Source organism: Meleagris gallopavo, chromosome 1, assembly GCF_905368555.1.
Source record: "Meleagris gallopavo chromosome 1, MGAL_WU_HG_1.1, whole genome shotgun sequence".
Lineage (NCBI taxonomy): Eukaryota > Metazoa > Chordata > Aves > Galliformes > Phasianidae > Meleagris > Meleagris gallopavo.
In genome coordinates this window covers 133,871,584-133,943,672 of record NC_139404.1, presented here as the reverse complement: position 1 = coordinate 133,943,672, position 72,089 = coordinate 133,871,584, and the positions used below count along the sequence as shown (strand labels likewise).

Sequence of the window (72,089 nt, the reverse complement as noted above, 5' to 3'; positions counted from 1 at the left end):
CCATTGAAGCTGAGGGAATTATCTTGTCTCCTACCCTAATGTCTGGCTGCCAAATCAGTGGGGTGGAGGTTAAGATCAATTTTGCCATGGCTCGTTTACTCCGGCTGTGCTGTTTTATTCCATTTAGTCCTAAGTAGGATGAAGGAACACAAGCTGCAGACAACCTGCTCTGTACTAGAATACAGCCCTTCAGCCCTCTAAGAGCTGGAGGTACAAGTAGCAGAGCCACAGATCATGAAATCTGGCCAAACAATTGCTTCTGGGTTGCTGGCTAGACTTCTGTACATGAAATTGGCTCCTCAAGTGTCTTTGATAGCTCACACCTCCTGCATATAATTGGAATGGTCATAAATGAAATTGGAAAAGTAAGAGCGTAGGTTTAAAAAAAAACCCAAAGCTTATTAATGTGCAGCATTGCTAGAAATCCAAGCAGGCATAAAAAAAAAAATCAGCTGGTGGATCAGAGACAACAGCATTACTATTAGAAGTATTTTTGGTCTCTTCTTGTTTTTTCTTCTTGAAATACATGTGTATGCAAACAATGATATTGACATGCTCACTTAGTGTTGATTGCCCTCTCCCCTGCATTGTTTTTTTGTTTCTTTGTTTGGAATGATCTGACTTGTTTCTCTTCTTAAGCATAGCCTAATTAGAAATTATATCATGCAAATTATGGCAAGATTGTGAAAAGCATAGCATGTTTTAGTTCTCTGCATGTAACTTTACTGTAATTACAAAATATAGCCTAACCACCTATTCAGGTGTCAGCATTTCGTAGCATGAAGATGGGAACCAGATAGAAAGGTTGTTGTCAAATATATTGCCAAATGTCCTGTGCAATCACAATTCTTTCATTCCTTCCCTTGGCCTATAGGCAATGCACGACTGGTGCTATGCACTGTAGGCCCAACACCATCCCCTGTTTTCTGCAGAAGACAGTTTTCTCTTTCCCAGCTTCAGTTATTAGGAGAAAAGATTCCTTCCCCATGTCTCAGTTTAACAGTTACCCAGGTTTCCTGTACTGTCCCACACATCTCATGGAGCATCTGACTCACAGAATGCTTGGGTTGCTGAGAAGAAATTCAAAAAGAAAAGAGAAAAAACAGCTCATGTCACTTGGAGGAAGTTCTCTTCAGGTCTTTGAAAAATGTTCGGCAGGATGCTCACAAAATAAGCCTTGAAACACATCACATATGTGGAGGTAACCTGACTTGCAAGGAGAACAAGGACACTCAGAACTTCTCAGATTAAAGCATAGAATCAAAGGATATTTTAAGCTGGAAGGAACCCACAAAGATCATTGAGTCCAACTCCTAAAACAGTGGTTGTCACAGCTTTTGATGAGTTGCTTAACAGGGAGATGTCCCAGCATATTTTCAGCTTTATTTGTCTGAAGGTTTATATTTCCTAGAAAACAATAAGTAAAATAAAATATTTCTGCCTGATATGTTTTCTTCCACAAGAAGAACCAAAATGGTAACACTGTGCATTTACAATGTGTAATACAATGTGTTATACAATGAGACCTGACACCAGGCTGTGGTTTAGCAGATATTATATTTCTGTGTAGGAGTAGATTTTTCAGATCAAACATTATCCACTCACATAGATCCTGCTGAAGCATGCGAGGTTGCTGAAAGCCATGTCTGTGGTTAAAGACTGAACAGAACAGCAATCTGTAAAACTTTCCTTGTTTGAAGTTTGCATGACTACAGGAATGACTAGAAAACAAAATGTCACTCTGGGTAAATATAATCTCTGTCTTGCTCAGCCTTACTTTGGTGAGTCCTACAGTCCTACTCTGTGTGGCAGTGATCATGACATGAGATTTGTTGGATATTAAGTCTGAAGAGAAACAGAGCCATGTGATTCCTCTGCCATCCACATTGTCTGCCCCCAGGCAGGTATTCAGGTTTTTTAAGTGATGAGCTCGTTAAGATTTCTGCTTCTTAAAAGCCCTTCAGGGAGACATTTGTCTATTTGCCATTCTGTATTTAAAGTCTGCAACTGCAGAAACTGTTACAATGTCCTCATTCAGCTACCAGTGTAGTATCAACAGCTTGGATTTATATACGACACACACACCATCCTATGGATGGTTAACAATGAATCAGCTTTAGCAATCAAACAGAAATAATTATGAGGAATCTTTTAAGAGCAGAAACACTTTTGATTGCATGAAGGTTTATCTGCTTTGACAATATTACTCTTTCAGTTGTGGTTTTGTGAAGTTTGCTTGCAAGCCAGAGGCATGCTGAGTCCAGTGTTTGCATGAGCAGATCATCCAAGCATAGTGGTTGTAAAGGGAAGAGACTTAGAAGAATGAGCCCATGAGAATAAAGCAAATAACATCAGAAACCAGCGAGGAGAATAAAGTATAAAATAAACCAGCCTGCAATAAAGTATTCAGCAAGAAATTATTTTTAGGAGAAAACTAAAATAGCTTTTGGCTGCAATAGAAGTTCTGGACACAGTTCTGCAATCACTTCAAACTAGCGCGCAGGACATGCAAATGCCAAGTGTATCTTTCTCTCTGTATTTCATTTTGATATCCAAACTGCCTGATTAGCACAGTATTCCATCCCAGATGATGCTTTCAGCTGAAGAATACTAATTTTTGTAAGAAACATAGACAGAAATCTAGTTTAAACAAACAGACAAAAATACCCACAAAAAAACTCTACCAAACCAAAACAAACTCCACAACCTCTTTATGCAAAGAGGATTCAATTTTCCTTTTATTATAATGTAGTATGTGTCCAGGACTTTCTATGTTATCTGAAAGCTCTTTGTGAACTAGTAAGCTGTACTGTGTACAGCATCACACTGTACCCTTAGAACAGGACAGCTGCTTAAAGTGACTAATAAATCCAGTCTCATAAAGTGCCAGAAGAGGCAAATACAGGGTCCGGCGATAAAGAAGGTTGTGAGAGTACAAGTTTCCTCTTAATGTGAGTGAAGAACTCAACTGGCCTTAAAATGGCTGTATGTATTGCTTGCCTTTGCTGTGTTGAAAGGACTGGCCTGTAGGAAGGTAACTCTCATGACATCCACTGATAAGGAAATGTAGCCTGCAGGAGCCTGTCAGTGCAGAAAAGAAAGGCCTGGCGTGTGTACCACAAATAATAAATTTTTATGCAACATGGTGACACACATCTTGGAACTGAGGGCCCGATACAAAGCATTCTGAATATTTGCAGTTCACGTTTGCAGTTTGTGCTTCAGAGGATTTCCTTCATTCTGATTTCTAACTACATACTTTTTCCTCTGCCTGTGGTAAGATGATTGGAATCATTCCTTCCTATTTTGCTTAAATAGCAGGCCTTTTGAAGCAAGACTTTACTGTTCATTTGCTCTCTAATTTTATTGACACTTTCAGAATTTTGGGTTTGGATATGCGATCAGTGTGAGCTAAACTGCAGAGTATGGAACATAGGAAAGACCTGATAAAAATAAACTGATTTATTTATTTTATATACTGATACCTGAGCATTGTATGAGCAACTCTCAGGGTCTTCCTGATGCTTTAAATAAATCAGAGATTAAATATTACCCTATTTCATCTAACAGTCCATTTCTGATGCCTGCAGAGGTTGCCATAGCTTTGGATATCTTTGATTAGCTAGCCTGGAAAACAAAACAAAAAAAACCACAACAAATGACCAGATGTATTAAATGATTTTTCTTTTGACAACGTAATAAAAAGGATTTGAAAATACGCTTGAATGTTCAGGTTGGGAAAAGCTCATGAGGCTGTTGCAAATGTGTTTTACTCCATCTTGACTTAGTTCTACTTTGTTACGTGAATGTGGTATGAACATATGCGTCTTGCCATCTATATAAATACTGACAACAGAGTGCTTTTAGAACACAGGCCTGTAAGGGAACAGATTACAATGATACTGGTGTCACACCAGGACTTTGTGCTGAAAGCTTCCAGGCCTCTTAGTCCACTCAAGACAGTGCAGAGTAGTACCTTACCTACCTTTACTCAGTGCCTTACTCAAGCAGATATTCCAATCTTCATTAAACATAAGATGATTTAAGTGTTTTAATTTCTTTCTGATTTATTTCAAATACCACTGATTTGCTCAGGATTATTTTCAAATTGTCTTGCAAAAACAAGCTTAACTTAAACCTGCCTGAGATATTAGATTCAGACAGAGCTGGTTAATGTCAGAGTGGTCAGGTAAAAGCCTGGCTAAAATTAAAACAGCATACCCCCAAATCCTTCATGAGCTGCTGGTGGCAGCAGTGTAATAATGCCAGTTCTGTCAAGGCATAGTAGGAAGAAAATAATATGCATCAACTTTTGTTTATTTGAAGTGAGACCTTCAGCAGTTGAGGTTTCTGATTTCCACTTGCACTGACCTTGCATTTGAGATTTTGAATGCAGCAAACTCAGAATTGAAGGTTTGAAGGTTTGAATTTTGAATTGAAGGTTTTCCCTCTTGATTTTACTTTGATGTCCATACACAATGATTGACTTGCAAAGTAGTTCTTTTTTAGATGGGTCTTTAAAATGGAAAAAGAAAAACCATGGAGTTTTTGCTCTAAGAAAAATATCTTCATATTATCCATACCATTTTGGAAGAAGATATTCCAACTGTGAAACAAAATCATAGAATCATAGAGTCATAGAATGTCTTGGATTGGAAGGGACCTCAAGGATCATCAAGTTCTAACCCCTTGTCTAACCCAGGCAGGATTACCAGCTGCTAGATCAAGTATTAGATTAGATTGCCCAGGACCCCATCCAACCTGGCCTTAAACACTTCCAGGGATGCGGCATTCACAGCCTCTCTGGGCAAACTGTTCCAGCACCTTAACACTTTCTCAGTGAAAAACTTCTCCCAACATCCAATCTAAATCTCCCTTCCTTTAGTTTAAAACAATTCATCACTATCTACCCACGTAAAAAATTCATTTCCCTCCTGTTTATAAACTCCCTTTAAATATTGGAAGGCCACAATGAGGTTTTCCTGCAGCCTTCTCTTTTCAATGCTGAACAAACTCAGTTCCTTCAGCCTATCTTCACAGAGGTGCTCCAGCCCTTGGATCACTTCATGGCCCTCCTCTGGATCCCCTCCAAAAGCTCCACATCTTTCCTGTGTTGGGAGTCCCAGACTTGGTCGCAGTAATTGTATGTGTATTTATCTACAGTTTATTTACTCTGGAATTCCTGATAGTTATTTTGAATATGCCTTTGGAATTTCACTTATGGATATTGATACTTAGATAATTTAAAAAATCTACACGCATATGGCACTGAGGTATGGATTGAGAAGACTATGAATGAAATATTTTTGTTCTGTTATTATGCCAATATATTTCAAAGATAACACATTTCAGCTCCTTCTAAAGAGACTTAAAATGTTCTAATTGAGTTATTGCTCTGTATATGCAGTTATATGTACTTACAAGCTTATACAATTAAGTATACAATTAATTAACCACTTTTTCTGCATGGCTATTAGAACTGCTTCAGTGTTTTTGATATTACTTTGCCAGTCATCTGCAAAACTCGGGTCAAGGTTTACAAAAAGAACATTCGTTTTAGCCAGTTAGGTAGTTAATCTGGGAATCATGTGAAAAATGCTTCTGTACTTAGCTACTTTTTTTTTGTAAAAATATTTGGTCCAGAGCAGAGGACAAGTGTATATGAAAGTCTTGGCTTAAAGAGCTTACAATTTAAAGCCCTTCAGAAAATTACTTACATGAATATGAAAAATCCAATTAAAATTACAGTTATGCACTGTAAAATCCAAGGAATTAATGTTTTCTAGCACAGGATTAGTATTAATATATGATACATGAAGCATATGTTTGACAAATTGTTGAAGAGATGTTGTTACTTGGGGATTCTTTAGTAATTGGCTTCAAAAAGACGTTACAGTATTTGTAAGAGAGAACAGTTCTGAATGTGCCAGCAATGGAACTCAAGTAGCTATGAGATTAGGTGTACATAGTAAACCCTGAGATTTAGATAACAAAAACACAAATAAATTATACAAGCAATAACCCAGCTCTTAAAAACATCCTGGAGAAATGATCAACTGCAAAGTTCATTACTGGATAATCCTACAGAATTCACATTTAATTAGAGAGAAGAACATTTCCAGCACAGACACGTAGCACTGAATGTATGAGATTCTAAGATGTTTGTGGCTTCCCTGTCATAGACAGGAATTTCGGAAAAGGGAAGGCAGCTTATGTGAAATGAGATAGGGTGTTAAGCAAAGTATTATATCAAATTAGCAATTATTATTTTAGTGCCAAATACAGTGTTTGACTGAAAGGGGGGGGTCTTTGTACAGCAACATGACAGTTTTATAAATACTCTATTATAGGAAATTCTTCTGCATGTCTAATTGTTAACACCACATGGTATTCACAGAGTTATATAAAAGCTACCAGACATTATTCACAACATGTAGGAGCCAAAGAACACTTAGCATTTGTGTTACTATTTGTAATAGTGTTGTACTAGAGAAATGTCTGACAAAGCAGAGGTCTAGGGGTGGATTTATTGTTTCCATCATTATTTATATTATGAGAGTATGCAGGCATTCCAGACGAACATAGGCCTCTGTAGGCACACTGCAGTCAGATGTGAAGAGACGCTGTCTGTGAGAGGTTAAGTCTGAATAAGATGGATGAGATGAGGAAAAGAAGAGACAAAGAGAGGTATACTGCCTTCCTTCTGGTCAGGTAGCAGGTGAAAAACAGGCCATTGAGTCGAGCCCATTCCCCTTGCCTTCTGCCAGAGCAATTGAGGCCAGCTGTTCTAGCTGCCCAGAACTAGAACTGTGGGATCAAACATCTGCTTTGCAAAGGTGTCCATGATGAAGAGAGTCAGGAAGAGAATTTCGGATAAATCTGTCAGCTTTCCAGTCCTTTGTTACTGCAAGCATTGATGTTGCCTCCCTGGTCCCACTACTTCTGTTAGGTATACGAGACAGGCATTTGAGAGACATTTAGTCTAATCTGGAATTTATTATTTTATTTCTGTAAGCTATAATATAAGCTGAAGCTCAGAAGTTGCATGCTTAGCTAGCTTGCCCTGCTCCTACCATTTATCTGTCATAGCTTTACACATATTCTCTTCTCTGCTTTATGTGAATAAGTCTCCAGAAGAAGGACTATATCTCCCTTCATGTTATGTTCTTCAGCACAGTGAAAAGGAAGAATATGGACTTAGCAATAATTGTAAAAATTAACATATAAGCATAGTGAGAAGTTGTATAAACTATAGAAATTGGACTAAATACACTTGTCCAATGCAAATGTTTGTTATGGTAGAACAAATCACACAGAATCGCACAGAATCACGGAATGGCTTGGATTGGAAGGGACCACAAGGATCATGAATCTCCAACCCCCCGCCACATGCAGGGCCACCAAACGCCACATTTAATATTAGACCAGGCTGTCCAGGGCCTCATTCAAGCTAGCCTCAAATACCTCCAGAGACGGGGCATCCACAACCTCTCTGGGCAGCCTGTTCCAGCACCTCACCACTCTCACAGTGGTAAATAAATAAGCGTGATCAAAATCCTTCAATTTTCTGTCCTTAGTACAGCTTGAGATGACAAATCTGAGACAGAAATTGTGTGTAGACTTGAAAGAAGTAACTTTCTTCCAAGCTGTTGCAGCTCTCTCTAATGCTTCTTCTAATGTAATGCAAAGCTATGCCAGTCCTGTTACAGACCCTCAGTTCCAACCACATACATACACCTGGTGGAGCTGCATTTAGGAAATTTCTTGATGTCTTAATGACTGTGAGTTCCAAAACTCCACTACCTATTGGAAGTTGCATCTCTATCCATACAAAATATTTGCATACAGGCCACTTCTATCTACCAGATAGGTGAGAAGAGTTGCAGCACAAGCACAGCTGATGTACCCATTACTGTCTTCATCTGTTGGAAGTGCCTTGTTTTAGGAACCAAAGTTAGTCTGGTGTTGGTGCTTGTCATTATTCCCATCTGGCTCAAAGACTTTAGATACATACTGTTTAGTAAGACACAACATTTTTTTTGTGTAGAGACTGTTGTTGTTTTATATATATTTTTTTTTCTTGATACAGGTATTTATTATCCTCTGTTCACTGTGATTAAGAACGATCCCAGTCCATGCATTTCAAATAGGCTGAAAAATCAGATGCTCTGCACTGATAACATTTGTCACAATGGCTCATTGTGTGATTAATAATAATCTATCATTAATGTGACTTTTATTTCTGAATATTTAATTACAGTTTGTATTTTTTAACTGCATACCCACTATTTGTTTTCAGGACTGCTTTGGTGTACAGTGTCTGCAGACCATTAGCTTCAATTAATAAACTGAGTAATGGAGACACTCAGCATTGTTCTGTTAATGCCATTTAGTGTCATGCTGTCAAATTCCTATTTTCTCTGCCATTTCTGTTCATAACTGCAGACACTGTAATTGTTATGAGACTTCTGCATTTTTTGTGCTCTTATTTCAAATTACAATGTTGTGAAATACGTCTGCTTACTGTTAGTTCCACCAGTCCACCTTTTCAGGATTCCTTAAGTTGTAGTAGAGCAACATAAATACAGGAAATGACACACTGAGTGGGAAATGGATGAGAGGTACAGTTGAAATTCTTTACTAGGTTAGGTAAAAGAGAATGACATAAGAAATCCCTTAGACAAAGCCTTTTTTTTTAGAACATAAGAGCTACAGAACTTATCTCATTTTTGTTTGTGCCTTGCCAATGATGCGTTGTGTATCTGAATAGAAACTGCTTATGAATGAAAATTAGAGTTTAAAAAAGGATTGCTAGCCATCCCAAATTTTGAAGCAAGCATTCATACAAGATGAGTTAAGTGTACATTTTAGTCAGTTCACTAGGCATAGGGCTGAACTGCTTGAGTAGCCCAGATTTTCTTAAATTCATATATTATATCTACTTCGAAGAAGCTTAAATAGATTTAATATTCAAGAAGCTAACATTCAACAACCTCTGAAAAATGAACTGTCTGAAAATGAGTCGGTATTGAAATTCTGTGAGAGGTCCTGCTCAGGAATGAAGGTTCCATCTGTGCCCTTTAGTAGCAAAATAAGCTTCTTATGAACATCTATCTTAATTATTTTCATATTCAAACATTATTCATTCATTTTCATATTCAAACATGCTGCTAAAAAGACATTCCCGTGATATTATAAGCAATTTTGATAAGTGAAATGCCCGAGGGTAGTTCACCAAAAGCAGAAGGACATATATTTAATATATGGAAAATATAAAGTTGTTTTTCAAATCCAAATTTTGGATGATTGTGCATACTACTCAACTTGGAGTCATTACACGGATGCCTGCTGTAGTGAGTGCATGAACAAATATCAGACAGTTTGCAAATATCCTAATTTATGTGGAATTTAGAGGAAAACCAGTCAACCCTTGGTAGTAATCACTCCTGGATGTCTAGGTCACTGAATGGATCACTGGATGACTATACTTTTAACTTCTCGGGTCTGAATATTTCCTTTTCTTCCATGATAAGTGACTATAAATTCTGCACCCGCATGCGCGAATGACCCTGCACACCAGCATGTTTCTTGTGTGATGGCTACAATCCAGAGGCTCTATGAGATGATTTTTCAGACTTTTTATTGGCAGTAGTCTTGACAATGCTTGGGGTAAAATAGCATCCCATTAGAACCAGGATTCATATCTAATTTTTCCTGTTAGTGTGGACTAATAAGCCAGAACCTAGTGCTCTGCACAGATTGAATAATTCAATAGGTTACCTTAAAACATATGACATAGTAGCTGTCCTCTTGAGGTTGTCTGCTTGCATCTAGTTACTGAAGTTTATCACCAATCTGCAGTTACTATTGTTTAGAGAGTATAATTAAAGTGCACATTTAACAATATCCTGCAGAACAGACAATAGATATATAAGTACATCAACTCTTCAAATATTAGTTTCCTCATGGGCAGTATACAGAAATGAAGCAGAAGAACTTATTAGTTTCTTGCTTTGCTGGAACATCATATTTTTTCCAAGTCACACAGAATAATAAAGTTTACATAGCTCTCTGGAATTCTAGCTCAGGCCAATTATTTTATTTCTGGCACTCACTTTGCCTCTCTATCATATTTCTGTCAAATCTACTCTATGTGGAAGAATACAAACTGTGCAGGCTAGAAATCTTTTTTATTGCTAACTACTTATATGCTGAGCAATTCAGCTTGTGCTTCCTGTGATGACAACAGTACCAGTAGATCAGTTCTGAGGTGAAAACATCATTGTGGAAGAAGGCAAATTAAGATACTCTGGTATCTTTCAAGGATGCTAGCATAAGGAGGAAATAAAAACAATCTTAAAATTTGTTACAATAATATCATGTAGAACTGCTCAATACTGCATACAACTTAACCCAATACTATTTTTAATCCTATATATATATATATATTTGCTATTCTGTGAGATGACATGATCTTATAAAGACAACTCTCTCCCATAATTGACCATACAGCCTACTTCATGCAAGTTCACACTAAGAACACCCACTGTGGTGCTGAGTACAGACTAAATCACTATATCACTACACAGCCATATTCCAGAACAGCACAAGCATCACACAGAAGACAGAGGGAAGACCTAGAGACTAGAGGACAGCAGGCACCATTTAATTTCTTTCACCATGTCCGTACTCCTGCCCACCTTCAGTGGAGAAGACTCTTGCAGTCATGACTCTGTAGCACTTACTGGCATAGCTAACATAAAGCAGACACCTCTGTTGTCAAAATATCATCAAACATAATCTGTGTTTTACATAATCATGCTGAAATCATGGGATAGGTAACTGGAGCTACCTCACTCTTGAATGACATGCCTGCAGTAATTCAGCATTTTTGGGAGGATCTTTCCCTTTAAATCCTCTGAAAATTTTGTCCAACATTTTGATGGATGGGAACAGCTGAGTAACACAAAGTGCAGTGCAGCACTCCAGTCGGTTATTAATATACAGATAATAATTACATTCCATTAGTAAATTGGCTGGATGTATTCAAATCCAATATTTGCAATTAAATTTATTACTAGCTTGGCAAAGTATGCCTCTTCCATTTCCAAATTAGTAAGTGAATTTTAGTGCTTCCGTCACAACCACAGAAAACTCTGGGAGGAATTAACAAGTGGCTAAAATTGACTTGCTACTGCCATTTACACTGAAGGATAGTTACCAATATCATCAGTAATTTACACTGGAAGTTTGCTTAGACTCCCAGTATGGTGCATGTTAGGATCACAAGCAACATGGGATGTAGCCCTACAACATATACAAAACCAGACCATTGTTGCATAGGATCTGTTTTTTAGCACTACTGCTTTCAATGCACAGTATTTCAACGGGGAGACTATTTCAGAAAAGCAATCATTAGATGAGGAATTTGCTTCTAATTTCCATTCCAGGTTCATTCTTTGCAGTTGTATACTCATTTGAATTAATATTTTTTAATATATTTTAGCATAAATATGTCCTCTCACTGCTCTTTGTATATAAGGATAATCTAATCACTCAGCTATCAGTACAAGCTTCTTCTGTCGTCAAATCTTTCACAATATTGTATGTATGCATTAACTCAGAGCTGAAATAGCACCTCTTCTTGTCTGTACATTGATTGAAGAAGAAATCTATTATCCTTAGGGCCCAAAGTGCTTTGTTTTCTGCCATTGTAACAGCCTTTTACCCCGGTCTCCAGCAGAATTCAAATATTTGCATGATCATGCAGTTTGAAGTAGCATTTTAATCACTAGTAGTATTAAAAGGGTTTCCGTCCACATTCAAGTTGAATTCCTTGGGCCTATATAACCCAGCAAATAAATTCAACAAAAGCTCTTTAAACATTTCTTTTCATTTTGAGAACTACTCTATCATTCTTCCCTTAGTCTGTATGAGAGATCATCACATCTTGCTTCAGTCGTTTTAGTTCTTCCACCTCATTACCCAGGTTTCCTGCATTAGTCCAGAAACAGCTTCATTGCTTCCTTCTGACCTCATGATATTTCCTAAATCAATTAAATATAGCCAACGTGATCAAGTCTCTCATCCATAGCAAAACTTTCTTTTTTTCCCTCTGCTGTCTATTACCTTATTGTCTATTAAGGCCTTACAGCATCATGTACATTGTGTTCCACCTGTTATTTATTAGCATCAATTTAGGAGATAGGTTACATTTCTCCCAACCACAACAAAACCCTTGCAACCTAGACGGATGTTTCCCATATCTATTTTTCTAATCTTGGTTGCAGAAGGTCAGTGCACCAGACAGAAAGGTGTAGATCTTCCCCTGGGAATTATACTCTTTCTGTGAGAACTTCTTAAATTCTAAGTACTCCAAAGTCCTCTTCCTCACGCCTGTTCCTGAGCCATCTGTTTTCTGTGATTGTATTCATGGCTTCAACCTCTTTCTCGAGGAGCAAGGAGCAAGAATTAGTGGCCACATCTCACCAACATTCAGATATCTGTATGGTCATTTCTAGGATGTGATCTATCTCAAGCACTTGGGTGAGGTTAGTCATGTTTTGTAAGTTTCAGCTTCTCCCTTTGACATCCAAGTAAAACTAAAAAGCTTATCTCAGGAGTGGAGAATTGCTTGGTTTCTCTCTGAGGCTGTACACACACCACCAAATTGAAAGTGCTCAGGCATGCTCTTGAGCAGTTTAGCCTTTGAGCTGTGCTTGGAGGCCTGAATGGGAGAATGATGCTGGTCTAGAGAAAAAAGGCAGGCTGGAGACCACCTAATGCCTGGAGACAATTCTAGGTATTGTTTCATGTATTAACATTGCCTTCTTTAAACCTGTTCTAAGTTTATCATACACCTGGTCTAATTCTCCAGCCTTTCCAAGAGAGAAGTACTGTCCCAGGTAGAAGGAATTAATGGCATTTTGATGAACCCGGGCTCACTCTTTTCAAGTGAAAAACTACTCAGTATTTATAGTCTCTTCAGTTCCTTTTGTAGGTTTTAAACTACACTTGGCAACTAAATATGCTCTAAGGAGGTGGAGATCACATACTCCTTGTTTGATGTAATTGCTTGGTGTTAACTGTGGTCAGTCCTTGAGTGGCTGTGGTGGAAAGTGACTGGTTCAATATTCCTTGATAAAAAATGCTTACATTGAAGGGCTTAATTTCTTTCTCTACTTGTTTGCTTTTTCATTATTTGTTTTTATGCCCACTCTCCTTTTGTAAATTTGACAGAAATGTATGGAATAATCTAATCTTTTTTTCACAAGAAATATACCTTTTTTTTTTTTTTTTTCCCCTCCTTTTACATTTCCAATGGTTCCTAAATGGAGTTCTCTTTAGCAGGTTTTTGATGTGGTTCTGGCCACAGCCGGCCTGCACATGGCATTTACCTATTTTGTCAGGTGCTGAAGCACTAACACTTCTGAAGAAATCATCACTGTGCCCTTACTTTAAGGTTCTTCTTGCCTTTTTGACTTGGCAGAATTATGGAGTTGCTTTCACTCTGAGATACAAATTAAAGAATATCAGGGTACTTCCCTTAAAATGTGCTCTAGTTTTTTGAAGGTACAAGTGGAGATCCAAGCCAAGAGTTGCAAGGGAGACCGGAGCTCTTAATTCTCAAAGGAACCTCTGAGCTGTGTTACTGAAAATCCCATGCTGTGCTTTGCTTCATGAGTGAGTGCCTCTGCCTCCTTTGCTCATTCAGGAGTGGACAGCATTGCCTATCTATTTTTATAACACAGCTAGGGGATAAATACACTGCATCTTTGGCATGTGTTGTTATAGTAACATTTACAATGTTACTATAACATTGTAATTTACATTATTATATATTATATACATTGTTATTTACAAAGACGCCCATTTGTGTATTTGGATATTAAATTAAGCTGTTAGTAGGATTAAAGCTAAAGAACTTTCATTTTCGGTCAGCCAAAATTTTGATTTCTAAATAACAGCATTCATAACAAATTCAATGCCTAGGATGACTTTATGTTCCTCTACAAAGGGCTCTTTGCTAAGCCCTTGCTCTAGTCTACACCCACGAATGGTGAAACACAGATGCAGTTCTAAGCACATGCATTCCTGCTCCTTTATCAGGAATTCCTGCTTCCTGTGCTCATCATCAACCCTGTAGCCCAAGCCACAGCTCCTGTTCAGGACCCATCCTCACATACTCCAGAATAATACCTGTGAGTCAAAGATCTCTCCCAAGAGGTCTATGGGAGGGAGTGCTGTTGGACTCCAGCTCCATTTATGGATTTCTCCTGGGCTCCAGGTTCTCTGCTCTACTTTGTGGCTGTGAGGGTAAGGTGGAGATGACTGAAATAAGAGCTCTATTTCCAACATGAGGACCAGACTTTAGGGAAGGGCTACAGGGATGCCTCCCTGCAGCCCCAATGATCCCCCATGTGAGGGTCATCTCATTTCTGTCTCTGTGACACAAAACCGTATACGATGCTCAGTGATAATAAAATAAACATCTTTATTTTTAATAGATGGACAAAACAGACCCAAAACTAGACAGTATTTTCCTGAATTGCATGGGCACTATTGGAGACAATACAAACAAAGTTAAAACATACATATATCCATATTATGCTTCCTATCTGTTTTGTTAGTAGTTTTAATATATCATTTCTGACACAGACAAAAATATAATTTTTTTTTAAACAACAGCCACAAATACTGCTCTGATTAATAGCAGACTTACAATAACGTACTGTCTAATTGCACATGGTACTTGATCAAATATGCTTGAAGGGCAGAAGGAAAAATGAGTAACAGTTTTTTTTCCCCTATGATACTTATATTTGAAATACTAAATTATTGCACTATGAAAATAAAAGACTAAATCTGACTTTTACTTTATTTGATCCACTTAATGTTTACATTCAGTTCAGGTTCACAAAAGCATGTGTTATTTATAATACATATACCATCCTATATAGACAAATATAGATGAAATTGTAATTCTTTTGATGTATCAGCTATGTGTTAACCTTGATTTTATGAATATATCTCATGCAAAGGAGGTAAAAAACCATGTTGAATAAGTGTTATTCACAAATGTTAAGAATCAGAAAGTGAAATGCATGAACATGATATAAATATTTTATTCAGAAATCATTGGCTCAGAAACAATAACCTCTGTGTTTGAAGATGAGTTCTTTGCTTCACTGATTGTAGATCCAATTTAATGCACACTACCACTACCTACAAATTGCAAAAGTGGAGAAGGAACGTTTGATGATTCACATGAAAATAGAGCTTACTTGCAGAATCATATTGTTAGCATTTATCTTTCGGAAACAACTTGGTTGCATTTTGTTATCTTTTTTTCTCTGCAGCTGTCAATCATACGTATGGCTTTGGTTATACGATCCGCTCTGTATAAATCCAATGGCAGGGCAGTTGAACTAAGGCAAGAAAACCAGTAAATGGACATTGTATAGGATTGTCTTAGTTTGGCTTTCAGAATCATCCAATCCACAGCAAAGCTCACCACTGCAGCTACTGAAGCTGTTGCTGGGTTCACACAAAGAAATGCAGAGACTTTACAAGTAGAAAGCAGAGCTAATGTCACATTATGAACAGTCTTCCATGTTTCTTCTCCCCTTTGCATGATAAAGCTTCCATGGTGTGCTACTTGAAACAGTGCAATAACCTCCACATTTTCTCAGAGAGGAATGGAAAACTGTTGGAACAATTTCCTGCCATAAAAAGCAGTTCCAGCAAAACAGGAAAATCGCAAATCACAAAAATATTCAATAAGATAAACAGTATAAAACATCCTGGTAATGCTGAAAGCATCTGGGTTGAAGTTTTTGGGGTAACATATTTTGATTTTTCATTTAACTTTTCTCTGAGCATTTTAAAGGCCTTTATGTTTTTATGGCAATGAGGGGATACAAGGGAATCAAAATACTTTAAAAGAGCCCAGCTGAATCTTTTTGCCTATTTCCTTCCTCCACTACTGGAAATTCTGAAATATGCAATGTAGAAATGCTGCTGGCCAATATGCAGCTTCTCATAGTGAAATTCTCTCAACTCTTAGCCAAGACACAAGTAAGAAAAATTTTAGGAAGATTTACTTGGTAAAAAAAAATTTGGATCCCCTAACTTAATTTGAAACTGCAGTGTAAAGCACTGGTTGTGGAAGTGGGTAAAACTGTGGCCTGGTATTTTCTCATAGAAACAGATTGAGGCTAGTGGATTTGGGACAGACATGGACAATAATTCAGCAGTGGCTCCATTCTCCCCTCTCTCTTCCATATGATCACTTTCCACCTCTTTTTTCCATGGTTCAAGGAAAGATTACAGTGGGCTTGTGTCCAATTTGTAAGGTCCTCAGCCCTCTGAAGTTAGTTCATCAGCAGATTGTTCCCTCACCCCACAGAACTTTCTCTTCTTTTCTTTGCTGTATTGACTCTTAGCAGATTTGGGGCTGATCCTGATTTTGATTCCCTCCACCCAGTGCACACTCAATGCCTGCTCATGCAGCAGTACTGCAGACCACAGTGCATATCTGGAACTCAGATTAGTATTATTTCTAATGCAGTGTATGGAGAAAAAAAATAACATCTCTAAAATTAATTTTATCTACATATAGTATATATATATGCCATTAAAACTCCACAAAAGGAGCAAAAACATATCTAAGAATTCAACCTTGTGAACGTTTATGTTAACACTGAATGTACATGTTGATGGCTTCTTCCTTTAGCAGCAAAACCTTCTCTTACACTTCACATCCTCCAGTATAGCTCCTCCTGCTGTAAATGTAAAAGAGTAATTTTCACCAGTGATCAGCAACAGGAGAGTATCTGGATTTCAGCTGAATGTTCTGTGATGTGTAGATATTAAAAAGAATTACTGGAGCATAACTCTTAGTAGCATAGAAATCTAGCTATTAGATCTCCCTCTGTGAAAGGCACGTACCAACGAAGACAGACATAATCATCTTGGCTGTGGGCAAAATGAAACCAAATTGAATGCTCTCTGCTGGCCAGGCCATAGTTACAAGAGGCTTAATCTTCCCTGCTTTGCTTCTAGCCAGCATTATCATTTATGAATGGTCTCACTCATGCCTGGATAGTGCTGGTGCCCCACAGGCACCATGCTGGCCCATGAGAGTGGCTGTCAACGAAGGAGTCCAGCACTTAGCTGAAGACACTGCTATGCATTTTGGTACACTTGTGGGTTCAACTTTCTTTTCAGGTTTCCTCCAAGCTGCTGCTGCTTCTGGAGGTAAATACAGGCATGGAATGCTCTTCACCAAGCCTCTTTTCTCATGGGAAATCAAATTTTTTAGAAAATGTGATTTTCCATGGAAAATCTATTTTTTTTTCCAGAGTAATCTCAGTAAGTCCAAGCCAAAAGACTTTTTGTTGTCTTTGAGAATATATTTTCTTAGTAAGTGAAATCTGGGTATTTTCCCCATCTGTTTTTTTTTCAAGCAGCCTTCTTGAGTCTCTGATTTTTTAATATTTCCTCCATTGTTATGGTTGCCTGTTGTCAGACTGCTTTGCTTAGTGTTCATTTTTTGTGATAAATCAAAATAAAGCTTCCTTCCACAACACTGCAAAGTGTTTTTACTTTATAAAAGTTCAGTCTTTTTTTTTTTTTTTTTCACAAGTTGAGTTTCTCAACTCCAATTATTGCTTTAAAATTTTTATCCTCCTCTATTGGTGACAGCCACTAAACACAGGAAAGAAGAAAATCTACGGTAACATACTTTGCTTAAGGGTCATCTTGCATTAGGCATACCATCACTTTAACTGCTGATTTCATTTTAACTTCTTTTAAGAGTATAAGATGTTCAGCACATCTATAAAGAATTTATTACTATTTGCACATTTTGCTGTCTTATGCAAATAATAATAACATACTAGATTTGTATTCTTCAAAAACTTTTATGAGGAAAAAAATTCCAGAACAAAAACTTAGGGAAGGCATTTAGTTCTTTAGAAATAAATCACTTACAGCTGTGACAATATACTTTCACTTAATGCCAATAAAATGTTGGCTGGTAGTACTTCAGACTGACTGTATTATAATCTCTTCATACGATGTCCTACCTAAATAGCTGTTGCACTTTTCCGCTACTTATATTTTCAATCGTAAATATATATTTTTTAGTTACATAGTTTATAGTTGTGGGTGAAAAGGATGGGATCTAAGTGCATCCTTCGGTAAACACTCTGATCTAATCCAACATGTTAGATAATAACAGGAAAGAGTTCTGTCCATGGATACTCCTGCTTGTAGAATCAATTAGAGATTGTGCAGTGGCATTTCATTCCTAAGTTTTGCTTTTCTTTCCATAAAATGCCTCTTGCTATTCTTCGTAGAATACTGTGTTTTGCATTGCTTCGTCTGTGGGTGCCACGCTTTTTAATTATCTTCAGTGTTGGACAGATCTGGACTTGAATCAACATAATTAAAGGCTTCCTTGTTTGTGAAAGTTGAGCTCAAAGTTAGACTGTGTCGCGGATTCACAGGTGCGAGTTCGTTTAATACAATATTGTCACTCTTTACAAGCGTTGCTTTGTCCATATGTTCTCTACTGTACCTCGCAACCACAGCATCAAGGAAATCCAGCTTTGGTGGCAAAGTCCCACTTTCAAATAAGTATTTGGCTAAGTAGGAGACTATAATGTTAGTAAAGAAGGAGGTAAGCATTGCAAGTGTTTTAAATGGGAATCGCTGGACGTAGATATTATTTTCATCAGGATAGCAGCCAGGATAGTAGATCAAGGGCTGAAGGTAAAGGTATGGTTCTCCTCCAGTTATTCTGAGAACAAGGCCAAATAAGTATCCTGCAATGGCACCATAGGTATTGGTTCCTTTAATAAACAGCACACACAAGAGCTGAGGGAATATGATGATATAAACAAGATCAGAGCTGAGGTACCACAGGCCGTACACTGATGATGCCAGCAGTGCCATTGCTGTCGCTGATGCTCCAAAGAGAAAAACAGTGATTCTCATGACCCATACGATTTCCCTGTCTGAGGCCTGCAAAAAAAGGTGCAGTGTTATGGTAGTATGTGTACGCTTTCATTTATGAACACAGTCTGTATAAGGCATGACACTGTAAAAGGGAATTATGCATGACATTCAGCAATATTCACAAGCTAATAACTCTATCTCAAGCATAGGAGAAAAAAACAAGGGCTATGGTTTCCATTCAAAAAGTCATTAACCTTTGTGCACATGGAAAAATTTGATAGAGTCAGAGAAAAAGCAACAGTTGTAGAAATAACTTTTGAAAATAAACACAATATAGATCAACCAGAAAAAACTTTCAGTGTCCAATTTTTTTTCTTCTCCATTTCCTAAGAAAAACTATGACCACAAGCCCACTCTGCACCTTTCTTGAGTGCCACGTGATTTCCTAATAAACCAGTAAGTCAGAAAGATGCCTCAGTAAGGATTTAAGTAAAACTTATGGTTGCAACAATAATTAGGAGCTATTTAGAATAAACTGCAATGCCATGGACACACTTGAAATGTGCCTTCCATGATCTTTTTCAACTGTTTCATCAGTCACAACCATGAACATTTTAAACCTTCAGTTTATTCAATACACTGTTAGCAAAGAAATGCTGTACTTTTTCTAGTCATAGGCAGGAACATGGAGTAAATGTTTCACTAAGAAATGGCAGTCTATGCTTTACCGTGTAAAGGTCTCTTGCCTAAAATTTTCTCTAAAAGTAAAAATGGAAATACAATCTCACATTTTGTCGAAATGAGAGCTGGTAAATGTTCCGAGCAAACATAGAACTTGCTGATAAAATTGAAGAGTCAGCTGATGACATGACAGCAGCAGATACAGCACCGAGGCCAAAGAATGAGATGTAGACTGGGCAAAGATACTGGAGCACAATTGGTAAAATCATATCCGCTTCTTTATTAGCAATGGGGTCAGGAAAACCATATTCAGTCTGGTTCCAGGCTGAAATATAGACACAAGTGTGTTGTGAGTAACATTATTAGTCACTCATTAACATTAGTAACATTAGTAGGTGATTTTGGCTTGCTTTTAGTTCTCAGTGCTCTAGTCTACTATCAATAAGCAATAAATCATATTAATCTCCCAACACTGAGTTCATTCTGCCTGTGGTGGTAGCTGGTGGGTGATCTCTCCGCCCTTGTCTCAAACTATATACTCTTTTCTCTTTTATTTTCTGCTCCTGTTATTTGAGGGTCAGGAGTGAGAGAGCAGTGTAGTGGAGCTTAGCTGTCCTTTGTTGTTGAACCACCACAGTGGAGCAACCTCCCTTGGGAAAAACATACTCTAAAAGTATTTTTCAGTGCAGTCTCCTGTTGATGAAGTCATGGGTTGATTAATGATGTCACCTGTGTAATGTGAGATTTTCACACACTTATTATATTACTCATTTTTTTAATAATTTACCTGTGGATGCTCCAATTGCACCGATGAGTACTGCAGGAATAGCCATCACAATGCAGCCAAAAGCAGCCAGAAATGACAAAACTTGAGCATATGTGGCAGAAGATGAGGAAAGAACTCGCTGGAAATATGCTTGCCATGGGATACCTCCAAATGTCTGCAAACACAATAAGCAGTGTTCCATTACTGGAGCTGACACCAGATTTCTTTGCTATCATCATGTAGAGAACACATGAAAGCATCACTTGAATGCCGCATTGCTGCTCTTTCATTTATGGCTTATCAGTTAGTAACAGCTGTAATCTCCATTCTCACAAGTAATGTTAGATCTTTGTAAGCCCACTTAAATCCCACTCTTTTAGCGAACTTATTCTCTGTACAGTTAGAAACAATGCTACATAGTTTCTGTAATCCTAAAGCATTGTGAGCTCCGTAAATATTTGATAAAGCCTTACAAGAAGTTATAAAAATATTACTGACATATCTCATATGCAGAATTTGACCTCCAGCATCCTTTCCCCCCTAGAATTACATTAATTAGAATTGGAAAGCAAGATCTTCTATGAATGCATATAACTGTCTAAACAAGCAACAAGTTCTGTATGTATTCAACATGAGAATATGTAAAATGTTCCTCCCATTATCTTAACCAATTATGATACCAATATAAGTTATGGATGAAGTAGTAAAAGAATGTGAGTTTTTTTTTTTGTTGTTTGTTTGTTTTGATTCTTTTTTTTATGGTGACAACCCTTCTCTTGTTTTGTGGATGTAACAGTGAAGATGAGACTTAAAATTACACCCACAAAATATAACATAAAAGACTATTATCAAAGTCTGAAAAAACATGCTAAAATCTTCTCTTCAGAGCAGGATTTGAGTAGGCTCCACTAAGTAAATAAGTGCCTATGACTAAGCACTGCGGAAAGAAAACAAAGCAAACTGCTCACTAAAAGTTCACAGTCCAGTTTAACATGATAAATGAGGCATGAGGTGTTTATTCCTAAGCATGTGTGTACAGGTGTTTCATATATGCTACGTGCACACAAGGGACCAAATGAATGCTTCACAAGCAACTCAGATTTTGGCATACTATTTATGAGTGCTTTCCTTTACAGCCTTAATAAGCTTATTTTAACAAAGCTTTCCAAGCACGTGTAAATTTCTTGAAATGTAACGAAAAAAACAGGATGAAAAGGAAATGTGTCACAATTTGGCAACATCAGAGCTTTCCTTTGGTTATCAGCAGAAATGAAACCTTCAGCCTTATGGCACAGAATTCAGCCACGTGTGCTAGTGTCATATTTTGACTCTATAAGAATCTCTAAGCAACCTATGCTGGATAAAATGTTGCATTTTATTAGCTGTATTGTCAGAATATTCTAAGGATTTTGGCTGAGGTTATTTAGGAAAAAAAAAAAAAGACAGAAAGAAATCCCAAACTAGAATATGATAATAAAAATGTTATAAAGTTGCTCAGGGACACTGAGAATGGAAAATATTAGCATGTGTTGCTAGACCTTCTAATGGAAAGCACTTAATAACCCCCAATCCCATGTGTAATAAATGAGTATTAAATAATGAAAACCCTCAGTTCATTCTGGCACAGATGAATTCATCCATCCATCTCTGCAAAGCTCTTTCTACATCACCTACACCTAAGGCAAATTTAATCATTTGTATAATGTATTTATTGCCTTTCTTCGCCAAGAGTGACATCACTTAAGTGTTAGCCACACACTTTTAATTAATTTTAGCATAAGGCAAATCTTTTGGTCTGACAATATTTAAACAGTCTTCCTGACAATGCTGATATTGACAGCTGTGCTACAGTATTCTACTGATACTTCTCTGAAATCATTCAAATGTTCAGAAATACAAGGAAAAAATGGAAGAAAAGGAAAAAGGAAAAAATGACACCCACTGACATTCATTGACACTTGCATTTACAGAGAACAAACCATGGATATGAGCAGTGATGCAGTGAGTGGTGTGTTTCAGCAGTGATGACAGTGACAGTGAGTCAGTTCTACTGGTGCAGAATGCAGTATGCAGGCTTCTTGTTCACAGCTGGTGAAAATGCATAGCTGATAGTGGTGACTGTGTTGAAAAAGAGTGTTTTCTAGCTGAGAATTTGTTCTATCAAATAGTATCATTGTGCTCTTTGCAAGTGTTGTAGTTTCCATAGAAATAAATAGGATGCATTACTTTCAGAGTGATCTACATATTTAACAGGAATGAAGAAGATAGAAGTTTTCATGTTACTGGAAACTCTTAACTAGACCCTGCTTTTTCTAGCTGTTACAATAACCCAGTGCTAAGGTGCTTCAGTCCTTAATATAAGCCATCACTTACCAGCAAAAGGAAATTGTCCAGCCAGGTGTAAATGTTAAGTGAGCCAATAGTTCCGAGCCAAGGCGCTTGGTGCACCTCATGCACAGCTGTGAAACCAATGTCTGTCACTGCAGGATTGGACAATGCAAAGGGTACGCTGATCCACTGTAACCAAAGAATAATAGTTTGTTCAGGTCTAATGAAGGCATGATAAACCTATAAGTGGTGGTCTGTTTCTCTTCTTCCATGCTGCAGATCAAATGTCGACCTGACTTGCAGAATAGCTAGAAAATATGCCAGACACCTCCAAACTCCCAAGTACTGGATATTTTACCTTTTTTCTGGATAGTGTGAGGACAAAATTTATCAGTGGAAGTCATATCATCAGCAGGAGAAGCATATTTGCACATATTCACTATATTTTCCCTAAACTCCACACATAGTCTTTACATCCTTTCTTGGACCACATTGCAGAGAAACATCTACATATAAACCCGCATGTAAAAGCAACAGGATTTGTGAGTATACAGGCACAAGGCATCAAATCTGAAAGCTTGGGATTTTCATTCAAAATAAAAAAAACATAGAATTTGTGCTTCTAATAGGAAAAGAGGGCTGTGAGGCACTGGCACAGCTGCCCAGAGAAGCTGTGGGTGCTTCACCCCTGGGCAGCTTAGCTAGTGGGGGGCAGCCCTGCCCACAACAGGGGGTTGGAAGTCAATGATTTTTAAGTTCTCTTCCAACCTAAGCCATTCTATGATTCTGTGATTCTATGAAAACTGTATCATGGCAAGAGAGGGATGCTGCTGGAGCATCTCTCTTGCTCCAGAATACTCCAGTGTATTACAACACCCAGTGTGTTACAGCACTTTTCTACCTCGAGAATAATTTTACTCTGAGCTCTTGGCTATTTTGATCTGAGCCAAAAAATCTCTTTTTGTATATTTGTCATCCAGTTCATTTTTCAACTCATTAACTACCTGTGATGAGGACCTTGGCACTTCCTACTAAGAAGAAAACCAGGCTTAATAATCTATGGAATAGACAACTGCAAGCACAGCACCCTGAAGCCTTTAGTGATAGCCAAAAATATGCAGATTACCATAGCCCAAATGAACACGTTTAAGTGCACAGGGATGCAAGGAGGTGAAACTTCAAACATCTTCTTCTACCTTGTTGCACAATTACTGTATCAATGTGTGAAGAAGACATGAATTCTTGCTGTTTTTTTGCAGCAAGTTGCTTATCAAGTTGTTTATCAAATAGTTTCTCATTTGCATATTAAACTTTTCTAATTTAAGCACCTGGGAAGAAAATTTCCCTTTTCAGTTTTTGCTTAGGCTTTTCTGGAAAATATCACCAAGATGTTTCAGTCATCTCCAAGAGATTTTGAAAGAAAGACAAACACTGCCAAAATGATAGGATGCTAATACTCTTCTAATTTAATTTTTTTTTTTTTTTTTTTTTTTTTTGCAGAGAAGGATGACGTGGAGTTTTCATTCTTCTTTGTGAATCTCAAATCTCAAACATGTCAAAGTGATGAGCTTACGAAGATCTGTAGTTTGCACATACTCAGCTGAGATTTTCAGTAGGGAAAATTTCTAAAGGTCCATCTGCAGCCTTCAAGATACAGCCCAGGATTTAACAGGGACTAAATTGCAAACACATTACTAGCTTTTGTAACCCATTCCAGCTCTTGACAGCAATATAGCTCTTTGTGATCTCAAAGATGACCACAACATTAATAAACAAAACAAGTCAAGACATTTTCTCTGGTTCTGCAGATCACTGATATGTCCATACATCTGGATCCTCATCCATTGTTTGGATGAGGAGCTGCGAGATATGGCTTAGTAGCTTGTGATAGCAGTGGTAATGAGAAGATGGTTGGTCTAGATGATCTGGTCATTTCCAGCCTTGTGATTCTATGATTCTATGATCTAGACTTCCTCTTCCTGTCAAACAGAACAGCCTTGACCTGATCCTGGGAATTATCTGGGAAAGTACTAGCTGGCATGGGCCAAAACAGTGCCAGGACTATATCAACAATAAAATAGATGATCTTTTATTTTTATCTTGGCACTGTACAACTTGCTAACATGGACACAGTCTTGAATTCTCTCCTATTGTCCTCTCTGAGCTGTTAATAATTGGAGTAGGAAATTCACTGTTTTGAATGGAGCAAAAATAAAACAGTGGCTTGTGGAAGTGAAACAGACTTTGGGGCCTTATGCTGTGAGTAGAAGTTCAGTGACGAACAGGTTTTAGAAGGATCTGGAACTCATGGGATTGGAAACCAGACCAAAAAAAAAAAAGTACTCCTATATGACAGCAAAGATTTTAGAATGGAGAACTAATAATACAGTTGAGATGAAGAGACAAATAGTCGGGGACAGAGTACAGAATCAGGCAAAGAATGACTGGGCAAAATAAAGACAAAGACTGCAGCTGAGAATTACAACTGTGGGTAGAGGAGAAGAGGGAAGGAATGAAACTATCTGGGGTTGGAAGGAGAAAACCAGAGAAGTATGTGATTACCTAGACCAGGATAGGGTTTATGAAGACATAAGGATAAGATTGTGTCTGAAATGAAGAGCCAGCACAGGGAACAGAAGTGATTAGAACAAGTATCATGTCTCTGATAAGGAAGAGACATTAAGAGTAGAGGGCAGTAATACTCTGTGCCAGTGGGTACACAAACTGCTCCGAAGTCTGGAGGGGAAGCTGGGACGCCAAACCTGTCACATCTTCTGCTGTGACACTTGCTGTGAAAGTGCCCTATCTCATCTAAAATCCCTCACCAACAGCATGCCTGTTTAAGTGCTATCTGAAGCTTCTTATGACTCCTAAGGTTATGAATACAGTTCTTTCTACATGTCAGCGATATTGTTTATTTTAAAAGGGAAATTACATAAAGAGCCCAACCTGGATTAAAAGAACACTATTAAAACTACAGATTCAACCATTTAAAAGACCGCTATATCACCTTTGTTTGTCTTCCCCTTCCTGTTCACAGCGACTTTAATCATGGGATCGTGTTGTTATTCTCATAAAATGAGGGTCTGTAGTAGTGCTTGAGTGATTTACTTTATTTGGGGAATTTCTGTAATGCACACCATCTGTGGAAACTGAATGGTTCACAAATGCTAACATGCACCTTAGGGAAGGAGACAGCATTCACCCCACTGTGCAGATGAAGAAAAGAAGTGTGAGAGAAGTTGTTCTGGAATAACTTCTCATTGGAGGTGGCCAGCTGGAACTTGTATTTGCTTTTTCAGAGTATTTAGCACAATTCCCATGAAGTCAGTTACAAATGGGAATGCTTAGCACTTCTGCAAATAAGGTTGCAGGCCTCACAGTAGGACACCACGGAGTGAGGACTCACACAAGGTTAGTTAGTAGCCATCTGTGCAAGCTCTGGCAGAAGCAATTTCCCTAGGGCTGCATGAGAACTCTGGTGAAAGCAGAGAGTCTACTCAGGTCCCCAAGGTGTCATTCAGCTCCAACACGTTGAGCCACCCCTTCTATTTCAGCCTGTCTCAGATCTCTGTACACCTGTGACAATCTATTACTAGCACTGGCAAGCAAAAACAAGCAGCTTCTTTGACTGCACCCTTGTGATCTGACCCCTGCTGCACTGATGTTTTTCTGAGTAGATTCAAGGAATAGCAGTAAGTAGGGGAAAGGCAACCCACTGTCATATCATTGATAACTGATGGGTGAATCATAACACCATATTCAAACAGCATGGTCATCTTGTGAGACTCCCCAGTCTCCAAAGTTAGTGGAGGGAAATGGAGGAAAAACCCAGATGATGATTTACAGCAAAAGGTTAACTAAGCTGCATAGGTGACAGCTATAGGAAGGAGAAACTGGAGAATACTGGCTGTACAGATCCAGTTCCAGTGTTTCTGGACTGCTTTATTGATTGCTCTCTGCATCTGATGCCTCCTTCCAGTGCTTTTGCTACAGCCTTGTGGACAGATAGTCAATCTTCTCCAGTCCTGTTCTGAATTAGAGACATACTCAGAATGAAAAATAAAAGAGTGCCTTATCAGACTGGTAGGAAAAAAGCCAAGAATTGTGCCTCCTGTCAGCAGTATTGCCAAAGCATGGACTGTATACAGATGCAAATGCAGACCCTTTAAAGCCATTGATCTGTGAGTGGAGATATTCCTCCACCTCACTTTCAGAGAAGCCACAGTTCCAGAATTTCAGCTGGGCAACAGGTCTCTGCATTTGTCATTTGTCATGAAGCTCAAGGCAAAATTTTCAAGAAAGTGGAAAAAAGCCAAACTTACCAGCCCAAGGAAGATGCAGAACAACTGAACCACGTCAGTGTAGGCCACAGAATAAAGCCCACCCACAAGAGTGTACAGAGTTGCAATCAGGGCAGAAATAATGACTGAAAGATTGATATTAATGTCAATGATCACACTTATCGTGGCACCTATGGAAAAAAAACAAAACAAAACAACAACAGAAAAACAACACTATGTTAGTGTATCTCATACAATGATGAGAAGGAACTGGATCCCATTGTCCAAGTCATTAATGAAGTTGTTACACAGCATAGGACTCAGTATTGACTCCCAGGGTACTCTGGTGGATGACTGGCCACCAGCTGGACTCCACACTCTGGTCACAGCCCTCTGTGCTCAGCAGCTTGCTAAGTTTTCATCTTCCCCACTGCCCACTTAGTTTGTCTATGTACATATTATGGGAGCCAGCATCAAAAGGCTTGGTTGGCCTACACATTACTTTAGTTTGTGTACTTGTAGGACAACTCTTGTTGCTCTTTATGGCCAGATTCAAATCCAGGTGGACTTTGGCTGTTCAGACCCCATCCTAGTATATTCAGACAGCATCTCCATATTCCTTACAGGTCCCCTTCCTTCTTCTACCTCTTGAATGCTTCCTTTTTATATATGTGTATAGACAGCAGCTTCTTTTTCATCCATACAAGCCTTCTGACACTTTTATTTTCATGGTTGTCAGAGTGGACTGTTTTGAAGCTTGGAGGAGGTGATCCCTGAATATCAACCAGTTCTCCTGAATCTCACTGTTATCTTCCAAGGGACTCCTCCAAGCAGATCCCAGAAGAGACCAAACTCTACTCTCCTGGAATCTGCTGCTGTGGTCCTGCTTTTTGCCTTGTTCCTTCCTCTCAGGTCTCTAAACTCTATTATCTTCTGAACACTACAGTCAAGGTTGCTTCTGGCTTTTACATCCTTAACTAATTAATTTTTCTGCGTTTGCAAGTATTAGGCTCAGAAGAGCAACTCTCTTCATCATCTCCCTTAATCAGCCATGCAATTATTAGAGCATTCTAGAAACATCCCAAATTGCTTGTGCTCTGTATTGTGCCTCCAACAGCTGTCAAGGTGTTTATATACTTCTCATACATATACTAGCTATTGCAAATGATTGTAGCATTTTAACACATTGTTTTAAAATTCATCTCCTTCCAATTAGACAATTTAGATGAAATATTTTAGAATAACTTCTAGTCCTTGCAAGTACAGCAGGTGGATATTCTTGAACACATGGGTGGAAAATATATGGCAGTACCACCCAGAATAACATGTAGTATGTAAGAGTTGCAGAGAGCTGCTAGATAGCTTTTTGTTGTACAATGAGCCCTCAACATTCTGGTATTTCAGAATTATAGGCTCAAAAATCTTGCAGAAGTTGGAAGTCCTGTCTTTCCCTTCTACAGCCTTGCCAAGCAAGGAATCATGAGAAGATCAGCAAATGAAGAATGCATCGGTGAAGATAGGTGTGCAAATCAGGGGTTGTAATACAAGTGTGTCTATTCACAGAACAGTTAAAATTATAACTCTCTGTGACCTTTATAGTCTTTAGCCATCAGTGGTTTATATGAAGCTTCAAGAAAGGCATTCACACCATTCACTTTGAAATATCACATATTAGCTTGTCCTCAATCAAAAAGAAACTATATTTTAAATACTCAGAGAGTTCTTCAAGCTATTCAACTCCTATCACCTCAGCGTGTAGTTTGTTCTTAGTCCTTTAAGGGTTTTGTGATGAAATTGTGGTAAACAAGCTCCCCATTGCTTTGCAGTTCATCAGAGCACAGTTGGAGAGTACCTTCAAAGTTTATTTTCTGTTTAAAATAGCTGTGCTAGAAAGCATTACCACATGCATGTGCACTATGAGTATGATTAGCTGGTAAAAGTCAACTACTGGTGCTTCAGCTCAAGGACTTTCTCAGTTCTTCAAGGGATTGCTAAATTCAAAACTGAAATATAATTAAAAACCCTGGAAACTGACTTATTTTTCAGGACTGGGTGAGTAGTTGAGTGATTTTCTATTGAGTCATAGTTCCACTAATTCTCTGCATCCTTTCTTGAATCCTAGGTATTTTTTTTATTTTGTCAGGAGGAAAGCCATGTCAAATTGAATAATACTTAAATGTATTTATCTGAACCTTGTTTTACTTCTATTATTTGTGCTATGGAAAGCTGTGTTTATTTAGAACCTCTTTATGTAAAGGATTATTTTGTTCAGATGCATTGGCAATGATGTTTCATATATTTCACAAAATTCTGACTGTCCCCTGTGATCTCAATGGTGCAGAAGAGAAGCTGGGGCAGCCATGATGCAAAAGGGATACTTGCAATCATTCACCTCACCCTCTCAGTTAAATTAAATTTGTTGCTTAATCTTTCCACGCTGTTTTGACAAGAGACCACTTAAAGATACATTTTCAAATGTAACAGTTCAAGGAAGAAGTCTGGACTTCTCTTTAAACATCTAGAAAAGTCTTTCCATTACCAAAATAATCAATGAGGTACCATTATTGTGTACAACTACAGTTTACAGTAGATTTGAGACAACTGCCACACTCTGGGCTGTTTGGCTAAGATAGCTAATATTTGAAGCCATTTTTTATGCATTTCTGATTTTCTTAATCCCTTACACCTATTTCTAGTTAATTTTTAAAATGATATTTCCTTACCTAAGGCAGAGAAGATGGCAGCAGCCCAAAACATTTCTCCCATTAAAGCTGGAATAAATAGGAGCCCTCCCATCCTTTTTCCATAAAGCTGCTGAAAAGGGTCTAGCATTGTCACATAGCCTTTGGATCGCATAGGTTTTGCAAAAAACAGACCACCTACAAAGAAAAGTAGCAAAAGACACCAACTGTAGTGGAGTAATGCACTGACATTAAGGGGTAAAACACGAATTGTCAAATAAAGGTGTAAAAATATCAGTATTACTGTGTTTTGTTTCTTTAAAGAAATAAATACAAGCAAAATATTTGCTAGGAACTCTAATTTTACATCTAACCATGGAATTACACAAACAAAATCACATCATTTATGTCTATAGTATATTAACGGATTTTTTTATTATTTTTAAGTTTTTTGGTTCAGTTTATTTGATCTTCCTCTATGGATGATGACAGAGTTTTGTCTCAGTTTGGATCAGCCTAAGAGAATGTCTTTTGTAACTAAGTCTGTTCATACGTAGAGTAGAACCCAGCATGAGTATACGTCTTATTTTTCACATAGAGCTACACTAGAAATAAAACAGTCTGGGATTCTGGATCAGAAACATAGATTTACACATGGTATAGTGTGCATTCAGCAAAACTGATCCTTTCAGGACAACTCAGATTTATAACGCACACTTAAGTCAACCTTACTACACCTGCAGGATAGGTCAAATGCTTTCTGGGCTCTGCAGGCGTCAGGTTCCCTGAACATTTGTCATACACTTATTTCTGTGCACATTCAGGAGATTTGATGTATCGCAATTCCACTCTGCCTGGCTCACATATGTACTGAATATGTACGTAACTGTGAAAAGTCCTCACATTTCTAACTTATTTCTAATATACAGTTGTCAAATTCTTTCTGTCTGGGGAAAAAAAAAAAAAGGGGCTAAATCTCACTAAAGCCAAAATAGACACTCTACAGAAATCTGCATAGTTGACATCAGATGTCTACAGAAAAGAAGACTTCTCTCACAATAACACTGCTGAAATGCAATCCATAAGCTACACTACACTAGAAAACCAGGGAGACCCTAATAAAATCAACTGTATACTATTTGGAGATCCTTAGGTTCTTCACCATAGGGAATCTATTTGTTGTATTGTACAGAAGATTTTCCACATATCTCTGTCTTGCCTTATATCACTTATATTTCTTCCATTTATTAAGTTCCCCGAACAGAAAGCTCTAGCTTACCAATCACAATTTATGCCCTTTATATTATGCTGTCTTTAGATAGGTAGTTTACAAGCAGAAGGCCCTCCAGAATCTTTTCTTCTGTTTTTTCATTGTTCATGATTCCTATACCTATTCCATTTGTTACATCATCATTACAAAATACAACTAAAACAGAAAAAAAATAGTCACTGGTAGCATAATCTATTAGGCTATTCAAACATCCGTCAAAGGCAATAGGAGATATTCTAACTGTTGGAACATGAAAAATTAGAAAAAACACAGCAGATTATTGAATTAGTGGGAAGGTTAAATTAATCTTAAATCTTTACAGCCTGAAGCAATAATATTTCTTTTGTTATTCTGTTCTTGTATTTATATATATTTTTAAATTACAAACAACACCTCATCCCAAATCTGCATGTACATATCATGCATACAGAAACGCTTTTCTTGCTGTGTTCTGAAGAGAGACGTATGGTCACACAGCACAAAATTTCTTTTTCTCTTCAGAGGCCAATGTGTATCAGTCCAAGGATGATGAAGTCTGGACTTCTTTGTAAATAGCTGGAAATGAGGGGAGTAACTAACTCAGCCTCTTGTGGGCTATTGATCTGGGACAATTCTACAACGGCTACAAACCTGGAAGATGCTTATGGCTATAATTCTAATGACCACTTAATGACACAAATCGATCATAACCCTCATGACCTGATAATGACATCAGCTGATCCCTAGGCAGATCTACTGTTAATGTTTTCCTTACAGGATTCAGAGCTGCTCTCAGGGATGGGATTTACTATTGGAACTAGAGCTGCCTGCGTACAACAGGGAGGAATACACACAATGTGGAATTGTTCCACCTGGGAACAGAGGAGAACCAGAATAAGCCATAGTTTCTGAGAGGAAACTGAGTTGTATAGGAAGAAATAAAAGCAAGAAGACCTAGAAAAGCAACCAAAAGGGAAAGAAATAGTACAGACTAGCTGGGAGGACCAGGAGAAAAAGGCTCAAAATAGACTGCAAGGGTAAGTAGTATCAAAAATCTAGTAAACCACCCATATTAATACAAGATGAAAAATACAGGATCATTTCTGGAAACATACCCTTTCTAAGCAGTTGCACCAGCACTTGCCTAAGGGCCATGATCTGTTCAAAACCTGAAAGCATGTATTTGACAGCTTCGTAGAGCATTCATCATAGCTCACAAGGCAATATTTCTGTTGAGAGCTGCTCCATGCAGCTGAAACATGACAAGATATTTTTTTATTGCTGTTATTTTAGAGAAAGGTAAGAAGGTCTCATTGAATTTTGGGAATTAGAGAACAGAGCATTAAGAATTACATCACTGTCTGTATTTTACCCTGTGCTTGGAAGGATTCCGTATTTTCATTTTGACCATGATTTTAAGTTTCGTTCTACATATAAATAGTTGTTTAGTTCAACTTTACAGCAACAAACTAGCTCTTCTCAAGACTTCATGCATGAAATTCAGAAATTAGTCTCTCAGTGGAGGTTTCTAAAATTTAAGCAATTCCCTAACCTGTGGAGATATTTGCTGCATTTGAAGTCCAAGATTTAGACACTATCAGAGAACCCAGTAATAATTTGCAGATTATATAATCTCTTAAAAACAACAAAACAAAACAAAATCCTGAATATATAAGACCTAGTACATACAGTTTAAAAAAAAAAAACAACACACATCCAAAAGAAAAAAACAACAAAAGCAACAGCTTTTCCCAGTGTCATTTCATCAAACCCATGTGATGTCATTTCAGATGATGACCTTGACATCAGAACTCCAAAATCAGTATCACCTTCATTTCCTTGCTTACCTAAGACCAGACTAAGGGAATATCCGATAGGTGCCTGAGCCCAAGCTAGACCATAGCCTGGTACATACACAGCTTCTGCTGTCCCGTTGATGTAACCTCCTCCAACCCATGTGGCTGAAAAAGAAGAGGTAGAAAAGCCTTTAATGCACTCAGAAAACAAAAACCTTCCACACTGAAGAACAAAACTGTCATCACTTATAATACTGCTGTTTTTTATTATGTGTACTATACAAGTACCGGACATAGCATCCTTTTATAGAAGGTAGTCCTAATCCAAAAAAATTTACAACTTAAGCATATGAAAGAGAAACCAGATGACTCTGCACACTCAGTGAAAATGTGGGGCCTGAGTTCCCCTTTATACAGAGAATGAAGCATAATAACTCATGAAACATGATCATTTTCTTTGTTTGTTCAAATGAGAGCAAGAGGTAAAGGAGAGGCATGGAAGAATAACCATATAATAATTAAGTCATCTCAGTTCAGAAAACTCAGAGCACTGAAATTAGACAGTAATTTAATGCAGGCATGTCCAACCTGCAGCCTGCAGGCCATGTGCAGTCTGGCTCAACCCATCCTGCAGCCAAATCCCTACACCATCATGGTGGCAGCTCTGCCCTGCCAATTGGCTCAGCCCCATTAATAGGGAAATCACTATATAGGTATGTGATGGTCTAGTGCTGCGATTTAACTTCTAAAAACTGACTTATGTATTTTTGTGCTCCCTGCAGACATATTCTAGAAGAGAATTGTAACATCATTAATATTTCTTATCATTTCTATATATATACTATATATTGTATAAACTACCGGTATTTCCAATATAATGAACTCAGACCCTTAATGAATTCTCTGTCTTAAAGAAAAGTTTCTACGCTTGAGAATTTTGGACCTTGAGCGTATCTGACCAAAAATCTCAAACACAGAATATTTTTGTGATTGAATCTGTAAAAATCATTGATTATGAATTATGTAATGAAGTTTATCTCTTCGTTTGCAGATTCCATGCAAAAAAAGTCTTTTATTTCCTCAGATGTATAATGAGTGAGTTTTATGAACCTGAGCCTGTAGTTTGAAGAATGGCAGGCAAGTCATTACATTTTTGCAAAGCCAGTTTGATTTGCCACAAAACCTTTGCCTTCTTATACAACATGCATAGTTCAAACTTCCTGTGTAAAAACTTACAATTGTAAGAAAGTTATTTTCCTTACACAATATTCAGACTTCTGTGTATTAAATAAACAAGTGGAGGTGTATACAAGCAATGGAGATACAATTCCTAAAGAACTTCAGTGTAAATCTAGCTGACTACTCTTCCACTTACACGTGATACCTCTTACCTATAACAAGACGGTATTTTTTAACTTGATGTTAAATTTCACCATGGCTTTGGAATCAAAGCTCTCTGGAAACTTGAGTATTGCAATTGTCCCTGATTCTGGATTTTGAAGGACAGGAATGGACCATTCTGTTGTTGGAAATATCGAAGTGGACTTGTACACAGTATTGTGCATGCAGAAAATGTCTTCAACAAAAGGAGTGACACTATATTCCCTGACTTTTCAGTACTGAGAATTTCAGTACTGAGAATTACTGTGCATTACAGAGATGAGTGATGACCATATGGAACAACATGGAGAAGATGGGTGAACACTGATTCTTGACAGGAAGAGTCAGGGATACAGAGCGTATATAGAAAATCATCAGACATTTGGGATTTTTTGCTTCTTAAGAATGTGAATGTCATGAAGCAGGTGGAAATATGATACTTTGTTTACTAGAGTCCCCATGCACCTGGGATATGTGTTCCTTGTTGTTTCTCAAGCAGTATGTACTTATGGAATGTGTCATGATCACCTGCATACCGTAGCAAAAGTCACTGAGTAAATATTTAGAAATATATTTGTATATGTCTGTTTCCTTGGAAAAATTAGAAGCATGAATTCTGAATGAATGACACCCACTTCCAGGTCGGAAGAATCCCATAGGCAAGGACAGATGTCTAGTAGAACTCCTGCTGTGGTACCAAGAAGGCTTTGGTGGCTGGCGTTGATTTGCCTGGTGTTGACACTAAAGGTGTCTCTGTTCTCCAAGGAGAACTTGGATGCTGTGCCTAGCTCCTTTATTTTTGTCTGGAAGTGACCAGGCAATTTCTATTCTGTAGGATGTGGTAGGGGCCATTGCCCTCCCCTGGCCAGGGACGAGAATGATGCCCAATGGACAGGTATTGGTGAATAAGCTAGAATGGAGGATTTAGCACTCTTTTATAATTTCATTATTTGTTTTCTTGATATGGAGTTTGAAAATTAGCTGCTGATCAATTTTTGTATGTACACAACTCCTCTAGAACATCTGCAAGGGACAAGCTTTAGAAAGGTGTTACACAGCCTTTTGTCAGGGGGGTTAAGATCTACCCTGTCATCAGTAAATACATTTGAAAGAAAATAATGGGATATGGTAGGAAGGGATTTCATCCTTAGATATTAATTTTCTGATCCTCAGTTTTTTAAGCCACAATTTAAAGTTAGTTTAATTTTTTTTTTTGTGAAATTCTTTTTTTATTTTTTCCCCCTAAATCAGACAAAAGGAATATAAAATTTAATAATCTATAGAAACACTTGCGGTAATCCATTCTAATCCTCTCTTTCCCTTCCAACTGAAGGGCCCCAAAATGCTGCAAATAGAAATGTCCATTTAAAGCAAGTGCCCTACAAATAATCAGACAAATACTTAAGATATGGAGCGCAATTTGGCTCCTAGTTCATACAAGGGACATAAAAATACATTTAAGAAATCTTTATATATCTCAATGTATATTAATAAGACAGATTTTCAGATACTTCTTTGTAAATGATCCCTTGTCTAAGCACACAAATTATTGAATTAGGTCATCATGTTCTATAAAATGGAATTTCCGACCCAGGGATTACAAAAAAAAAAAAAAAAAAAAAAAAAAAAAAAAATCAGAATACTGATAATATTGATAATACTAATAATATTTATTTTATTTTTGTGAAACAATACAGAGCTTCATCCAAGTAAAATGAAAAATGATGTCAATAGATGATGATATTTTTAGTTGCACTTGCAAGCATTTTGATTATGTAATTTCAAATATTTCCTTTGGGGTCCAATCTCAACCACCAAAATCGGGATAGACTCAAGTCTGTCACAGATATCACTTCTTAAAATTGTCACCCCACAAATTAAGGAATATTTATATTTAATCCAACATTTTACCTATACTCATGAAAACTTAATACACGAATTGAAGTCATGCCTACTGCGGCACTATGTTAGGAGAACTGTTGTAATCCATTGAGAATTCAAGATTTTCACTCTTTTTTTATAATTGCAGACAAACTCGACCTTCAATAGGTTTCATGCTCAGGCATTCCAATAACAAGTTACTAAAACAGTTTGCTCAGGATTACAGTACCAATCCAAATATGTCCATTATTCATACGGTGTACTTTAAAGTTTTTAAATACAATTCAGAAAATCAACTAAATACTTACAAATCTTGAATCTATCCTATGAAGTCATGATGCTTACACTTTCAACTTGATTTTAAATTTACAACCTAAGTTCTGCCATCCTCCCCACCAAGCAGCCCTAGAAAACACAGCCGTTTTTGTAGGTAATACACATGGAACACAGTAGAATTTGTCTCAAGAAAGAAAAACAGAATTGAGCTTTATCTCATAACCCAAAGTATTTCACGTACATATAAATAATATCATTTCTGGGGATATTTTAAAAATCCAGTTTTGCTTAGACAACTCAAGTTGTAACATATTAAGAGCATGTCTGAACAGCCATCTAGTTCTGGAGATGTTGTTGTGATGTGTGAAATCTAATCTATAGTTTTTAAAGAACCGTGAAACTGTTCTGTAAAAGTTATTGTGGATTTTGATCAGCTTACACTCACATAACAATGGTTTTGTTATGTTTTTACAAAAGGCATATCCCAATCAACTCACTTTTGTCACTGAGACAAAAACTGAATTAGTTCTTGGTTCTGCAGTATTGTGCACGCAGTTCCTGTCTCTTCATGCCAGGTGCCGTGCTCTCAAAGTGAAAGCAGAATTTACTTGCTGTCTCAAACTGTAGCTGCCGTATTTATGGAAATACATGCGGAAATACATGGAAAGCATGTAAACCCTGATGGTATAAAAGCTGTGGGTGTTCTATCTGAGCAAAGACTTTAGGATCAGTCTGATGTTCTACCACAGAATTGATACAGTACGTCATCTTCAGAGGTGGCATGAAATGGGGTGAATGTGTGTGGGTGTGAATTCTGGCGGTTATAGAAACTGCCTGTAATACGAGGAGCCCAAATTCAAGTCTCATCTCTTCTTCACCATTTATGAAAATTATTACTGTCAAATTGGATTAAGGAGACCAAATTTATGCCTTCTTCCACAGGCAAAGCAGTTCATCATAGCCCTTCTGTGGAGAATATAATTTCATCTCCTCTTTTCCAATCTAATGATTACGCTTTGTGGCAGGCAGAATCTTCACAAAACATTCTGGTATCAGTGCCCTTGAAAACATTTAATTTAGCAGAAAACAGACAAACTAGCTCTTGTCATGAGTAGAATCTGGTCATATCTAAAGTTTCAGTAGCTGATGGAGACATGGCTACTGATGCACCATCATCTGATGTGCTCCAGTATGTTATAGTAAAGTGGTAAAAGTAGAACATAAACCTGGATTCAAACTTCAATGACATTTACAAGAATCCTTTACTCATGATCTAAATATTCAACCTTTCAATGAGCAAAATGATTCTGCAGGGGGATAGAGAAGAACACAAAATTCCTGGCCCAAATTTTTTTGCATCTCCTCTATATTACATCTTGAGAAACCAGACAGGAAAAAACAAAACAAAAGTCATAACTTGATGAATTAAATTCAAGAACTGAAAGTGCTTTGCAGGAATTTAATTTAGGATATATATATATATATATATATATATATATATATATATATATATATATATATATATATATATATATATATAAAAGCATGCTTAAATAAAATTATATTGCTTAAATAAAAATCATGGGCCAATTCACTCTTCTTGTAATGTACTTTTGTTCCAATCCCAGAGGTTAGCTTCAAGAGCTGAGATTTTGGACCTTGCTGCAAACCTTTTGTTTACCCATGCAACTGATCAGGTTCGACTGGCTCTGAGTGTCAAACAACACTGCTAAGAAAATTAGTGAGCTTATTCTTCACTGAGGCTTTTCCTTCTGATGCTAATTTTCACAGAAATGTATTATTTTGTCAAAATGCCACAAAAGATGTTAAAGGATTCACGAAATAAGTTTGCAGAAATCAGTGGGCTTAAGAGTTTAGATTTATGCCAGTTCTCTTTGAGAGACTAATTCTGAACTGATGCTGCCTCACGTCTTTTTTTACACATAAATTTTGCTTTTCTCAGACTTAGCAAAAAATAACTCATGAATTTGGAAGGCTTCAACAGTTGAAGCAACAATTATTTTAAAATTAGTTTTCTTATTAGTCTGTAAAGCTCCTATATTTCGTTCCAAACATGCCTGATCTACAAATGAATATGAAAGCAGTGAGTAAGATATGGAATATATTCTTTCTGTACAATTTTAAAAAGTTTGTTGCTTTTATCTAGATGCTACACTTCGTTCACATAACAATTTCAGCAGCAATTGGGAAACAAAATATAGGTATATCCTCCACTGTGTATTACTTAGCGTACAGATTATAGTTCTCTTTCACTCTGATGGAAAACTAACAAGCTATATGCTGGTTAGGTATAAAAAAGAAGAGGAAAAAAGACCTTTTACGTACCGGTCATTGTAAATCCACCAACTAGCAAGCCAATGTCTCTTCCGCCGACGATAATAGCTTCGCTGCGATCTCCATCGCTGCCGGTGTTCTTGGTTTTCCAAGCAGCCCATATCCCAACTGCCAGGATAGCCAGGTAAAACACAGCTATGGCCACCAGTCCCTCCACATGGAAAGGCATGTTGGAGTCCCGACTGGTTTTTTGATCGCTATTTCATTAAGGCTGCTGGAGAGAATGCAATAATATGTCTGCTTTTAGCAAACCTAGCAAGATGCTTTTCAGAATCTACGAAGAAAACTCAGATCGTTACTGAAAAGGCTGTTGTGGTGAATTTATTAAATGAGCATTTCAGATGTAACTGAAATTAAGCTTGCATGCCAGTTGAAATGCCTGTGGAGCAACGAGCAACAGCTGTAACCTGTGATTACAATGAAAAGTGAATGATGTGGCCGAAAGCTATGCAAGTCTTATAAATCAGTTCCTGAATACGGAATTCTTATAGTCACAGAGTTGCCGCTGTTAGAACTCTTTAGACAAGAAATAGCTTGGTACATGGAATAGTAGAAAAGAGCTTGGTCATGTGGTCTGTTACAGAAGTCTCTATTTAGTCAGAATATAAAAACTGTACAGAAGTAACAACAGCAAAAGATATCTTTTGATGTATTGGAATGCTGCATCTTTTCCACCTTCAGCCCCCTCCTGTATTTAAAAATTCCTCTTTAGTGACAGGCTTAATTTTCCAGCATTAAAAGTACCGATCAATTCACGATCGCGCTTTCATCTGGAAAGCGCAAAAGCTGTCGGACGACAGCAAACGCCAGCTCCCCGACTTACAGCCCGGAGCCCCTCCCGGGCGACCCCCCAGCTTTTCCCGCATCTCTCAGCTCTCACCCGCCCTCTCCGCGCTCGCCTCCTCTCAGCAGCTCCGGCAACAGCCTCCCACCGCCCCGACGGCTCCGCGGGAACCCCGCGCTCCATCCCGCGGAGCCGCCCTACCTGCCGCTCTCCGCGAAGCTCCTCGGGGCTCCGCCCGCCCCGCCCGGCCGCGCACCCTCTCCTCGCCTCCCGCTCCGCTCCCTCCCGCCGCGCCGTCGGGGAGCCGAGCCCGCTGAGCTGCGCCCGCCGCCCCACCTGGGATCCGGCGCCCCGGGCACGGCCGTCCATCCCTGGGGCGGTGTCGGGGCTGAGCCCGGGGGCCGTGCCCCCACCCGGGGTCTGTCCGCAGGGGGTGGGGGTGAAACGCAAAGGCGGCTGTTCCCCTCTCGGTGCGCCGAGTGGTGAGGTTGCAACGGTGGGCTGGTGGATTAAAAAGGGGAAAATCCCTTTATAAAGGAGGAGGGTTGAGTGGAGTGAGAGGACCGTGTCCGTCAGAGATGGGGGGGAGGATGGGGGAAAGACGTCAGAGTGCTAGGGGACGTTGGGGGGAAGTAAGGATGACTCAAGGGAGAGTGATTGTCGTGTCATGGCAAGGAAACAGGGTTAAGAAGTAAAAGTGGGGAGAAAAAATAAAAGGTAACAAGAGGGAGAAAGGAAAGAACAGGTTCATGTGAGACCAAAGGGAGAGAGGAAGAAGAGAACGAGCTGATCAGAAAAGGAGTGCTGAAAAGAGGGATGAATGAAAGGGAGAGAACAGAGAGAGGAAGAGGGAAGGTGTGCTCTGTGCTCTCACTGCCCCCCAGCACCCCATCTGCACCTCCCACAGGCCTGACACCAAGGCTGGGCTCTCCAGGGCTGGTCAGAACCACCCTTCCCCATAGCTCCCTCCATGCTATGCATCTCTTCCTGGCATGCAGCCAGGTTCCCACCCACAGTGCTGCTAATTCTTGGGGCTCTCCCTTTTTGATGTGCCCCTCATAAACTTGATCTGCAGCCCAACAGAAATACCAGCCTTGCTTTAAAAGATTTCCTACCCTTTCCCTCCAAATGATGCTGGACAGTGGGCCCTTCAGAGCTGAGAATAGTATTGCATGAGCAGAAGGGACCCATGCACACTGTTTCCTCAGTTTTTACCAAGGGAAGGCCTTGCTGAGCTGTATCAGTCATTATTAGCCCATAAGAGGCAGGCAACATGAGCTCATGGGTTCAAATAGGATAGAAAAGTGGAAATAAAAAGCCTATGGGAGCATAGAGATGAGATTGGTACAAGTCAGAATCAAGCAGACAGTATAGAAGCGTCTTAGAATCAAGAGGAAAACCATGATCTAGAGAAGGGGAAGGTTGCAGGCCAGCAGAATTCATCCCCCAGTAAGGAAAGAAACATGGGCTGGCCCAAGTCTGCTATCAGCCAGCTGCCCAGCTTGCAGAGAGCCTCTGCTGCCTACTGGCAGACTGATGAGCCTGTCATGCCAAGCAGCATACATCAGCTCAGCCACTTAATATATACATTATGTGCAATCAATTATTATTGCATATCTGTAAAGTGTATAACAATGCTTTCAAATATCTGGGCTTGGTTGAAGAAGCCCAAATAAAGGTGACCAGTGAATTAAAAGCTATAAAATGTACTATTTTTGTCAGCCAATCATCTTGTGGACTGTTGAGTGATGCTACTGATGAATGTTTGCCTTGGGAGTCTGCAGTAAAAACTCTTCCCAGTAAAAGACAACAGAGATCACTTCATACACAAGGGAGCATCGTGGTACCTTCTCAGCAGCACTCCTATCATAATTAAACATAACACCAATGGTAAGTAGAAGTCATAGACTTTGGAAACAGCATTGAGCGTCCCTGTTAGAAGCAAATACATGAATTTCAGCAAGTAAAACATGTTAGAAAATTCTTGGGTGATATAATGGATGTTAAATTAGATTTACAGAAATAATTAATTACATTTTAGTCTATTTTTCTCTGGTTCAGCACAGAGGAACATGTGACAAAACAAAGTATGGAAAATTCTGATGAAAACTGCTATCCAAAAGTCTTAGCACATTAAACTAACTAACTAGCTCCCTAACTAAATCTTAAATTGTCGATTTAGTCTTCACTGAAGACTGTGGCAAAATTCCTGTTGTCCTTAGTGGCCCTAGTTGAACCTATTCTGGAATGGGGAAACAATATTTTTATTCATTTTTAAAACTTGAATAATTTAAGTGAATTACATTTGAATGAAATTCATTAAAATAAGTCCTGAAAAGCTATTAATTTTGATTTGTTTAACTTCCTGGGACAAGTTTCTTGCATATTTCATAAGAATGGTTTTTAGCCTTCCACCCAGTGAAACAACTACACTGAGCAAGTTTTACCTTCCACCTGAATCTACTCCTACAATGACTTAAACACAAATAAGTTAAATCATACATTTTCTCTCTCATGAGACACTCATCTAAGGTATACGTTCCTTAAGCTGATATAGCTTTGGATTTTGAAGCTGCCCTTGGATGCATCTGGAAAAGACCAAGGCAGTCATTTTAATGAGGTGTGACCATTATTTGGTTTAATAATTTAGTATTTCTTCCTTGCTCTTCAACTGGTACAATTTCAGGTAGTGCTTCGTCTTGGGTAAAGACTTACTGGATTCCTGTGTGGATTATGCCAGTTGCACTCCATCAGCAACCTTCAACCACAATAAGTGGCATGGAGGGAAGGTTGTAAACTGAGACAGGGGAGGTTTAGGTTAGATATTAGGAGGAAGTTTTTACGCAGAGGATGGTGACGCACTGGAACAGGTTGCCCAAGGAGGTTGTGGATGCCCCATCCCTGGAGGCATTCAAGGCCAGGCTGGATGTGGCTCTGGGCAGCCTGGTCTGGTGGTTGGCGACCCAGCACACAGCAGGGGGGTTGAAACTAGATGATCGTTGAGGTCCTTTTCAACCCAGGCCATTCTATGATTCTGTGATTCTGTGAATCACAGCCATATGCAATGTTCATGTCTTAGGGTGTGCATAAATGGGTTCCAGTAAATTTTACAGCTTTTGCGAAAATATGTACCACGGTACCACTTATTGCAGCTACAGAGTTACTTATTGTAGCCACACTAGACCTGACCACATTTCCAAAGAGATTTTTGTGTACTATAAGAGGGCTGAGAATCAGCCAATCCACTGGCAGTTTGCTGCTTTTAAGATAATCATTCTTTGCTTGGACATTATTTTCTCCTTTTCTTTTTAAAGAACATAGCTTGAAAATGCACTTTTTATTTAAAAAATAACCTTGAAACTTAATTTTCATTAAGAAATGAAGAAGAAATAATAAATAAGAAATTTGATCCCATTTACTCACCTTGAATCACATTCAAGTTTATTTGTGTGTTGGTTGGTGGCTTCCCATCACCGTAACCTGCCTCTGTCCAAAGGGAAAGCCCTGCCTTGAACAGTGACAGCACTGGACTTGATAACCCTGTAGAGCAGGGCAGTCCAAGGTCCAAGACAGGACGGGATGGCAAAAGAATGCATACTGCTCTTTCATTTTGGTTGTTAGCTGAATGAATGTGCAGCAATAAAGAATAACCTGATAAACTGTGTTTTTTTTGTGTTGGCTTTTTTCCCCCCAATAAGTCCAGCCTGCTGCAAGGTTCCAAGGTCTCATTCTGCACTGGGCTATTAATTCTACCTTATGTGACTCATGAAACATGGATAAAGGGCCAGGTTTTACTTTAGAGAAACACAGCACAAACCTGGAGCTATTCAGGCTAAATTGCTTGAATGCACTTGAGATTTACTTCATTAACAGAAACTGGCCTCAAATCTCATTTGTGTGTGTGTGTGTGTGTGTGTGTGGCAATTTTTTATAGTAAAATGAATGTTTATTTCAGTGACAGTCGAATACTTTATTTATTTATTTATTTTATTTTGTGAATAGTGTGTACAGAGGCAGGGTACCTATCAAGGAGCAGAAGGCTAAAGGTACAGATCCCTACTCAGGTTGTTTCAGAACACTGCATTTCATCTCAGATTAGATGGCTTTTGCTTTCACTTTTTCAGCCAGCTGTGTCTCGTATGCTATTCTCCTTCATTTCTTTACACAGCTATTAGGGAATAATCTTAGAAAACAATAAAAGTTAGCTTTCATGTACACAGTCATTTTTGAAGCAAGGATATTACAATATTTCCACAGATTTCCTGAGCTTGTGTGTATGTATTTGTACTCACTCTTGCTAACGGTAAAGATTTTTTGATTTTCAGACCTATGTCCATCACTGGGACCTAGTTTAGAGAAAGATGCATTTGATCAATATAAAATGACCTGGTTAAAGCAAGGAAGGCTATTTGCCACCTTGATTCTTTTTCTTAGTGCTTCTTGCTTTCTTTCAGAGAAATCTGAGCACTAGGAAACTTGAACGACAGAAACCAATGTCTAACCAGAGTGAACATTTCTTATAAGGAGTGCAGGACAAAGTCATGACATAGAACCTTTACAGAAGAAATACCTATCTGGTTACATACACTTTTGAGGAAAAACTCTGCTTTCTGACATATTTCTATGTTTAATGTCTACAGGTCTATGGGGCCAGATGATATGCATCCCAGGGTCCTAAGGGATTTGGCTGATGTGGTTGCTGAACCACTCTCCATCATATTTGAAAAGTCATGGCTGTCAGATGGAGTCCCCAGAGGCCGGAAAAAAGGAAGCATCACTCCCATTTACAAGAAAGGGAGGAAGGAAGACTCAGGGAACTACATGTTGGTTAGCCTCGCCTCTGTGCCTGGGAAGATCATGGAACAGACCCTCCAGGAAGACATGTTAAAGCACATGTGGGACGAGCAGGTAATTCCAGACAGCCAGTATAGCTTTACCAAGGGAAGGTAATGACTAACCAATCTGGTAGCCTTCTGTGATGGAATGACAGCATTGGTGGAGAAGGGGAGGCAACTGATGTCATCTGCCTGGACTTCTGCAAGGTCTTTGACATAATCCCCCACAACCTCCTTCTCTCTAAATTGGAGAGATATGGATTTGAAAGGTGGAGTATTTGATGGATAAGGAATTTATTGGAAAGTTGCAGCCAGAGGGTTGTGGTCAATGGTTCTAGGTCCAGGTGGAAACTGGTAACAAGTGGTGTCCCCCAGGGGTCTGTACTGGAACTAATATTCTTTAACATCTTAATCAATGACACAGATGATGGGATTGAGTGCACTCTCAGCAAGGTTGCTGTTGACACCTGGCTGAGTGATGCATTTGATACAGCAGAAGGAAGGAATACTATCCAGAGGGAGACCTTGATAAACTTGAAATGTGGGCCCTTGAGAACCTAATGAGGTTCAACAAAGCAAAGTGCTTTAGGTTTTGCACTTGGAATGAGATAATCCCAGATATGTATACAAGCTGGGAGAAGAAATCCTTGAGAGTAGCTCAGCTGAGAAGAACATAGGTGTCCTGGTTGATGAAAAACTTAACATGAGTCAGCAGTGTGTGCTTGCAGCCTGGAAAGCCAATGGTATCCTGGGTTCCATCAGAAGAGGGGTGGTCAGCAGGGTGAGGAAGTGATTGTCCCCCTCTACTGTGCTCTCATGAGGCCCCAACTGGAGTACTGCATCCAAGCCTGGGGCCCCCAACACAGAAGGGATGTGGAACATTTGGAGAGGGTCCAGAGGAGGGCCATGAAGGAACTAGATTTGTTCAGCCTTGAAAAGGGAAGGCTGAGGGGAGATCTCATTATGGCCTTCCACCTCTTAAAGGGAGTTTATAAACATGAGGAAAATCAACTTTTTACAAGGGTGGATAGTGATGGGACAAGGGCAAATGGTTTTAAAATAGGGGAGATTTAATTAGATGCTGGGGGAAGCTTTTTACTGAGAGAGTGGTGAAGTCTTGGAACAGGTTGCCAGAGAGGCTGTGGATGCCCCTTCCCTGAAGGTATTTAAGGACAGATTGGATGGAGCCCTGGGCAGCCTGGTCCAATAACAGAAGGTGGTGGCCCTGCCTGTGGCAGGGGGCTGGAACTTAATGATATCTCGGTCCCTTCCAACTGAAGCCATTCTATGATTCTATGATTCTGTGATTTTATGATTCTATGGTATAAATACATGTTTTGTAAGATTGGATGACAGAGTTTAAAAGAAAAAAGAAACAAACAAAGAAACTCATCAGTTTCCTTAATGCCCTCATCTCCTCAAAAAACAACTAGCCAACCAACCGGGAAAAAAAAAAACAAACCCACACCCAAACAAAAAACAAACAAATGAAAAAAAACCACCAAATTTTTGGTAAAAGTTTCCTGTGTGAGAAATATTTTATTACAGCTTGATGTAAACTCTGTAATAAAAGCTTTCCTCAGACAGATGTTAGATAAATGTTTATGGCAAAATTATTCTATAAAAGGGCCTCACAATGAGTTTGTGGTTTGGGGAATAGTATGCATCTTAGATTCCCCCGTGCAGTTTCTTTATTAACCGTGGAGTCTCCAAAGAAATTACCCATCCATTTGCTTAACAGCTCAGAAAAACCACCTGGATGAGAACTCTTTTGGAAGATATATTTGGAAGATATTAACAGTCCCTTGTTACCTTGAGGGAAGGTACAGATTCACTGGCTGTTTTGAGCTTTCAGGATTCCAGGCAGTTAGACCACTGATACGATTCTTTTGATAGTAAACTGGATAGGATGTTGAAGAAATAGTTCTTTTTCCTACTGTCACAAATAGTACATGTGACATACTATTTAATAGTGTGGCATAGTTTTTTCAGTCTATAGTATATTAAAAAAAAATGAACTGTAAAGTTCTTAAAAAAGCAAAGTTAGGACTGTGTGAAATGTTAACACAGTTCCTTTGTCTTTATGATCATATACTGCATGACCATATACTACTTTTTTCTTGAGGTGCTCGTCTTACTACTTCAGTCTATCTTCCTTAATAGTCATGCAGCCTTACATATTACACTTCATTCTAACTTCTCAAGGAAAACAAAATTGGAGACTTTCTCCAAGTGTTTCTTCAGTGCAGAGTATCAGCACTGATACTTCGCAGATTCAGGTCATTTTATCTGCATAACATACTAATAGGATGCATGGAATTTTTATACTGCTTTCTGTATTTAAGATGTAGCTCTGGTCAATTTCTGTTTCTCCTTTACTCCATGTTTACGCAAATCACAGATGCAACTAAAACTGGTTTTCCTGAAATGCTGGAGAACAGAAAATCAATATTTCATCTAAGCCAGACATCCAGCATGAAAAATTTCATCAGATTTCTGATAAAGTTTTATGCAATTGTAAGTAAGGCTTTTGTTGTGAAAAAATTTAAGCAAGCTGAACTAAACTGGCTTCTTAACACCTGTTGTAAGGAAGCTATCATAAAAATTTTGAAATGAAAAGATTGAAAGATAAAATAGAATGTGTTCATTTTTTTCTCATTGTTTTACACCAACTGTATTGCATTATTGCTGTTTACTTTAGGGTAAATAAGAATGAATCAGATCTAAGATATGCTGCCTTATGGTGAAGTGCTATATTGGAACTGTGCTGAATAGATAATTAAAGCGAAGCAAGGGAGGAAGTTGTATATTGTTTTCTTTATTTAATACTTATATTGCCAGCAGTTCCCAGAAGCCAGTCACATCAAAACTCCATTGTGGTAAGTGCTATGTAAACATATTGTGATCCTGACACAGAAACTACATCTTTTTCTTTGGGTTTTTCTGCACTACAGATCAACAGCAGTGAACTACATAAGAAGTAAGAAAAAAAATATATTTGTAGCAAAATAAAAAATATAATAAAAATGAGTGATTCTTAACATAGGATATAGTGCAAGACAACTATTTGGCAAGCTACTTGGAGATAGTGCTTGTCATTCTTTTTTTTTTTTTTTTTTTTTCTTTTTTGAAAAAGGTGGTGAGATGAGAACAGCAAAGGGGAATAGACAGACCAAAGATCTAGCTTTCTTTGGGGTGCCTTGAACTAAGCAAGATCATGCTGGTTGAAATGCTTATTGGATTTCAGGGAAATCTATCTCTGAGCAATAAATCTGTCTGAGCAGAGACCTACCGTTTATCAAGCTTACAGCAAAAGGCCTTTGAACTGGTGGACAGTTGCATAGGAACACTCTCAGTTGGGCTAGCACTTGTGTCATTTATAATTTGTGACTTATAGTATGTCAGTGACTAGCCACATATCTGAGAAGGCAAGAGATATGCTTGCCTGGGTATACCACATTAGAGATTTGTGTCCGCTTGGAAAACAGAAATCCACATAAAAACCAAGGCTGAAGCCTTTTTTTTTGTACGGAAGGGTACAAGTGCTCTACCTCAGCAAATAGTGTCACAAAGACATGTGTGAACTGATACAGAAGTTGGTCACAAGTCTGCTCAGCTGCCATAGTGAACAGTTTCTGAAACACATTTAAAGATATTTCTGGCTATATTAATATTTTGTAAATGTGCTGAAGATGGCCTGTAGTCCTAAGTTTGGCTATGAATTGAAAGACACACAAGAAAAAAAGATAATTATTACAGTTGAAAAGAGTAGCAGATGAGTTTGTCACCTTTAGATATTGTTTAAAATCTGCTGTAGTGTCCCAGTGCCAATCACAAGGGATTTGTGTTAATCTGAATTCAGATTGTCCACAATTTACTAGCTGATTTCCTGTTGCTGTCTTAGCAAGAAATGTAGTGTCTGAGAAAGGTATTCAAGAGCATTAGGACTCCAAATTTCAGTTTAGTTAGCTTTTTGTGTGTGTGTGTTTGTGTGATAGCATGGAATTATCTTTACAAAAGCAGTTTCAGAAAATTTACAAAGATATTCTTCTGTACCATCACTGAAATAAGACAACAGCTCAGCTTCATGCTATCCCAACCTTTACTCTAACTGAATTGAGTCTTTAGGAGATCTGTGAAAATATTTGGTAAAACTTCTGAATCCCTTCATAGATCCACGTATGCCACCTTCTACTAAGAAATCAGAAAGCCAACCAAATTCAATGCAACAAAATATGGTAAAGTTGCTGAGCACTGAATGAAACCCCACGTAAATTGTGTTTTGTCATCTACAATCTGAAGATATTGTAAAATTTACTGTGAATTATACTATTATTAATAGGTATGGTGCTTTTGGTTTTACTGAGGAGATATTTAGGAAAACCCTGTGATCATTTTCATTGTGTAATTTTGACCAGCTGAGAACAGGCAAAATCATGGAGAAAAAAAAATTGAAGAAAATCCCCTTGTTATTTCACTACAGGAATTTCCTTGAAAACATCTTGTGAGAGCATTATGATCCACTACCAGTAACCGATCATGAACAACATAAAATCATTTTCTCTGTGGCATTGGGTAGGGTGATATATCAAAGACTTGTGCTGTTTGGTTTCAGTTTCTCTGTGCTCATGCGTGCACATTTCAGTGAAAGAATCAATGATTTCTTGGGAGAAAAAATGAAAAATATCGATTCTGTGAGGATTTTAGGATTGCATAAATCAAGCCTTCTTTTAACAACAATAGCTTTTCAGTAATATGGCTGAAATATCCATAAAATATTAAGTCATTTACCCATATCTGGGCAAAAGTAGAAAAAGTTGAAACTAATATCAGCTGATTCCAAAGTATTGAGAGAGAAAAAACATATATCAGATTTAAATCACTTTTTAATTGAACCCTTGCCAGAACAATTTACAGATCTTCTATACAATAGTCACAGAAAATAACTATTCAAGTCTATGCTTTCTTGGCTTTTTATATAAGATGTATGAAATGTGTTTTAAACCAACATGTTTTGTTTCACATCACAAGTGAAACGTATGTTTATGGTCAGTCATTGACAGGCAGTGGCCAAATAGGCGTATCTCTGTGTCTGTTCATGCTTCTAAAACAATCAGAATAAATGAGAATTGTCTTATGCAGTGGTTTAAAATTTATTCTCTTTTGAAAGTTAGCCAGTATCTCTTTAAGCATCCATACTGTTTTACTTGCTCCCTCCTCCTTTCCTTCAGGAAAATCACTTACTCACTATATCTTAAAAAGCAAGTACAAGATAAAATGTGTGAGAAAACAGGAGAATCAAAATAGTAATCCTTATTGTAGAAGCCACTCATATTACCAAAAAAAGTGTAAGCTTCTCAGTGGCCAACCACCTGCATATCACTATTCAGTCATTTGCAGGATTCTGTGATCTAATTTATAAATGATCTATGAGAAATATAATTTTCTCTTTTAAATTAAATCATCTGGCTACATAAAAATGGAAAATGTATCATTTCATTATCAGTAAGCCAGAGAACTTAAAATAATAACTGCTGGTAAAATGAAAACAGAAATTAATATGATTCTGATTTTATTCCTTTTTAAGTCATTGTTCTCATCAGCTTCACCTGACAGGTGGCTATACAAGCACCTCAACTGCTACCAGGAATTTTTAAACAGTTTATAATTTATGTGGGAAAACAATATCACAGTAGAATAAAACATGCCTTTGAGAATTGTGAAGGAAATAGTTATTTAGAGTGTTTAGGAGTTTATAAAAATCATGTTTCACTATAAACTCTACAATAATTAGATATAATGAAAGATGCTCTATATTTATTTATAACTGTGAAATTAGTAACTGTGCACATTTGATGACAAGGTTCAGAGATTCATTACCTCTGGCCTGAAATACTGTCTATTTGCAGTAGGGTAATTTTTTTGTGGCCACAAATTATGACACCTGAGTGATCTGAAAATTCGCAGAAGTATATTTGCATATTTTTTTCATTTTCTAATGCACATTCATAACTGCTGTCTAGCAGAGTGCCATAACACTGGTCTGAAGCTGACTGTAGAATTTTTATATCTTTTAGAACAAATTGGTTGAAATTCAGAGATTTAAAAAACAAACACTTTTCACTTCAAGAACAGAAAAGAACAGAACAGAGTTTTTTCTGATTTGTTTATCACTTTATTGTTTGTTTCAGTCTTCACTACCTACATACAAATATTCCTTACCATATCTACAATTAAAAGCTATTTAAACCAAATATTATTTCTGTATTTTGGTGTCCATTACCACTATTCATGAACTGATCTCTGCTTTCAGTTCTTTGGGTTTTTGTATGGATAACTATTTGCTAATCAGGCTAATTTGACAGATTTCAGTGGTTGCACTAATGGGAGGAAAAAATTTTAACTGAGGGCTTCAGTAACTATTTGAAATTGATAGTCGAAGTTAAAAAGTACTTTCAACTGAAAGTTCTTAACCGTAGACAAAAATGTCTTAGATTCTCTTGAGAATGCTTTATCAAAAAAGCAATTATTTCTTTTATTGTTTCTGTATTTCTCTGATTGAAGTATTAGTAATTTAAATGCAGCCAGAAAGTGGCACACAAATCCATATTGATGAAAGTCTGAATGTCTCTTGTAGCTTCTATGTATCAGTAAGCATGTAATCTCAGCTCAAGGGGATTGCTCCAGTGCCTGACAGAATTATTACCATTGACTTCAGTGAAATGTGGATCAGGATGTAAAAAAAAAAACAGGTGATTTAGCGAAAGAAAATTGAGTACTCAAATGCCATAGATTTATTACAGAAGTAGAGTATAAATGACCAAAATGATTCTACATTGTGAGATAGAGATACTTGTTAAAAGAGCATCTGATCACTGCAAGAAGACTTCGGGATTAGAATGTCTAATACAGACCTTGTGATACACTTTAGAAATAAGCAGGATAGGAACAAATATTGCCCAAAAAACGTTTTTGCCTACAGGAACTTCTTGGGCCCTTCATGCTGTTTGCAAGACATTCTGGGAGTCTCTGTGTGTGTCTTCATGTCAAAAAAAGCTCACTTCATTACCAGAATTGCTGTCAGGTACTATTCTTGATATACTTAAGGAGCATATGACCTTTTAAAATCCTTCAGATCTTGGTCAGAGCAACACAACTAAGTAACTTGCATAAACTTGCTAAACACGTCTCTGAATTTGAAAGAAGCTTAGGTTTCCTATTTAGAATATATAATTGTTACTGAAGCACAGGTGCAACTGATGCTGTCATAATACTTTGTCAGTTTTGAATAATTCATTTTTTAATTGGAATAATCATTTATATTGCTTTATTTATGGAAAAAAAAATAAACAAATGAGTTCACATTTGTAAAATAATCCCTAAGGTATTAGTGTTTTCACACATTTGGGAAGAAAATGTAAATAGCATGAAAGATGGTTGTTTTCTATGATTTGTTTGTTATTCATTGAACTTGAAGCTAGAAAATGAGAAATTGAACTGAACTAGGTGACAATTCCCTAGATGCTATTCACTTGGGAAATTCACTAAAAATGTGCTTTGGAGCATGATTTTGGAAAGGGCTCATAAATTAGCAGAGGTGAAAAATTAGAAAATAAGAAAGGAAAAGAAGCTATGCTCCATTACCCATACTCCAGCAGATTTATTGGGAAGTCATGCTTTCAGCTAGTGTTTTTATAACTTAAACAAATTGCAAGTAAACATCATATTTGTATGTGACTTTTCATAAAAGCAATGTTTCAAAGTGATTCATTATTTATTACATGCTCTGTGGTATACAGGCTATTCATCCTGCAGTTCTTAGATGTAATGAGAACAAGAAAATGACTTTGTGTGCTTTAGCAAAAGATAGAAAACCTGAAGCAGCTTTTCAGCGATAAATATAAATAAGATTTTTACATACAATACTCATAAAACTTATCTCAATAAAGGAAAGGTGCTTCTGAAATTCAGTAGGCCTTGTCACTTGTGTCCTGATTCTGACTTTCTGCTTCAATATAGTGTTTTGAGTTTAAATACTGATTTTTAATGAATCTGCAAAAAGTATTAGAAATGCATTTTCAATCACGGTGTAATGTACTGATTTTGAATGGGACAGTTAATTTTCTTCATCAGAACTCATCATATCTTTTGGTTTTGTGCTGAAAACTGTATTGATAACACAGTTATGTGTTTTTGTTATTGCTAGCAATGCTTACAGATCATCAAGGTCTTTTCTGTTTCTCACATTGCCCTATCAGAAAGTAGGCTGGGCATGCACAAAAATCTGTCAGGGGGGCGAATGACTCAAACTTATTGTCTTAGTTTCAGCTGGAAAGGAATTGTTTTCTTCAGAGTGCTTGATGTGATGCTATGTTTTGGTTGTAAGAGAAAAACAGTGTTGATAACACGGTGACATTTATAATTGCCTCCTAAGCAGTATTGTACAGAGCCAAGGCTGTTTCAGTTTCTCCGGAAAAGGCTGGGGGGAAACAGCTGATTTAAACTGGCCAAAGGGATATTCCATACCATATGACATCACGCAGAAGGAGTTTTGAAGGGGGTGGGAGCGCATCTCGCTTTCTTCTGCTGTTCAGGAGCTAGCTGGGCAGTAGTCAGGAGTTGGTGAGCAATTCCTTGTGCATATTGTATATGCATATGCATATTCCTTGTTATATACATATTCATGCATACACATATGTATTTGTCTTAATTGTTATCTATCTTAGTAAATAACTTCATCTTAACATGAGTTGTACTTTGCTTATTTTGATTCTCTCCTCCATCCTAGGGGAAGGAGGAGAAATGAATGAATGAATGTCATGCTGAGCCAATTGCTGGATAAAACCACAAGACTGATTGAAGGAATACTCTATACAATACAACCTCATGCTCAGCAATAAAACTGGGAGAATGGAAATTGGAGAAGGACATGATGACTGAGGAGAGGTGGACATTTGGAGTTATGGTGTTTGTCTATTATGCATGATGAATAATGCTTTCCTGGAATGGCTAAACACAAGCCTGTTGATCGGATACTGAATGAATTCTTTATTTTGCTTGTGTGTACAGCTTTTGCTTTACGTATTGAACTATATTATCCCAAACAACAATTTTTTTTTTTCACATTTCTCCTTCTGATTCTTTTCCCTGTTCCACGGAGGAAGAGTGAGCTAATGGCTGTGTAGAGCTTACCTGCTTGCTGAGTTAAATCACAGCAAATCATCAAAAATATTAATTTATGGAAGAAAACTGAGAGGCATATATTTATTTAATTTTTTATTTTAACTTTTTTTTTTTTTTTTTTTTTTTGTAATTTGTAGACAAGTTTGTCTACAAGTGTTGTAATTCCAAGACATAAAAAAAATGGCAGGAGGTTGTGCAGTAATCTTTAGAATACTATATTCATTATTAAGAATCATGTTAATTATTGTCGTATTTATACATTTAATACTCCACAATTTCATTGAATTTCGAAAAAGAAAGGAAAAGAAAGAAAAAGAAAAAGAAAAAGAGAAGGAAAAAGAAAAAGAGAAGGAAAAAGAAAAAGAGAAGGAAAAAGAAAAAGAAAAAGAAAAAGAAAAAGAAAAAGAAAAAGAAAAAGAAAAAGAAAAAGAAAAAGAAAAAGAAAAAGAAAAAGAAAAAGAAAAAGAAAAAGAAAAAGAAAAAGAAAAAGAAAAAGAAAAAGAAAAAGAAAAAGAAAAAGAAAAACCTATTATTTTTGCCTTGTCAGTTTACAGAAGCAGACTTCCGAAGCGATCAGCACCATGGACAGAAACAGAACCACCTTGTGCTCAAATGCCATCTGAGATATCTGCATGTGCATGTGTGGAAATCCTCCCCAGGGACTGATTACAGAGACAAATGGTAGCCTGCAGCATTACTGGGATCATATACCAGCTTCAGTCATCCAAATACATATATATCTATATATATCTGTGCTATAAGAGCAGATTAAGAAAAAGCAATGGTTGCAATTGCCACATTTTGGTTCTCTTCTACAAATGCTTCAGGGGAAATTCTTTCTGACAATCTTTATTTTATGTCTAGACAACATTTCATCCTTGAATAATCAGTGTGTACTGAGTGGCCGTTTTCTTCTTTTTTCCCCCTTCCATTTTGTTAATCACTTTTTCTTAGTTTTCTCAGTAGATTAGCAGACCACAGAAATGCCATTATTTTATGTGACAAGGCCTGCAACAATAGAAGTTAATTTGATGAAGCAAAATGGTATTATATTGCCCTATACTTCATTATGTAGCTGCAAGATATATTCTTAAAGAAAAGTCAGTTGTTTATTTACAGGTTTCTTAAATATTAGCCAAGCACAGTATATTGTCCAGTCATCATTTACAATTTATTGCCCTACATAATTTAAGGAATGACCTAGTGCTACTCAGGGAACTGAATACTTGCTGTCTTTTAAACTCATGAAACTCATGTCTTACAGTTGTTGAACTCTGAGTATGCAAGCTATCTGAGGACAGGGCAGGTGCATAGGTGACATGGTAGGGCACAGCAAAAGAAGAAATCCCTCCCCAGTCAGGCACACTTCCAATTTGGCTCTTGCTTTGTTCCCATTTGCTATTTGTCCGGACAAAAAGCAGAAATAATATGCCTGGATAGTTGATATGAGTGATATGACAATCTCTTACCCGTTCTTCTGGACAGCAGGAGAGCTAACCAACAACTTCTGGCCCTGGAAGCCCAAACTGTGCATATCTCCTGAGCAGATATGTTATTTTATGCTACAATCCAATACAGATCTAGCAACAGAGTGCAAGAAGGCCCTCACTGCAGTCTATTTCATGCAATATTTCCTATGGAGGAGTAAGATGACAATACTGTTGTAAATAATATGTGTGTATATATATATACATATATTCATATACATATATGTTCATACATATATGTATATATAAGGCCAAAGAAGTGGGAATTTAATGACTTTCTTGCTTCTTGTAATTTTCAGTGCATTTTAATTGTAACTATGTTAAAAATACAGGTGTATTTCTTGCAAGAGAAATACAATATCAGTATTTTCAAATTAAAAGAAAACAAAATTGCAGTAATGACTCACTGATGTATAACCCTATAGGAACAATTAAATGCATGTAATCATGAAAACTGAGCATGTAATCATGGAAAGACTGAGCAAAATCACCAGTAGCAAAGAAATTACTTCCTGCAGATCTGACATTGACTTTTGACCTTTCTGTCCCTCTTCCTTACTTTTCCCCTTTTTTATCTGTCTTGAAAGGGCTACATGGAAAATGCAACTCACTGTTAAATGAGCTGAGAAAACAGGAAGAAAAGTGAAAAGGGCAAGATAATTTTACATGTATAAATGAGCAGAGAGAAAGACAATAACAAAACAATCAATTGAGCAAGCAGAAGCTGTGACAGTAACGCAAGTTGTTATGTTTACATCATTCTCAAAATCTGAGATGCAAACAATTTTGTAGGGAAGATACTAATCAAAAAACAGCTCAAATAAATTTACTTATAGAAGGACTTCTATATGTAGACTTTTATACTTCTGTAAACCAGTGAAACGCTAAACAAAATTAAAAATCCTTTTTCACAATGCACAATTTCTAAATCATAGCAGAGTCCTGTTTTCTGATTCAGTTACTGTTTTACGCTAACTCTTACACTGTTCCCAATTTCCATGCTTCCATGGTGTTTGTGGTACTTCATTGATGCACACTACTTGAAGTTTCAGCTATTTATATACAGTTTGGTGATAGTGAAGATATAAGAATGAAATTCTGGGGATAAAGTTCTATGTCTGCTCAAGATGTGAACACAGCCCCAGAAATAAAGACTTTCATACGTCATATGAAGATATCAGAAAGGAAGCAGCCAGTTTTTGAAGTAAGCATAAAAAACTTATGATATGAACCTATTTGTATAAATATGTTTACACTGAGGTATTTCGAGAGACCATTCAGACTGTTTTCCATTCTAGTTTAACTTTTGGCTTCTGAATTGGCAGGCATTTTCTGTTAATCAAAAATGTTCAAAGGAATTCAAGTACTTCTCAGGTCTCCAGAGGTTGTTAGATACACAGATTTGGTCAAACTCAGTAGCAGCTGATCACGTTTAGTGTTCTTGAAAACTGTATTGATTAAAATAATCTTTCATAACAGCTCTTTGACACTGAATGCCTAACATCCATAGGTTTCAAAGTTTATGCACTCTTTCAAGGCTTAGTTCGACTCAGGAGACCATTTTAATACAAACTGAAGATCCACTGAAGCAGGCAAATATTATGCTTAAAATTAAGAGTGTCGAATCACAGGAAAAACCATGACCTTCCATTCCATGTTCCATGCTCCATGCTAATTTTACTTAGATCTCCTCTGAAGAATATTTAGGCAGTATTTTCCTAAAGACCTGAGAATTATTTGATAATCTTTCCATGAAATCTATCCCAAGGCTTGTTTGTACTGTTACAAGTTTTTCTCTAGTGTCCAAATGTGATTTTTTTTTTTAATTATTTAAAGACATTACTGTCCATCAGTCAAAAGGACATTCTTCCTTTCCAAGATAAATTTTTATGTACTGAAAAGTACATATTGATTTTCATTTATGTTTGTTTTCTTTGGAAGTTTCCTCATATGACCTTTGGTGATGTTTTGCTTTTCCCTATTTGGTGGGTTGATAACTTCCTCAAAATGTTGTGTCCAAAGCACTGTCAAACCACAGTAGGGTTTCTACCAGAGATTAGTACATCAGGTAGATTACTTCACTATTTCAAAGGCTGTAATCTCATTTTAGTATTTGCCAGAATAGTACTTGTCTTTTTGCAGCTGTATTAAGTGTTTATATGACTTGCAGTTGTTTTATTATTTTAGTTCTTTTGCATTTTTATTCTTTCTTTTTACACTTATACTTTTTTTTTTCAGACAGCTAAAAATTAAAAAAAAATTGCCATAATGATCATCATTTTTATTTTTTATTTTTTTCAGTGTACCCTAGAATTGGTCAAGGTAGCCCAACGAGAATTAATGATAAGAACATTCCCTTCAAATGTAATAAATTTTAAGCCTTTTGTATATATTTTTTTCTTAGCAGCCATAGAATACTATATTTGTATAAATATTTGCTGTACTTTCTGCTAAATGCTTGAAAATTATGTTCATTAGTAGCACATATATGCATTTCAAAGAAAGCTACCCTTTTATATTTAATAGATAGATGTTATTCTAGATACACTTTATAAGCCTTAAAAATAATACAGATCTCAAAAGAAGTGAAGTAGGAGAAACCTCATTTCAGCAGAAACAAAAATCGGAACAAGAGGATTTTCTTGACTGAGAGCAAGAGCAGTGGAGTTGTGAGATGTGGGAGAAGTGTTCTACATGTTGATAATTCACATGACGAAATACACAGAACGTAGCTGACAAAGATACGCTTGTTAAACATGAACAGTAAAGGTGTATTAATAGTAGCAATTGCCAATATGTTGAAAACAGTTCTTTATTATGCAGTATTAGAAACATTTCTTAGTCAAACAAACAGTGATTGTGGCACTAAGTTTCATGTTACAAAAGACCACAAAAAATGGATGTTATAATTGTTCAATCATATAGAAACATAAATATGGCTCATTTTGAAAACAGACTGCATTTCTTCTAAAATGATTAAGAAATACTTGATGATTCTCAAAATCCTTGAGATATCTTATTCTTGGGAATGAAATATGCTTTCTTCATTACAGTTAGACTGAGAATCAATAGAAACATGCATTAAGTTATATATCCAAGAATTGACTGTTGCAATCTGTTTAATTCCAGTTTAAGAGAGGATTATAAGCAAATGCATTTTACAACAAATGGTTTTATTTTCTGGCATCTAGCAACACTTCTCAGTGAACAAGTTCTACAAATACAAATGGCCTTACGGATATTTAAGGAAGATGTTCTTATGAACTTTGAATGAAATTGTAAAAGCTAATTGTAGAATCATAGAATATCCTGAGTTGGATATCTTTGCAGCCCTCCTTTGGACACTTCAATAGTTAAATACCCTTTTTGTACTCAGATACCCCAAACTGCACACAGTACTCGATGTGAAGCCACACAGCACAGAGCAGAGCAGGACATCCCTTCCCCTCATCCGGGTGGCTGTGCTGGGCCTGATGCACCCAGGGCACAGCTGGCCTACCTGGCTGCCTGAGCACACTGCTGGCTCACATTCAACTTGCTTTTGATCAAGATCCTAAATCTGTTCCCACAGGGCTTCCCGCCAGCATCTCATCCAACTGTCTGTACGTACATCCACAGCTGTCCAGCCGCAGGTGCAGAATGCAGCACCTTCTCTTGTTAAACTTCACGCAGTTGGTGATTCCTCAGCCCTCTAATTTGTCTAGATCACTTGGCAAGGTCTCTCCACACTAGATGGAGTCAACAGCTCCTCCTAATTTAGTATCACCAGCAAACTTACCCAAAACACCTTCTAGTCCTACATCCAAGTCATTTATGAAAACATTAAAGAGCAGTAGTTTTAGAGCTTCAGTGCTGTTTAATACATGACTCACTTTCCATCCCATAAAGGGAGCTTACATTCAGACACTTGCATGCAACATACTTACTCACATGGTATAACATTATTTGTTTTCCGTTTCTATGATGATCCTACCAGTTAATATTACGCATTGCCTCTGGGTAATGCCATATTTAGTAAGGAGTTAATGAGCAATATTGCAATGTAGATTTTAGAGTAGCTGTGACAAGAAAGAACTGCAGATCAATTTGAAAGCCTATTTTATTTTTTTAAAATCATTTTTGATTCTTCAGCTTTTTAATATTTTCTCTCTTTTTTAAAGGCATTTTATTCAGGAAACCTGAACACGCTCCCGTTAGCAACGTCTTCAGCCAAGAGAATCTGTGAAAATATATTTGTTGCATTAAAAAAACAGATAAATATTCCCACATTTGCTTTGTAGGCGATAATGCAGAGCAGCTGTACTGCAAAACCTCATGCTTTGCAGAACACAGTCCATCAGCAGAGACGTGTTTTGGTTCATCTAAGAGAGAGAACTATAAATCACCGGCTGGTAATAGGCACTGTCTGGGAAACTGCTCAGCAACAGAAAGATGGAGGTGCAGAGGAGAGCTCAGTGGGAGAACAGCTCCCTGTGTGCTTGTCACTTTTTACCTGTGCCCCGTTCAACCCCCATTTTATCTTCCTGCCCAGTCAGAGAAGATCCTTCCATAAACTAGTAATCCCACAGTGCAGCTTCCACCTCTCCAAGCAGAGATGTCTTCGGCTTGCTTCACTTGCCTTTGTCCCTGAAGAGAAGTGCCATCTATCTCTTTTCTACCTTCCACTTCCATGAGCAAGCTGGAGTGACTTTAATTACTGATACCACAACTGCCCACCTGCTAATAGGTGTGATTTCTTCACCCCTTAAATCCTTTCTGCTTTCCACTCAGGCACATGCAACACTCAGCATAACTGGGAATGAGTTCTTAGGTATCATAAAAGGGTTTTCTAATGGGGGTCCAGACCTTGGAGGCAGTGAGTAGAGTTTGATGCTGGATCTGACTGTATGTCTGCTTTATATTTTAGGGAGGTGCAAAGCTGCTAAAATAGTGTGATTAGTTCCCAGCAGGGTAAATGGAGGTGCTTCCCAGAGTTCCACTAGGATAATTCAGCTTCTTCATCAGTTCCCCATGCTTCTGGAAAATTAAGTTTCTTTGTAGCTACATGATCATTTCTTCAGCTCGTTAGATAGACAAAGGTGTTTTAGAAACCATTTATTTCTTCCTTTCTTTTCCTTTTGTTATCCTCTCACTTTCAGATTTCTCTCTCTTTTTACTATTTTTTTTTTCAGGTATAAATCCTTTCTATCTAATCAGTTAATGCCATGCCATCTGGTTTTGCTAAATATTTCTCTAGCTGATGTTTCTTACAAAATGTGGATTATAAACAAATACGCATATTCAGTCTCTTTTGTCTTATGATCATGATAGAGAACCCAAGACTGGTTCACAAATACTGATGTTATAATACATCACCATAAAATCTCTGAGGAATTCCATTTGATCTGCTTCCAATATTGGCAGATATTAGCACATAAGCTCCACATAGTGCAGCAATAATGTACTAGAGGCACTGGAAGCAAGCAGTGGAGATGCTATCAGAGAGCCTTTCATACTGCTGCCTTGTGTTTTTTAATCCCAACAGCTTTTTAAATACTATGTTGTTGGGAAGTGATGTTGCAGCCTGACGTTTGCAGAGGTCAGCTGTGCATTTATGGTGTTGATCCTATGGTCAAGGCAGCTTTGTTACTGAGGAACATATCACTGTGTGCTGCCATATCTCAGACTCATTCAGGAGTAGAAAAAGAAAGGGACACTAGAATGTAGAGTGACTCCAAACCTTTTGTGTGAGAAGGGGCACTTGAGACTAGTAAAGATTACAGCTGAGCATGCAGTATCTGTGGGAGCGTGAAAAGCCCAGGCTAAGTTAAAGCAGCTCCTGCAGTTTGGGGAAGGGAAGCTGCTCCATGTGTCATGCAGCAATAACCTCTGAGAGAGCCCCGGGGAGAGAAAGAATTCCTCTCCTCAGCATTTGATCGAAACAGGGAGGCCTTCCTGTGAGTGAGGGCAAGGGGTCACTAGAGGGAGGTCCACGCTTTAACTCTCTTGCCAGAAATCACAAGATAACCTGATATAACTTCAATTCATTGGTTCACTCAAAGGAGAGCAGAGAGAGGAGGGATATTGTTTGCAATCCCACTAAATATTGTTATTTAGAAGATATGCTGAGAGAAATAGATTCTGTTGTTCAGGTTTTTAAGCCCTTTATTCTCTCCGTTACTGGGATAACAAGATCATACAGATGTGCTTTATTACATCTTTCCAATGGGGTGATCAGGATTGCGATATATAAAGATTGCACAGATTCTCCTACAGGCAGTTCTTCTTGCTTTTATTATGGCCATTTTTAAATGGAAAGTATACAACAAATTTTTGGCTGCTTTATGAAAATAAGAAATTTATATCATGGTTAATAACGGACAGTGCATACAGCACATAATTAGTGAAGAGAAATTAATCTAGACCTGATTACAACTATCCTTCTATTTATCTTCTATAATAATAACCTTCTATTGTGGATAGAAATGTGCCCTTGACTAAACAAAAACATACCAGTCTTGTGACTTTAAAAGGATATCCCATGAATTCATTAGTATAAACCTTTTATTTCACTAATATTCGTCACTTGGCAATTGACATTGCAGTAGCATCACTGTAAAGGGACAAGACTGGGCACACCTGGAACTTTACAATCCAGAGAGTTTGCCATCTCCCCACGTGCGACTGGCGTAGGCATGAGATGGAATGGATGCTACAAAAACATATGCTTTCTCCAATGAATGCTTCTTTCTAGGACACAGAGTGCATCTCTCTTGTACTGGCCCCCTCAATATAAGAAAGATCTGAATGTACTGCCAAGATGCTAACATAGGATGTCTGAGATGATGAAGGGACTAAAGCACCTCTGCTATGAGGAGGGTTTGGGAGCTAGGACTACAAATGCCTGAGGGAAGGATGCAAAGAGGACACAGCCTTTCAGTGGTGCCTAGTGCCAGGACAAGGGACCATGGGTGCATATTGGAACACAGGATGCAAAGAAAGCAGATCAGTTTCCTCCAAGGTCCCATCAGCAGCCATCAGTACTGCTAATGTTTCTGCAGTCATTACAGCAGTGTCCAGACCTCTTGCTTGCTGTGCACAAGTGCTGAAAATGAAATCTCTAGCTGTATGTGTTGCTAACCTGGCTTCTCACTATTTCCTTTAATAACAATTTTTCATCTCACCAAATATGCAAATGGAAAGGCAAAAGGAAAAGAACCACATTATTTGTGCCCTGCCTCTAATCCTAATGACAGCAAACAACCATTTACAACAAAATAAGACAGAGCAAGATAATTGAGGAAGATTATTAGCTTCCAATTCACAATTCAAGCCTAACATCAGGAGAAGTTATTAATATATTGCAAACACTGATTGCCTGTTATGAATGAGATGGTGCGCTCAGTATTGAATTTCACTGACCTGGGAAGAAAACTGCACCCACAGCCTGCTACTGAAGATGAGCACTTTTTTACAGTCGTGCTTAGACACTGATACACCCTAATGATCAAGGATTTTGTATACATCTCAGGAAGTCTTTACAGGCATGGACACCTCATTCAGGATAGTGTGGATTAACTGTTAGCTGCTTCGCTAGGCTGCTATTGCTTCCTGACATATCTTGCCTTCCCAGTAAACCTGAGGCAGCTTTATCTCCCTTTCTCTAAGGGATAAGTAACCTTTCAGCTATTCTGCGGTAAACACAAGCAGTTACCACAGTGAAGCTGACATGTAACAAATCAATATCTTTGTCTGCACAGTTCTATCTTACTCTTGTGCATGAAACCAAAATGATATATCTGCCGTCTGTCATGCCTAGATCTTCCTTTCCCTTGCAAGTGACTTCAATTTCAGCAGAGACACTGTTATTTGAGGGTTGTACTCACAGGATGTATCTAGCTTTCCTGATAGTGATCTCTGCTCTTTGTTTACATGGCGTATCTCCCTGTGGAGCTGAAAGGATTCATACCTTGGTACAGAAGGGAAGGGAAGAACCAGACTCATTGCAGCAGAGCCATGGAAGGTACCATACCGATGCTGCTACACGTGAGGCTAACTGTGTGACTAAATACAGATGCTGCCAGTTAAAGACCTTTTACAAATTCAAAACTCACTGAAATATCAAAAGATAAAATAGAATGGAGGGTCAGAGCTGGCCATGCCAACAAACAACTGGAGGCCAAGCCAACAGGAGATCTGAGGTCATGCTCACAGACCTGTGATCATTTGCAACAGAGGCTAGGGAGTTTTTGACCTGCTGGAGAGGAGCTCTGTGGAGAACAACAGGTTGGCTGTGAGCCAGCAGTGAGCCCTGGTGTCCAAAAAGACCAACGGTATCCTAGGGTGCATTGAAAGGACTGTGGCCAAAAGGTTGAGGGAGGGGGTCTTCCCCTTCTACTCCATCTTGGCGAGACCACATTTAGAACACTGTGTACAGTTCTAGGCTCCCTAGTTCAGTGAAGACAGAGATCTCCTGGGAGTCCAGCAGAGGGCCACAATGATGATTAAGGGCTGGAGCATCTTCTTTATGAGGAAAGGCTGATTAACCTGGGTCTGTTCTGCCTGGGGGAAAAAATACTGAGGGAGGATGTGATTAATGTTTATAAATATCTCAAGGGAGGAGGGAGGCAAATGGATGAGGCCAGGCTCTTCTCAGTGGTGTGTGTAGTACTAGGACAAGGAGCAATGGCCTAAAACTTGAATATAGGAAGTTCCATACAAACATGCAGAACTTCTTTACAATGAGGATGACAGAGCACTGGAACAGGTTGCCCAGAGAGGCTGTGCAATCTCCTTCTGTGGAGATATTCAAGATCTGTCTGTATGCCTACTTGTGTGACCTGCTGTAGGATACCTGCTTTAGCAGGATGGTTGGACTCAATGAACTCTTCCAACCCCTGCAATTCTGTGATTTGCTAGTTCCTTGTAATTTAATAATTCTAGATAATTGTTGAAATAACATTTGTGTATCACGAATATACATTTTTTCACCAAATATATATCATACTTCACTAAGTACATAAATGTGAACATATTTTGTCATGTCTTTCACAAAAACTATCTTCACACTTGAGGGATATTATTCTTAAGACACTCCCTGGGCACACCACAGGAATTGAGCTCCAGTCTTTAGTCAGTCACAGAAGATCATAGATTGGAAGTGAAATATCTTACCTATAAATACCTCCTAACCAAATGATAAAGATCTAGTCCTATTATTTCAGTTTTGGGGGAAAAAAAAATTGGGAAACATAAAAAGAAAAAAACATCAGATCAGGATGGTATTTGTTGTGCTGCCTTTTCTTTTATGAAAAAATATATTTATGAAAAAATATAATACTTTCATAGCAAGACATAACAGCTCACTATATAAAAATATAAAATAGTTCAGAAAATGCAAAGTAAAAAAAAAAAAATTAAACTAAGTGTGTGGTGAGAAAATGAAGATTCTGATATAAGGCTGCATAAACTACTTACATATGATATGCCTTATGTGTACCTGTTTAAACTTCAATAGCTAAACTTCAATATCTAAAAATAAAATGCTCATTCACGAAGAATAATGAATAACACTGCAAAAATTCCAAAAGGGTCTGAAACTTATATCTCTCATTCTCTACATCATCTGTTCTTTTGAGGCGAGCCAGGGAGTGACAGGTCTGTCTGAGAAAAGAAAGGAGAAGAACTAGAAGAGGAATAGGACTGTTTAACCCTTGGAAGTGAAAGGGCATCCCAGAAAGGGGACTGGAGTTGTCTGAAAGTATGAGAACTCCTGGGGAAGCAGTGATGTTGGGCTTAGAAACATAAAACTAATCCATCTGGAGAAAAGTTATGATACACCTGTATGCAACTATGATAATACTCAAATTAGGTGCCTGGAGCTGTTTGGCTAGATGTTCCCTGAATCAGATATTAGGTATCTAAACAAGAATGACACAAAGGAGCCTCAGCCCTGGCTGTGACCGTCATCTAATTTTTGCAGAGTAAGAGATCCTGTGCTTATGGATGGGAAATTGGTGTTGAGTGGGATTCATGTGCCCAAAGATCTCCTCCCCAGATGCTGTGTACCATTAGGATCCCTGTAGAGTCTCCCAGCCATACACATGTGCTGCAGGGCATAGAATCATAAACATTGGAAAAGACCACTAAGATTCTTTATTCCCACCATTAGCCCATCACCACTCCCACTGACCACGTCCCTCAGTGCCACACCCACACGGTCCTTTAACACCTCCAGGGGCAATGACTCCACCATCTCCCTGGGCAGCCTGTGCCACTGCCTCACCACATTTTCTGAAAAGATATTTTTCCGAATAACAAACCTGAACTTTCCCTGGTACAACTTTAGACTGTTCCATCTCATCCTCTCACTAGTCCTATCACAAAAGGTAGCTCTGTCTTGCTTGTTGGAAAAGATGATGCTGGAAACAGCTTTGGAGATCTCCAACAGCTGGAGCTGGGCACCCTGCTCTGGCTGACCTTGCTGGAGCTGGGGTTGAGCCTGAGGGAGCCAGGGCACCTTGCCAGCCTCAGCCATTCCATGGTTCTGTGAGAGGCATGTAGCTAAGATGGAAAAAAAATGAAGAAGGCAGCTAGGCAGCTTGAATCACAGTATCACAGAATGGCCCAGATTGGAAGAGGCCTCAAGGATCATCAGGCTCCAAGCCCCTCACAACAGGCAGGGCCACCGACCTCCCCATTTAATACTAGACCAGGCTGCCCAGGGCACCATCCAACCTGGCCTTGAACACCTCAAGGGACAGGGCAACCACAACCTCTCTGGGCAGCCTGTTCCAGCACCTCACCACTCTCTCTGTAAAGAACTTCCCCCTGAATCTCTTCTGAAAATAACATATGGCTTCAGAAGTGACCTACTTACCTGTAGACAGGAGGGAAAACAAACACACATTTGTCCAAAGAGCTTAAGATCTTGTTCTGTTTTTATGGCTTTGCAGAACTTCATTGGCTGTCAGGCACTGAAAAGCAACCCACAGGAGGCAACTTTATTCCCCCTTTCCTTTTTAAAAGCTCCTATACATTCATAGAGGATGCTGAGTAGGGTGCTACCCTCTAGCCCAGCCAGACTGGCTCTCTGCTGTTGTCAAGCCAATCTGCCGCAGAAAAAGAAGTAGCAGGGTTCCACCTACCGGACAAACAGTTAAACTTGAAATAGGGATGAAAATTTCCGTCCGCAGTTCTGTGTTTTTCCCTGTGTGAGGCAGAGGGAGACCAGAGACAGAGGTCTGGCTTCCCATCCCCAACAACAGTCAGATCTGCATGCAGTGAGGATTGGATTATTCTTGCAATGATTTTCTCTTGAAGTTGGTAGATTGGTATCAGAGTTTTCTAGATTTCCTAACTAGAGAACTGAAAGCAATCAGTTCAATTCCATGCATTTGTTTAAAGAACACTGCTCTGCCAATTCCACTTCTGTCTGCTGAAATCAGTAATACAGCTCCTAAGGAGCCTTCTCCCTTGAGCTTAAAGGTGCTGAGAATTGCAGAGCACAAAGTGTATCACCAAATAGAAGGGTATTTCTTTTGTTTTTGTTTTTCTTCTTGCTTTTTTGTTTTTCCCATGTGAGTAAGAGTCAACCCAAAGCTCCAAAATGCAAAAAAGAGGCACTGCTCATTATTTGTCACAGAAAGCAGAAACTTGTTGCTTTTAGAAGCTGAAACTTTGAACTCCAATAACAAATTACTGCTTTTTGTTGTCCTTTCAAATGTTGTCCAAAATATCACTGCAACTGGTTGAACTTCTTGCAAATCCCACCTGATATCAAATGCAACCTTACCTGTTGACACAGATAGAAAAACCAGGGAGTATCTTTTTGCCTCTTCGTGATTTTTTCTCTGGTTGTGTTGTTTGCTCTTGGACATCCTGGGGCAGGAATTGCTCCTACACTGAAGGTCTGAGCTTCTCCAAGCCCTTCTACAGCACTGGTAATACCATTGGTAGGAACTGGTCACCATGCAGGGATTCTTCTGAAAGAAATAATGCATGTCTATATATAACATACACAGATCACTTGGAAAATAATGCCTTCTATTTATTTGGAAATTACAACAGATACAAAGAGCACAATAACACTATTTGATAGAGAAAATTTTCAGCTACAAAACACTATTTTTCAACATAGTCACCATCTCTAGCCAATTCTCATGGACATGCTGATCAATATGTTCTTCATTTCATGGTGTGATAGCTGTGCACGAATGTCTGGAATGTGGCTTGTCTTTCACATCACTGTCACCACTGCTGAAACACACCACCCACTGCCTCCCTGTGCTCACACCGAGTGTTTGATCTCCATAAACATTCAGCAAACATTGATGAATGTCAATGGGTGCCATTTTTTCTGCATGGAGGAATTCAACCTTTGCTTCATCTGCACTTCAATGTTAGACACCATTGTGTCAGAGTTCCCCTCTGCTGCTATATGTCACACGGCAACAACATGTAACAGAATATTGGTGGGAAGGTTCAACCTCTATTGCCATTCCACCAACATCCACCTCTGATATTGTGGACTAACAGAATGAAATAGGAGGCATTACTTTCAGAGCAGCATTGTTTGTATGTGAGTATAGGTACATAGTATGTACACATACTACATATAGTATATAATACTTCAGTTAGTAACATTATTTCCACTGATTTTTCACCCAGTTTCTTTTTTCAGACTCTTTTTCAACATTGACTTGAACATAGAGTGAAAGATATTGAAAAGTGGTGTACAGACTGCTAGAAAGTGATTGATCTGCTTTTTTCCTCTAATATGTCCATTCTTACAGTACATCCTGTGTTGATGCACACCCCTAACACCAATTAGTATTTCTGCCAAACCTTGTCATGTCAGGAATATGTGAAACAGTTTAAAAAAAATAAAGAAAGAAAGAATTAAAAGATTACCAATGATGGTGAATGGTTACAATTTTGTAACACAGGAACAGCACCAAAAGAGCAAAAATAAAAATAAATAAATAAACCCCAACAATGTGTGGAATGCAAATCTGCATAAGTCAGATATGCCTGTAGTTGGAGTATGTAAGCAGTGCCTAGTTCTGTGGCAGGACTGATTAGAAGCACCACTTATCCCCAGAAGAGCCGGCTTGCACATTTTAAAACCAATCTGTATAGGAATAAAAGTACAATTGAAAAGGCTCATCAAATCTCCAGGCTTAAATGGATTTGTGTTACAGGTCAACCGTGATGTAAAGGTAGCATTAGACCTCCCTCATCGCTCTCCTGGGACTCCTTTTCTCACCTGCCATATATCAATCCCACGCTTGAACAGGGAGAGAGATGCCACCTTCTGGAGCTGGTTAAGTGTTCCCTCTCGATTTTAGATTTATTATCTCAGTGAAACACTGCACTTCTGTGGGATGCAAAGATAAAACCAAACCTCCTCTGCTCAGAATTGCCAGGACATGACTGATGAGCATGCATCTTAGAACAAACAACCAGCAATTTGGTGCATAAGTGAAGGACCAGTTCAAAATGCAGATTTGGAGCTGCAGATTTGGGAAGGCATATTACTCGCCTAATGTGAAATACTGTTTTTGACATGCTATTGCACCAAAGATCGTGTCAGCAGGATATAAATAACTGCACTGTCTGCTGGTCTCTGTGCTGCTACTTTCTACAACATAAAATTAATTGAGATGCAGTGAACAGAGGGACCCAAATCCAAACATCCTCCAGGAAGTCTTCAGAGTGGGAGAACCACATCTCGTTTCCCAGTCAGACTGAAGACAGGACTGACAACAGCTGCCTTGGTGCTATCACCAGAATTTATTAATTCATCCATCTTTCTTAAGTTTTGCTAGAACGACTAACTGCTGAGTGATTTTTCTTTTTTTTTTTCTTTTCTTTTTTTTTCTTTTTGGCAGAATTTAGAGCCTTGCAGTTGCCAGGCAGAACTCTGTCACTTGTGTGTCTGTGAGCAGAATGAGTTTGGGAAGAGCAGCAGCTGCAAGGTTTTGTGCGCTGCAGAGTTCCTCTAGAAGAAGAGAATCACAGAATATCCAGAGCTGGGAAAGACCCTCAACGGCCACAGGCTCCAACCCCTGGTTCCACACAGGAACCATCCCAAAACCAAACCCTGTGTGTGAGGGCGGTGTCCAAACGCTCCTTGAACTCCTGAAGCCTGGGGGCATTGCCCGCTGTCGGGCAGCCCGCTCCCGCGAGAGGGCGCCGGAGCGCTGCCTCGGGATGCCCGCCTGGCGAACAGGACGCGGCCTACGATATACGGATCCGTTTGGTAGGCCGGCAGCGTGCCAGGTCGTGGGATAATTTCTCCCTTATTCCTGCTAGGGAATGGATGACTGGGCGTTTGTGAAAGGAGGAAGTTTCTCTTAAGGGCCAGGCAGGGAGCTGGCATCTGTAGTTTGCGTTCCCTTGTGTTGTATTGCCAACACCGCCCCACCGCCCTTTATAAGGGCGAAAGGCAATCTGAGAATAGTAGAATTGCCCCCTTAAATAAAATAAACCATGAACAACAGGTTAAGCTGTCAGCACAAACCCTGCTTGTTCTAGTCATGGGGTAACAGTTGCCTTGTGGCTGCCCTGCCCGAAGAGGTCCAAGTATAGAAGAAAGGTGAATTTACGGTGAGGGTCCTGGTTTGTGAATAATACCCCTGTTCAGGGAGTGGAAAAGTGGAGGAGTGAAGCACTTGTGGCTGAGACGAATGGTGGTGCAGTCACCATCCCTGGAGGTGTTCCAGAACTGTGTGGATGTGGCACTGAGGGACGTGGTCAGTGGGCATGGTGGGGATGGGCTAGTAGTTGGACTAGGTGATCTGAGAGGTCTTTTCCAACCTTAATGATTCTATGATAGGGAAAATGAGGAGAGCACTCCCTATGGGGAGTGCTGTGGTCTCCTCGGGACATGTAGTGCAGATGGAAACATGGCTCTGGGACGTGTGGAAAGGGGTCAGGTGAGTGAGCAGTAAGAGGGAGGGGGGAGGAGAAGGTAGGGGATACACTGTGCTCTTTGAAGAAGGGGAAAATGAGGCAATACAGAACTGGACTAGAGGGGGGAAGGTACAATCAAGTGTGTCATTGCAACCAAGAGCTGTGAGAGATTTCTTCATCTTTTTTCTTTTTTTTTTTTCTTTTTCAAATTACAGAACAATCAGTATTTCATTTCATTTCAAACTGGAAAGCCATTCCTTAGTCATTAAAAATGTACGTTCCATAAAATATGGATCAGCAGCAGGCCCCTCTGGTGAACAGTAAGCTACAGTCCTCCCAATTTGAACTAAATCATTTGTGTTGGTTTTACGATCTGGAATGCAAAGTCATGTGTTCTTGTACTTCTTTCCAAAAATTTTAAGCAATTTTATTATAATACTTGCAGCTTTTTAATGTCTGAACAAAGTAATTCGTTCAGGGGTTATGAGGGGAAAAGAGGAAAAGAGACCAGGAAAGTGCTGCTTGTAGTGGAAAATAATAATAAAAAAGCCATAAAACACTCTTGTGTAGAGGGAGGGGGAGAGGGAAACAGGATTTAGTAATGGAACCTCAAAGTATAATCTCTTCAAATTTTAAGTCCTTTGTACTGAATCATTTGAGTTGAATCTGAGCCTACAGCTGTAATTACAGGTCAGGTCTGAGACATGAAGGGCCTTGTTGCCTTGTACAGATAGAGACAACTTTGCCTAAGGATCCTCATTTCAAACACAATCTCAGTTCAGCACAGGCTTGTATTGAAACTCAACTGACCTTACACGACATGCGTCATTAGTTATAGCCATGAAGGAACGTCAGAAGAACAAGGAGAAATAGTGTGTTCTGTCACCGTTCAACATAATCAAGTCCCATCCTGACCTGATCTGAGATTTGAATTTAAAACACTTATCCTTCAAAATCAGTAGAGGAGCTCTTGGGCTGTCCTACATTGAAAACAGCTATAACCTCTGTGTCTTAATTCAGAACCAGGATACAAAATATGTGCATTTTGATTTTCTTTCAAAGCGTGCGAAGTCTCCATTTCTTCATTGCTGGGGTTCTGGGAGAGAAATCTCACTCTTTACCTAAAATGTGTTGTTTTTCTTTCATGTTTTGTGAAAAAAAAAAAAAAAAAAGTGTATTGAAAAGAACTCCCTTCTTTTCTGATTAATTAAGGCATAAGTTTGAAATCCATCCATGAAGATTAAGGGCACTGACTTCTCTCTGGAGTCACACCAAATTGAATGTTATTTATAATTTATAGGAATGCTGATTAAGAGGAGACTCCTGCAATATATAAGCTTTCATCCATTAAGAGGAGACTCCTGCAATATATGGATTTTCATCCATTAATTTCATGAATATAATTATTCCCTAAATCTTATGCGTCGTTCTTTCCACGTTGGATGAATATGCTGCACAGAGTTTTCAGAGTATTACCACTAAACCTCCTTAAAATTCCCTCAACTTATTTTATTTGAGATGCAGTGATGTGCCTAGGTACTGCATTACTATTGGGGTTCTTACCACAGCCTGAAGCTGGACCAGGAGATTTCAGATTGGATATTGGGAAAAATTTCTTCCCACATAAAGCAGCAAGGCAGTGGCACAGGCTGCAAAGGGAGGTGCAGGAGTCACCAATCCCTGGAGGTGTTCAAGAACTGTTTGGATGCAGCACTGAGGGACGTGGTCAGTAGGCATGGTGGGGATGGGCTGGTGATTGTACTTGGTGATCTCAGAGGTCTTTTCCAACCTTAGTGATTCTATGATTCTGTGATCCACAAATTCTGTATACAATATACATTATAAAGAACTACTCACAAACCTGACATAGGTGAATTTACACGTAAGGCCTGAACTGTGTTATGCTGATCACCCTTTCTCTACCTGTAAATTGATGAAATGTCTTTGATGTTCAGGGCTGGTCATCGGTGCCTGATGCAGCTGCCACTGAGCTCAGAGTGGCTGTTCCTATTGATCTCAGGGAGGGATATTTCTGCTCTTTGCAGCAGATACTGAGGTTCTTTGTGAAGGAGCGATGATGGCAGGTTCAGTCCCAGAGCTCTTCCACCACTTTGGCTGGACTTTATTTATTTTTTCTATCTTGACATAGGGATGTGATACCTCCTGATGAGACAGATTCTCAGCTAGTGGAAGTTAGTGTAACTGTGTTGTTTCTGTTAAGGAATGTGTCTCAAAAAATCAAGGCCAAGAGCTGCCCATTTGAATA

At 38.4% G+C, this 72,089-nt stretch overlaps 1 protein-coding gene across 1 annotated transcript; it reads right to left on the bottom strand.

Moving 5' to 3' along the window:
* Window positions 1-14,474: 14,474 nt before the first annotated feature.
* SLC5A7 (solute carrier family 5 member 7) lies at window positions 14,475-40,002 on the bottom strand. The gene is made up of 9 exons (XM_085214772.1): window positions 39,760-40,002; window positions 38,631-38,853; window positions 32,799-32,912; window positions 29,745-29,900; window positions 27,064-27,212; window positions 22,784-22,927; window positions 20,432-20,585; window positions 19,752-19,969; window positions 14,475-19,029 (listed from the first exon to the last, which is right to left on the bottom strand). Exons 2-9 carry the CDS (start codon window positions 38,806-38,808, stop codon window positions 18,406-18,408), a joined length of 1,737 nt encoding a protein of 578 aa, XP_085070898.1. The 5' UTR covers window positions 38,809-38,853; window positions 39,760-40,002; the 3' UTR covers window positions 14,475-18,405.
* Between the last annotated feature and the right edge of the window lie 32,087 nt (window positions 40,003-72,089).

Bases quoted from the DNA above. Each gene is read 5' to 3' on its own strand.
- SLC5A7 (XM_085214772.1), bottom strand. From the start codon at position 38,808: ATGCCTTTCCATGTGGAGGGACTGGTGGCCATAGCTGTGTTTTACCTG. The intron at 27,213-29,744 runs GTAAGGAAATAT...TTTTTTCCATAG, and splicing joins TGCCATCTTCTCTGCCTTAG to GTGCCACGATAAGTGTGATC. The intron at 20,586-22,783 runs GTAAGTGATGGC...TTGTGTTTGCAG, and splicing joins TGGACAATTTCCTTTTGCTG to ACATTTGGAGGTATCCCATG.